A 72089-nucleotide genomic window follows, 5' to 3' on the forward strand; every position below is an offset into this window, starting at 1 on the left:
GGCCAGTCTTAAATCTTTCCACATCTCCTATTCTAATTCTCTTTGAATGTGTCCTTACAACTTCTAAAAAGCACTTGTCTTCTTGACCTCATCCCTCATCTAGTTTGTTAGCTCCTTGCTCATTTTGTTTTTTGATCCTTTCCTTTTCCAGTTTTCTTATAAGGTCAGTTGTTTCAATCACTTTCTCCTTCACGTTCCTTCCTCTCTGTGACCTTATTACACAGCATCTCTTCTGCCAGTTTCTGAATGTGGATCAACTCAACCATCTGCTTTTTCCGATTTGCTCTTGGGCAGCCAAGAAAATTGTGTAACTGTACTTTCTAATTTGCTGCATTATTTATGATTTCTACCTCAGCTAGTTGACTCACATACCCATTTCCTAAAGTGGCTATGACAAATATTTACTACTGTCTTCCAGCCGCCACTCCACGACATTTTTCTCTCCCAGATGATCAAGTCCTATGTTTTATAGCAAAAGTAGAGGGCACGATGTCTGAACTCCATTATAGCTCTCCTTTTCATCCTACACTCAGCAATCTTTTCTTCTTATCTCAGTGGATAAACAAGTTTTCCAAAAGCAAACCTAGGATTTGTTTCAGAGGCCTCTCTTCTTTCCTCAATATTTCTCTCTACTTCCTCTTCCTCAGAAAACATTTTCTGCATTTAAAAAAGAAATATCCCTTTATACTGCCTTCCTACAAAACTACAGCTCTTTGATTTCCTTCATCCTCAACTTCCTGAAAGAGTCTGCTACCCTTACTATATTTCTTAAGTACCATTCAATCCTCAAGATATTTGGCTTACATGCTAACAAGGAACCTGTCTGTACTCAATAATGTTCATAGTGGCCTCCTAATTATTAATCCCAATGGCTTTTTAAAAGTTCTTTCCTATTTGAACTCTCTAGTAGGTTGGATATTGTTCACCACAACCTACTTGAATAGAAATCCTCCCTTCCCTTGGATTACATGACACCATTATCTTCTAATTTTATGCTTCCTCTCTCCCCTCTCTTTTTCAGCCTCTTGAATGTATCTCTTAACCTGCCTGTTCTTTAAATATTCAACTTCCTACGGTTTCTTGACAACTTTCCACACATTCTCTTAGAAAATATCATCTACTCTGATGACTTTTTAAAAAATATATACTTCAGTAGTTTAAGTATACTTTCATTGTTGTGTGACAGATCTTCAGAACTTTGTTTTAATCTTTCATGACTAAAACTCTATACCCTTTAAATAACAATACTCCATTTCCCCTTCCCCCAGCCCTTGCAACCACCATCCTACTTTCTGTTTCTATAAATTTGACTACTTTATATATCTCATGTACGTGGAATCATATAGTATTTTTCTTTTTGTGAGCAGTTCACTTCACTTAGCATAATGTCCTCAAGGTTTACTCATGTAGCATGTAACAGGATTTTCCTTTCTTTCTAAGGCTGAATAATATTCCACTGTATGCATATACATTTTGTTTTTATTAATCTTTGGATGGACATTTGGGCTGTGTCCACTACTTGGCTATTGTGAATAATGCTGCTATAAACATGAGTGTGCAAATATCTCTTTGAGATCCTACCTTCAATTCTTTTGGCTATATACCCAAAAGTGGAATTGCTAGATCATATGGTAGTTCTATTATTAATTTTTGAGGAACCATCATACTATTAAATTTGGTGACTTTAGCTACCACATATATGCAGCTAACTTCCAAATCTATATTTCCTGCCCCAATCTCTATGTCTCCTGAACTATAAAGATATGAACTTATAAACAAAGGAACATGTTTTATCTTTCTATTTCCTGTTTCCTAGTACTGGGGGTATAGTTGATTCTAAATAAATTCTTATTTATAAGTTTGTGTCTTTTCAATTCTGACTGTGTCTAACAAAGAACTCCTAAGAGAGCTGAAGTCCAATTTTTTTTCTACTAATTATTGTAAAAAACCACAACAGGATAAATCACTGTTGTAAGCTTAATAGTAGCCACCTTGCAATATACTTATCTGTTTGCTTATAATGTCTACCACTGCTTTGCACACATTAGGTAGTAAGTATCTGGTTAATTAAATAATCTCAAATATTAATTAGGCTGAGAGTAGCAATGGCCCAAGTTGAAATGCTTGCATAATTTTTCTCATTTCTAAATTAAAATATCAAGGAAAATAGAGGAGAAAATAAGGAGTTAGTACTAGTGTGTCTTTACTATACTTCTACGCATATTTGAGGATAAATGAAAATTATGGGATATATACTCATGAACTTTATTCTGATAATATAACTTCAGTAAATAAGAACCTGCCAACAACAATCTTTTTGGAAAAGTTTAGCAAATTTATAATACCACTGAAAAGAAAAATGTTTTTAAAAAAATCTTTGAGGATACCCATCATTATTATTTATGAGATGATGAAAGAACGCCGAGTAACACTTAAAACAATATTCTGAAATCACCTTGAAACTAAAATTAGGCTCAGGTGTATAATGGAAAAAACCACTACCAAAAACCAAGGTGACTGAAGGCACAAAATTTAATCATTACTTAAGACAATAAGGCTCTCTTGCTAGTAAATACAGCTTTAAAACTTGCAGTAACTTCTGCCAACTCAGAACCCTGAGAAAATAAGTCACTTTCTTTATAGTAGGCAGAAGAAGAAGAAAAGGATATGATCAACATTGTAAAAGGAATGCAGAGTGGCAAAGGCTCAAAGTGGGCCTGGCAGACTACGAACACTGGGATCACCAAGGAAACATGGAGCGATGGAATGGCAAAGGGCTGAGTGAAACGTCTGAAGCTCTTTGTAACTTTTAAAAAATGGAAATCTAAGCTTTTAAAACTCTAAGTTTTTAAAAAACAAATGAAAACTCATGAGATGCAGAAAGAATTTAGTTATTGTGAAGAGTAATTCACATGCTAGTTGAATTAAAAGAGACAATTGTAGCTTAAATGAATACAGACCTAAACATTTTTTCCAGTTCCTCTGATTAAAGTTTAAACAACTCCTTCTAATTTACAGGGTTCAGTTTTCAGACTTCCACAAAATGATAGTGCTGAGCAAGATCTTAGAATTGTCAAGAACAAATCCCTCCCTCTTGGGATGAATCTTGGAGGGCTTGAGATCACCTACGGTAGTCTAACACACCATCCATGGGGAAACTGAGGCTACAACAGAGGCCTCTTGACGCTTGGGTCAGTTCTCAGATGCTAAAAGTGCCCGTTAAAATGCAGGTTTTCAGGCCTCTCCTCAGAAATTCTGATTCAGTAGGTCAAGGGTGAGATGCAGGAATGCAGTCTTTACGTGGAGGGCAACTATCTTGATGCAGTAATAAGCACGTGTCAGGACATTTTCAACATCTGGCTTACGAAAGATAAGGATGCATATAATGAAAATAAATCAACGCCATGAGAACTACCTGAATGCAATCAGGGGAGAAGATAACCCAGGCACTGAGCAAACTAAACTCTGAAGATGATTACATCTTCTCATGGGACTGCACAGTTAAGTTAAAAGTGCCTTGCCTGGCCGATGTGATTTAGCGGTTGAGCATCAACCCAGGAACCAGTTTGATTCCTGGTCAGGGCATATGCCCAGGTTGTGAGCTCTTGTAGGAGGCAACTGATCGATGATGTTTCTCTCTCATCAATGTTTCTATTTCTCCCTTCTTCTCCCTTCTTCTCCCTTCTTCTCTCTAAAAATCAATAAAAATATTCTTAAAAGAAGTGCTTGGAGTACAGAGTGTGTCTTAGTTTACCTATGTTAGTACAAAACTAAGTGAAGAGTATCTCAAAGTTGGATCCAAGGATGGCATTTTTGCTAGTATGGTCAGACACTCACTAAAAATCTCCCTACAATTTCAGATTAAAAAAAAGTCTGCAATTACTTTCCCAACCTCAACTGTTTATGACAGTATTAGCTAATGGTTCTCAGATACTGTTACATAGGGTGTGGTGCATTTTCAACAGAAATTGCTCTTTTCACATTCAGATAAAAAGCTGATGCAAGAGGTCAGGTCTCATTAAGCTTAAGAAAAAAAAAAATGCTGGCTAACCCAGTGCAAATAATTCATTCAATGGAAAAAGCCCAATAAAAGGAAGTAGGGTCATATTTATCACGAAGTTGGCTATTTTTGATGCAGCCCACAGAACTGCTTTATTTTGTATTAAATATAGAGGATTCTAATAGAGCTTGTTGCATAAAAATTAATATTTACAAATAACATAAAGACATTTTTATTTGGTTCATAAGGTTTGTTTTACAAAGGACTCAATTCAGGTTTTCTTCGATGAAGTGATTTTTCCCTTCTGTATTTTATGAATGACTTGTTTTTTATATAACTTTTTAAGGTACAGAGCTATTACATAAAAGTTATACTGTACTAGAAAGATACTATAAAGTGAACCTTTAGATAACATAAAGTGACTATCCTATATAATAAAGAGCTAATATGCTAATTAGACCAAACGGCAGAACGACTGCCCAGACAACTTCTGGATGAAGCCGGGGCTGCAAGGGCCAAGGGGGACTACTGTAGTGTCCTTTGGGCTCTGATTATGTTGCCTTTTCCTTATGTTTTCTCAAAATTCTGACTTTGGTCTTCTACAGTTTTCTCTGCAGGATTTCATTCACTCCTGGAGTGTGAAGAACCTTTATGCCAACCTTAGTTTAGACTTTGCCCTGTAGATTAAAAAAAAAAAAAGATTTATAAGTTTCTGAACAGTAGAATATCATAGGGAAAGGAATGTTCTAGGAATATTACCTTGAAGATTGTCTGAAAGGATTAGAGAAAGGAGAGGCAGAAGGCATCTAATTAGATGCAACCCTTAGAAAACCAGAGGCAGAAGGCATCTAAATTAGGTGCAACCCTACCATCTTTATTTTAAAATCATAGTTTTTTTTTAGATAAAGTTCCTTTATTTTTTTTGCAGTTTTAAACAAATTCATTGAATTTTTGGGGATAACATTGGTTTGTAAAACCATACAGGTTTCAAGTGTACAACTCAATAAAACACCATCTGCACACTGCATCGTGTGCCCATTGCCCCAAGCAAAGTCTCTTTCAGTCCCTATTTTCCCACCCTTTGCCCACCTCCACCAAGCCCCCAGCCCCCTTTCTCTCTGGCTACCACTACACTGTTGTCTGTGTCTATGAGTTATATATATATTTTTGGTTATTCCCTTCACCTTCTTTCATCCAGTCCCCCCTACCCATCTCCCCTCTGACAGCTGTCAGTCTGTTCTGTGCTTCCATGTCTTTTGACCTATTTTGTTGGTCAGTTTATTTTGTTCATTAGATTCCACATGTAAGTGAGATCATCTTTGTCTTTCTCTGACTGGCTTATTTCACTTAGCATGATAATCTCCAGGTCCATCAACGCTGTTGCAAAAGGTATGGTGGCCCTCTTAAGCTGCATAGTATTCCATTATGTAAATGTACCACAGCTTTTTTATCCACTCATCTACTAAAGGGAACTTGGGCTATTTCCAGATCTTGGCTATTGTAAATAATGCTGCAATGAACATAGGAGTGGATATATTCTTTCAAATTAGTGTTTTGGGACTCTTAGGATATATTCCCAGAAGTGGGATCACTGAGTCAAAAGGCAGTTCCATTTTAAAATTTTTGAGTTTTCCACAGTGGCTGCACCAATCTGTATTCCCACCAACAGTGCCTGAGGGTTCCCTTTCTCCACATCCTCAACAGCACTTGTTTGTCGATTTATCTATGGTAGCCATTCTGGCAGATGTGAGGTGATATCTCACTGTGGTTTTAATTTTCATCTCTCTGATGATTAGAGATGTTGAGCGTCTATTCATTTTTTTGGAGAAATGTTTACTCAGGTTATTTGCCCCTTTTTTATTTTATTTAAAAAATATATTTTTATTGATATCAGAGAGGAAAGGAGAGGAAGAGATAGAAACATCAATGATGAAAGGGAATCATTGATCGGCTGCCTCCTGCACGCCCCCCACTGGGGACCGAGCCCGCAACCTGGGCTTGTGCCCTTGACCAGAATCGAACCTGGGACCCTTGAGTACGCAGGCTGACACTCTATACACTGAGCTAAACTGGTTAGGGATGCCCCTTTTTGAATTGGATTGTCTTCCCGTTGTTGAGTTGTATAAATTCTTTATATATTGTTAGGTGTATTGTTGGCAAATATGTTCTCCCATTCAGTGGGTTCCCTTTTCATTATGTTGATAGCTTCCTTTGTTGTGCAAAAGCTTTTTAATTTGATATTGTCCCATTTGTTTATTTTCCCCTTGTGTCCCTTGCCTGAGGAGATAAACCAGGTATTGGCAAAAATATTGTTACAAGATGTTTGAAATTTTACTGTCTATGTTTTCTTCTAGGATTTTTGTGGTTTCATGACTTATATTTGCCTTTTATCCATTTTGAGTTTATTCTTGTGTAAGGTGTAAGTTGGTGGTCTAATTCATTTTTTTTTGTATGTATCTGTCCAATTTTCTCAACTCAATGTATTGAAGAGACTGTCTTTACTCCATTGTATGCTCTTGCGTCTTTTGTCAAAATATTCATTGACCATAAAGTCATGGGTTTATTTCTGGGCTCTATGCTTTCTTCCACTGACCTATATGCCTGTTCCTATGCCAGTGCCAGGCTCTGCGGAACTGAGCATGCTGGTCCGCTCCCCAGGCTGATGCTGTAACAACAGAGTGCTTGTCCCTGGGAAGGCGGTGTCTGGGTCTCCCAGGCGACTGAATCCCCACTGACCTTCACCAACCGATGCTTTTTGGGCTCCTCTTCCTATCTCTGTTGCTCTGACTTGGGGGTCCCTGTATGGGGTTGAGACCCCATGCGCAGGGGAACAGGGCGTTTTACAGCCGATATCCTTCTGGCCTCTCAGTTGCCACACCTGGGTTTGGGGGCTAACCCTTTCCGAATCTCTGCCCTACTTACCAGTCTCTCTGTGGCTCTGTACGTCCTTGGAGAGGATATTTCAGTTCAGCAGGCTTCAGTTAGTTATTCAGATTGACTGCTCTGTAATTTAGTTGTAAATCTGGTTTGGGGCCCGGAGTGGGTGAGTGTAGCTTGGAACCATCTTGGAATCCTTCTAAAATTATAGTTGACATACAATATTATATTAGTTTCAGGTGCACAATATTGTGGTAATTGGACATTTATATACCTTATAAATTGTTCACAATAAGTTTAGTACATGCCTGACACCATACAGTTATTACAATTTATTGTGTATATTCCATCCTTGTCTTATTTCATAACTCTGCCACCCAATTTAGTAAATAAACCAATTTATTGGCTACTCTTTACCAAATGACCAATACTGAGAGATGCTAAACTTTTATCAAGATCAATTTCAATAATTCTTACTACAAGAAAAATCAGGAAGATGGAAATTATTCCTCCCTATTGTGTGATCTTGAGAAAATTATTTAAGCATTGTCTTCGTTTCCACAGCACTATCCTCATTATATACTGGGAAGATAAAATGAGATATTTATTGAAGGTTCTTTGAGCACCTTGGGCCAGAAGAGCTACAGAAAACCAAGGTGTAATTATTTTCATATCCACGAATTCTCTTGCCATTTGCCTCTTGTTCTAGTCTCCTTGGAAATAAAACAAAGTTGGTCATCACTTTCCACTTAATAATCTTTCATGTGGTTGAAACTGCTATTCTCAAGCAAATTTTTTCTTTTAAAGAAGAATTGCCTGAACTATAAAACAGCAGCCTAGGGCTGTGAGTCAGCATTTTACCTACACACAAAATCAAAGTAATTTAAAATAGAAGACACATAATCTTTTTGAAAGACATATATACCTCCTTGTAGAAACTTTGAGAAAACTGGAGTTTGCAAGTTTATGAATAGTTTATTATATTTCAATACATGCATTTTGAATCAATAAACCAAAAGTTAAGGACAAAGAGTTCATTACCAAGCCAGTTATTGATTCTCAACTTCCAAAATAAAGTAGTATATTTTAATATACTATTAAAGAGAAATATGTTTTTTTGTGTATGATAAAAATTTTAAGTGTCTTAGGAAGACTGGCCTAAGGAACTGGTAAGACTAAGAATTTTCAGCAGCTAGTACTTAAGTTTATTCAAGTTAATTTCTTCATCTTTTTGTGATTAGAATTATTTGGTTTTTACTTTTTACTATTTAAAATATCTTTTTAAATCATATCATAGGAGATTGCAAAAACAGAGTATTACATTTTATTGATTCATTTATTCTTTCAGGTTCTTATATATCTTCCTCGCTTGTCTTTAGCTATCTGTTTTAGGTTGGACTATCATATCAAATACTACAGACTAGGTGACTTAAACAGAAATTTATTTTCTCATAGCTCTGAAGGTTAGAAGTTTGAGACCAAGGTGGCAGCATGGTCAGTTTCTGGTAAGGGTTCTTCCTAGCTTATAAATGGTCCTCTTCTCACTGCATCCTCACATGGTGGGGAGACAGGGAGCTAGTCTCTGGTGTCCCTTCTCATGAGGGTGCTAATCCCATCATGAAGGCGCCACTCTCATGACCTCATGACCCCTAATTACTCCCAAAGGGCCCCCGTCTCCTAATACCATCATATTGGGGAGCTTCAACATATAAATTTTGCTGGGGTGGAGGTGGAGGAGGGAGAACAGAGACATTCACTAATAGAAAAAAATTACACGGGCTTCAAATCATTAAGTAGATAATACAGAAATGAACAAGTGAACTTGTTTCCCCCAAATTCCCTTTGTCTTCCTTTTATAGCTCTCTAATTCAATAAGAGAGGAACTTCCTTAAAAATTATAAATTAACAATATTTTCATGAAGCATATACTTTTTAAAATGACAGAGAAAAAATGAGACATACATTGCATTGGAAAAAACTGAGAAAGAGAATAGTAACCCATTGATATAGTAAATAAAAACAACTTTTAATTCCCCATACCTTGTTCCTATATCAAATAAAGATCCTTAAAATAATTTAAAAACACTTTGATATCCTTGGAAATCAATATTATAATACACAGTAACATTTCTACATTACATTTTCATAGGTATTAAAAAGAATAGTAAATTGCATATTTTTTCATTCAAAATATAGAACACTGAATAGTAAAACAAAACTGACAAGATTATAATTGGTTTGTTCTGGATTTTAACTAATTTTAATGGTTATTTTTATTACATACCACATAAATTTGAGGGTATAAGAAATATATTTTTCTTGATTGCACAAAACTCTTCATTTACAAAAAACATACAGCTAAGAACATTTCCACAATGACCATAAAGTGAATAGAAAGCATTTCTCAAAATTTCAAGTCGAAGTGTAGGGGAAAGCAGAATGAAAGGTGACTGAGATCCAGAGTACAAGTGATTGGCAAGTTCATTCAATTAGCAGGTTGCAGAGTTACGGGTGGGACCCAGGATTTTCTTGTCTAAAAATGCTTCAGATGATCATATTGAAGAAGAAGAGGGGCAAGGGAAATCTAATTATAGTTTGGATCACTTCATACCAGAAAACAACTGTAGAAACTGTTAACTTCTCAAAACTCAATCAGGTGTGTGTATGGCCCATTGGTATCCAGCTTCAACACCTGCTTGTTCCCATAAGTGCCATGTTCCACCACAACCCCAGCTTCAGCACACTTGCTGTTCGCAGCCAATTCTTTTTCACAGAGACTCACAAATTGGGAATAGAGTTCTAACCCTTCTTCTTTCCCAGAGTTAGAGTGATACTGCATGCCTCTTCCTTTCACTTTCCCCCCAAGGGTGGCTTGAGGAATGATGAGAATGTTGCCAGGTAGATCCAATATAGAGACAAGCTTGCCATTTTCTGTTTCGCTTAATTTCACATTTAACAGTGTATTAACTGGGTGGGGAAGAAAGGAAAAATGCTTAGAAGTGAAAAACAAATGGAGAAAAGAAAAAAAGAAAACCAACAATTCTCTAGTCAGCAAATCTCATATTTAAAACACAGTTTTTCAGTTCATGCTTTTTACCCAAAGTCTTTATTTAGATTTTAAAAACTGCTTCACTAAGCTAAAAGATCAAAGAATGAAAAACAAGGCAAATTTTATGCAGAAAATGGCATAATGCTTTAAGTGTGAAGATCTCCTAACAATAAGTTCATCCAGAAAAAACTAAAATAACTGTATACTGAAACCTCAAAATACAGGGTGTCCCAAAAAATGTGTAACACACTTGGAATGATTATAAAGCCAGTTAATTTACATCAGCTTATTTTTAAAATTTAAAAGAATCTACAGAGATGAATACTTTTTTTTTTTTTTTGGTCAATGCCTGTTTTCAAACTGATGACCGTTCTGGTTCAGGCACTGCTGATAACTCGAAGCAATGGTATCAAAAACATCAAGAATCATTTTGTTCAATGTTTGTGTGCCCTCAATTCGTCAACTGTTGCCAGGTTTTGTACTATAAACTTTATCTTTTATGTATCTCCATAAAAGAAAGTATAGTGACGCTTTAGGATAAATATTCTTTGTTCAAAGCTTAGTCTGGCTTCTTGCATTATTTCAAATAACTTAAATCTGAAAAGAAGTGAAAATTAAGTAAGTTATCAGCTGATAAAGTGTGTATACATTTTTTTTGGAACACCCTATATTGTTGCCTCAGGGGGATACATGAGAAGATTTTGCCTTCTTGTTCCTTTTTACATTTCATAAGCAAACAGCATTAGAAAAATACCGTGATAAATCCTCCTCTATAAAGCACCAAATTCTGCTTTATAAAAGAACTAGAGGCCCGATGCACGAAATTCATGCAAGAGTAGGCCTTCCTTCCTCGGGCTGCCGGCACCAGCTTCCCTCTGGCACCCGGGACTAGGGCTTCCCTCGCAGCCCCAGCTTCTTCTGGAAGGTCATCTGGAAGGTCGTCTGGAAGGACATCCGGGAGGACATCCAGTTTAATTAGCATATTACTCTTTTATTATTATAGATATTAGCCCTGGCCAGGTAGCTCAGTTGTTTAGTGTTGTTCTGATATGCCATGTTGCAGGTTCAACCCCCGGCCAGGGCACATATAAGAATCAACCAATGAATGCATAAATAAGTGAATCAACAAATCAATGTTTCTCTCTTTCTCTAAAATCAATCAATACATTTAAAAAACATTTTTATGCTAAGTGTCCGGTCGTCGGTTCAACCAATCAAAGTGTAATATGCTAATGATGTGCTAAGGCTGCTCAACTGCTTGCTATGACATGCATTGACCACCAGGGGGCAGACGCTCCGACCAGTATGTTAGCTTGCTGTTGGGGTCCGGTCAATTGGGGCTGAGCCAGATGGGCCTGACATGCCCTGGAGCCCTTACGTGGCCCCTCCCCGGCTGGCCAACCTCCCGCATCCCTCCCTGGCCCTGATCGTGCACCGGTTGGGTCCCTTGGCCTGGCCTGCACCCTTTCGCAATCCGAGACCCCTCAGGGGATGTTGGAGAGCCAGTTTCGGCCCAATCCCGCAGGCCAGGCTGAAGGACCCCACTGGTGCAGAATTCATGCACCGGCACTCTAGTATTAAATAAAAACCTTAGTGCATTTATTATTTTAAACTTAGTTGCATAGAGTTCTAAGCTGAAACAAAAGTACCAGTTTCAATTCCATTATAAACCAGTTGATTTACAATTATTTCATAATCTCAAAGGCCCTATTAATATGGACTAACCATTTTACAAAAATAACCCATGGGAGAAGAGTAAAAGTGAAAGCAAGAATCATCAGAAATTCATTGTTACAACTGAAAAATAAGTCAAAAGGTTTAGAGTTACTGGCATATCTTTATTTATACACAAAGTTATTTTTACGGCCCTAACCGGTTTGGCTCAGTGGATAGAGCGTCGGCCTGAGGACTGAAAGGTCCCAGGTTCGATTTGGGTCAAGGGCATGTACCTTGGTTGCGGGCACATCCCCAGTAGGGGGTGTGCAGGAGGCAGCTGATCGGTGTTTCTCTCTCACTGATGTTTCTAACTCTCTATCCCTCTCCCTTCCTCTCTGTAAAAAATCAATAAAATATATTTTAAAAAATTATTTTTACAGCACTTATGAATTTAATACTGATAGCTAATAAGAAGTATCACAATCACCATAAATATTGATGTGTACCAAAAATTCTAAACTTACAAAATCTTTAGATCTCAACATTAGCCATTTTCAAAACAATAAACAAAAGAAATGCCTAGTATACATAGCCTTAGGATCTTCCTATCTCTCTCTCTATATATAAAAGCCTAAGTGACCATTAGGACCAGACGACCGGAATGACCGGTTGACCAGTCGCTATGATGCGCACTGACCACCAGGGGGCAGATGCTCAATGCAGGAGCTGCCCCCTGGTGGTCAGTGTGCTCCCACAGACAACCTCCCATGGCCCCTCCCCCCTGCTGGTTGGCCCCCCCTAAAGGCCTTGATCGCTGGCCAGGCGACCTCACCAGTGCAAAAATTCGTGCACCTGGCTTCTAGTAAAGTATAAATAGCTTCTGCTTGTAAACAATAGTTCTGAGAGGACAAATGGTAAAATAAACTATATAAAACTCATATTCCTGCCCAATAATTAGGCTTGAAAAAGTATGCTTTCTGGTGGGCTAGTCAATGTTTTCAATTATCATGGAGTCTGTAGTAAATATTATTAGTAAGGATTCAGTATGATTGCCCCACTCGACAAATTAGGAAATTAACCTGGTAAAAACCTGCCCATCCAAATGAACACCTACCCATTTTCTTTTCTTTTTTTTTTTTTAAATCCTCACTGGAGGATATGTGTGTTTTTTAACATTGATTTTAGAGAGAGAGAAGGAAGAGAGGGAAAGAGAGAAACATGGATGTGAGAGAGAAACTATGATTGGTTGCCTCCCGTATGCACTCCGACAGGGGATGGAACCCACAACCTAGGTATGTGCCCTGACCAGCAATCAAACCTGCAACCTTTTGGTGTATAGGGTGATGCTCCAACCAACTGTGCACCTGGCCAGGGCAAGCACTATCAATTTTCACTTCACTTACATCTATTTTAAGATATCACTATTATTCTCTATTACAAATAGGACTTTGCTGCATAGCCAGCAGTCCTGACTGACTGCTTCCAAGGAAACTGTAACTCTCCAGAGCACTTCATTCCAGTGGAACGCACCGTCTAGCTATCCAGGCCTCGGGCTAGTACAGAGTTGGGAGGTAATTTGGAATAAAAGGCCAGAGAGGTTAGTATAATTTTTTTTGAGGTAAGTACAATTTATTATACTTCTACACGCCTACCTCTATAGGCTATAATTGAGAATTAAATTAATGCTATTGATATACGAATATCAGTATGCAGAAATAAATATAAATACAAACTGTCAGTAAATAGAATTAAAATGAGGTAATGCATTAATGGCATGTTGGAAACTCAACAATCCCAAGACAGGTTATCAATCAAATATCTCTAATGATGTATACAGAAAGTTAAGTTTTGACAGGTCCCTGGATCTCAGGCCAATTATATTGAAGATGAATTGAGGAAGATTTGGCACATCTGTTAGCCATGCTATTTCAGCCTTTATGGATATAACTGGTTGTTATGTTCCCAAGGGCACATGATTTGATTGGAAAGATCTGAATCCATGTAATAAGTATGAGGTAGGGTTGAAGAGAATCCCATCATATGGGCTTACCTTGCCTCCTGGAATAGAGGGAAATACAAGCTAATGCTATCCATAATAGATGGACTTATTTTGCTTATAACTGACACCAGTAGAATGTGATTCTTACAGTCACAGTTCTTTACTGAGAATCATGACATATACTAGTAAAACTTTGTGTTAAACTATTCACTAAAAAAGTTAAGGCGAACCTCCTCAGTGTTTGTAATTCACCATAATTTATACATGTATTCAAATTGAACTCAGGAAGATATTTTTGGAAGCACACAGGATTTGACTATTATAAAACAAAATGCAGCTTGGATGTGGTTGGTTCATTTCATCTTATAACTAAGATCCATTTAAAAATATATAAAAACAACTTTAGGACATCAATCTTACATCACAAGGACAAAAGTTCTCTTCCTGTTCTTGAAGATTTCTACTATACTATTTTATGATAAGTAAAGATTTAACTCAAGGCAAAACATTAACTCAGGAAAATGGACAGAATGTGTAATTCCCAAGCATTAGGTCCTGGCAAAAAACCCTCTGTAACAGGAGCCCTCATTTCATGTTCTCTAAGCTCCCTGTTATCCTCTAGATTCAAATTTTAAACCATTACAGTTACTGGCTTTCCATTCTCACCTATTGTAGGTCCCTTAAGTCTAGTGTTAATCCTTGACAAATTGTCAAACATGCTCGATGTCTCAGTATAAAATTCCCTCTAGGGGTTTTAGCCGTTAGTTTAAGCTGTTCTTCATTGAACTATTTTCCCTGGAGTTCCACTACTTCAAGCTCTTTTAGGTTAACTTCTGAATGCTTCAACTACCCATTTGTGTAATTTATGTTTTATTAATTGAACTCATGGGTATTGTCTTTCATTCATCAAGAGAATATAACCTGTCCCCAATTTAGGGATAGCGCCATTATTTTAGGGTTTTGGGGGACATGATTATTATATCAAATACTGTCTTGAGACTGTATTTATGTAAATATCAAACAACGGGCAGTGCTATGGACCATCCAGTACACTGGAAGGCTGCAGCAGGTCAATTATCGTTGAGAGATGCTTAAACATTGACTCTGCTTTCTCTGCCCCTGGATGAGATGTGGATGTCACGACACTGAGCTTGGTTCAAGAATTAGAGAACCTTATATTTACACACATTTCCTACAAATAAATGCTTAAAGGGTTAATATAAATTCTCCCATAATAATGATGCCAACCTGAGCTGTCCAGATTTGAAGGGGGGCCACATCTTATGCATCCCATATCACCTACATGCTCCTGTTAGGGACTCTGGGAGATAAGAAAACGATATTAAGAAATGCAGCATCTGTTTCTCCCTATATGTGGCCACCCTGCTTCCAACAAGTTTTGGTATCCCTGGCTGAATTGAGAGAGAGAAACACCATTCTATAAGTTTAAAAGAATGCCACCACACTTCTTTACTTTAAACTTTGGAATAGGCAAACAGCTAAAGTCAACAACAGTACAGAATTAAGTCATTTACAACTTGCCAGTAAATTTAAGATTGTGCCTTTTGCCCCAGGAAACTTATCTATCTATTGCTACACATTCTCACTCAAAAAAGAAACAACATAAAAAACATACCCATTTTTGGAAGAAGTTCTTTATCAGCTCCCTTGAAAAAGCACACGTAGATCACTAATCCTCTCTGAACCTATGAGAAATCACCACAGTAAACGCAGATTAGAGAGAAACTTCTATGAAGAGATAAAGAGGTAAATGGATAAAATTTCACAACTGTTACAGATGTAAAGTTTAAAGGCAAAAGAGAAGTTTTTACAATATTGATTTCTTAAATATGTTGAGAAAACAAAATCTTTCCAATATTCAATCTCAATTATTTCTTTCAAAAAATTAAGTTTAAAATACAGCCAACATAGTGAAGAACACAAGATTTACCTTCATACATTTACTTCTAATCAAAATCATTAGACTATGAACTAGTTTCCTCCCCCTAAGTAAGACTGACAGACTTAGAAACACTTACTTTGCATGGCCCCATTTATTCAACACCAAATGAATTTGCATTATATCTCATACAGCTGATGACATCATCACTCTATTCCTCCTGAATAGATCATGAAATTACTTGCAGATCATAAAAACAAGGGTCTGATTTTATTTCAATAAACTCCAAGGAAACTTCCAATTATTTCTTGTTACTGTTAATGCTTTAAACAAACATCGTTATTAGGCTTTGGACACTGCATTTATGATACTAAGTTCTACATCACGAGGTTGTTACGCGAAATGTAAGCTTATTTGTTTTACATAATGACTTGGATATTTCTTTATTAGCTCGTGTAGAATAGGGACTATATGGGAAAGATACACTTGATGAATTTGATTTTGCTGCTGAGTAAATCATTAAATTTTTTATTCTGTAGATTATCCCTGTTTTACCCAAAAGCTATTATGAAGATTAAATAAGTTAATATTTGTAAGGTGCTTAAAACAGTGCCCCGTTTATATAAGTGTTTATTAAATGAGGATGTAAGAATAAATTTAAGGGATGAAACACAATTTATTTTACATCTAACTCTCAAAGCACTTCACAGACTGCTTTGTATACAATAGGAACTGAATTTATCTGTTGATTGCATTTAAGTTCAACTTTACCTTATGGGATCTATGTATTATCTAAATTGTCTTCTATGTAAATATAAATGCAGTTCTGATCTCACACCTGATTTATCTGCAAAAGAGGTACAGTGATTTTTTAAAGGTACAGTTGTGCTCTGGAACAAGCCAGGGCCTCCAATGTTACTCATAACAAGGAGCTGAATGACAGTCATCTGCACCATTGTCCCAGGCCTCCCCGCTGGGTTGTTTTAGCATGAGCCAAAATCTCAAGCATATCATGTTTGCACACTTGCAATGTCAGAATTAAATGTCTAATTATTTGCAGGAACAGACACCTGTTCTTTCCACTTCCCACACTACCTCCTCATAAGGGTTTTTTCTTTTAGTTTATTCCAATAATAGATCTTAAACTGTGACCTACAATTCCCCTGTTCAAGTCAGAATAACTTGCCTTGTAGCTTCTTTCAGTATAAACATATGAAATATATAGAAAAGTACAGATAATTCTCACTGTAGCTTAAAAAAAGTTCACCTCCTAAGAAGAAAAACATTAGTTTGTGACAGCAAAGCTCTAAATAAATGAAACTAAAACACGCAAAATAACCTTCAAATCTTTTGACAATTAAAACAAGTTTTTTAAAAATTAGAACTTTTGATAATAGAATAGGGGAGAGGATGCTTGAGAAAGAGAAGAGAATTTACTTTTTCACTATCTCTTTATACTAATTTAACCATGTGTAGGAGTGAAAAAGAAAGCTTTAAAACAGCTTTTGAAGTTAATAAATGCAAACTGATAGTTTGGAAGGCTGCTAAAATATTTGTGATTTCGCATAACGAGATGTGGCATGAAGAATATAAAAAGATAAAGAAGCATGGCAGAAATCTAAAGGATTGGGAGAAACCAACATGGCAGCATAGGTAAACACCGGAGATTGCTGCCTCGCACAACCACTTCAAAAATACAACTAAAAGACGGAACGGACATCACCCAGAACCACAGGAAGGCTGGCTGAGTGGAAATTCCACAACTAGGAGGAAAGAGAAAAGCATACTGAGACTCAGAGGAGGCGCAGTGCGGAAGTGAAATACTAAGGTGCGGAGGTGCACGCGGAGCAGGCTGGCGGCTGAGGGTGTGGTTGTCTGTTTCAATCCGGAGGGAGTCTCAGGCTCTGAGCTCCAGTTCCGGGCGAGTCTCTGGGGACCCAGACTCAAACGGGAGAAGGGGGACTGTCTGGCATCGGTCGGAACTCGAGGGCAGCTTTCTCTCCGAGGTTTGCAGCGGTTGCTGGGACACTGAGAGGCAGAGCCTCTGGGGACGGGACTGAGAGCAGACATAACTGTTCGCTCCGCATGCCCTGTTGATCCCCTGGGACCCGCCCTGCCCAAGCCTTGCACAGAGGCGTTTGTGGGATAGCCTTAGGCAAAGGCTAGATTAGCACCTCCCTAGAGGACAGACGTTCTCCCACTGCAGACACAGCTAATTCTCACAGCCAGTTGGCCTGGAGGTCAAATCCCTCCGAGTGTTACCTACAACAATCAAGGCTTAGCTACAACAAGACTATGCACAAAGACCACAAGGGAGTGCACCAAGAGTGTCTACCTCAGGTAATTGGGACACTTAGCACAGAAAGCCACTCTATCGACACAGTGAAGCATAAAAAATGCCGAGACAAAGAAACAGGACACAAATGACAGAACTGGAGGAAAGCAGGCTGCTGGATATAGAGTTCAAAACCACACTTTTGAGGCCTTTCAAGAGTCTTCTAGAGACTGCCGATAAACTTAATGAGATGCACAGGAAATCTAATGAGACCCTCGATGTTGTGATAAAGGACCAACTAGAAATTAACCATACACTGACTGAAATAAAGAATATTATACAGACTCCCAACTCTTGTGAGGAGCACAAGAATCAAGTCAAAGATTTGAAATGCGAAGAAGCAAAAAACACCCAACCGGAAAAGCAAAATGAAAAAAGAATCCGAAAATACGAAGATAGTGTAAGGAGCCTCTGGGACAGCTTCAAGCATACCAACATCAGAATTATAGGGGTGCCAGAAGAAGAGAGAGAGCAAGATATTGAAAACCTCTTTGAAGAAATAATGACAGAAAACTTCCCCTACCTGGTCAAAGAAATAGACTTACAAGTCCAGGAAGCGCAGAGAACCCCAAACAAAAGGAATCCAAAGAGGACCACACCAAGACACATCATAATTAAAATGCCAAGAGCAAAAGACAAAGAGAGAATCTTAAAAGCAGCAAGAGAAAGAAACTCAGTTACCTACAAGGGAATACCCATATGACTGTCAGCTGATTTCTCAACAGAAACTTTGCAGGCCAGAAGGGAGTGGCAAGAAATTTTCAAAGTGATGAATACCAAGAACCTACAACCAAGATTACTTTATCCAGCAAAGCTATCATTCAGAATTGAAGGTCAGATAAAGAGCTTCACAGATAAGGAAAAGCTAAAGGAGTTCATCACCACCAAACCAGTATTATATGAAATGCTGAAAGGTATCCTTTAAGAGGAGGAAGAAGAAAAAGGTAAAGATACAAATTATGAACAACAAATACGCATCTATCAACAAGTGAATCTAAGAATCAAGTGAATAAGTAATCTGATGAACAGAATGAACTGGTGATTATAATAGAATCAGGGACATAGAAAGGGAATGGACTGACTATTCTTGGCGGGGGAAAGGGGTGTGGGAAATGCGGGAAGAGACTGGACAAAAATCGTGCACCTATGGATGAGGACAGTGGGTGGGGAGTGAGGGCGGAGGGTGGGGTGGGAACTGGGAGGAGGGGAGTTATGGGGGGAAAAAAGAGGAAGAAATGTAATAATCTGAACAATAAAGATTTAATTAAAAAAAAAAAGAAATCTAAAGGATTAACAGTTTGGGATTTACTGTCCCATGAGGCAACCATAAAAATAGGCAATTCTCTGAATAAGATGGCAAATATCTATCTATATAAAACCCTAATATGCAAATCGACCAAATGGTGGAATGACTGGTCGCTATGACGTGTACTGATCACCAGGGGGCAGACGCTCAACACAGGAACTGTGGGGAGCCGATATAGGGTTAAGCCTCGGACTGACCTGTGGGCAAAGTCACAAACAATTCCCAGCTTAGAGGGCACAGTCCTCTTAGCATAATTAGGCTTGACTTTATGACACTCCCTAGATCTTATCTGGGAAGCTAATGGGCTGAGGAAGTGCAGGAAGTATAACCATGGTGTAAACAAGTGAAACTCACAAGAACAAAAACAAGTGAAACTCACAAGAACTGTGTAAACAAGTGAAACTCACAAGAACAGTGTAACTTTGGAAACCACTACCTTGTTTACCTCTCACTATAAAATAAAGGCTCAGCTTGCCTTGGGATCTCTCTCTCTGGCCTCAGCCAGGCACAGGGAAGATCCACGGAGACTAAAGAGAGCTAGAGAGTTTTGAACGCTGTCTCCGTGTAAAACATTCTTCGCCGACTCCGTCCACACCTTTGGGAACCCCTGGACCGCTGGGGCTGGCCCCCAGCATATGGCGCCTGAACAGGCCGAACAGGATTCCCCTAGGTAAGCCCCCCGCACTCGGGACGGATAGGACTCCACCACAGGGTGCTGCAGACCCCCCTATAGAGAATAAGTAGGGTAAGAAGGTGGACAGTACAGAACTTAGATTGAGAAGATGTGCCATACTTAGTCTAAAGGAAAAAGACTCCATATTGATCTTTAAACACATATGCTTGCTAGCAGAGGAGTTAAGGTTACTCCTAGTCAGACGGAACGTTTTATACAAGTGTGTCCATGCTTTTCTGAGGAAGGAAAGGTAAATGTAGAGGCATGGGAGAAGGTAGGCCCAAGGAGCCTTATCCTTAACCCCACTGCAGCCTTTCCACCCCGGGAAAGTGCAGGATTGGCAAGCTCTTCCTGGGGTGATAGATCAGGACTCAGGTAATAGCGGAAAGCGCCAATACTACTCTTAAAATGGATATAGGAGAGCATTTGGGGTTTTTCTTTTTAATGCCTGCTTTGGATTGAGTAAATGCATTTTACTTAGTTTTAACACATCAAAGTTAGCTCTCCAGATCTGTAAGTAGGCTAGGAATGTTTTCTTAACCAGGCTAACGGGGCAGGATTTGGCTTTAAAAAAGTACATTCGGCTTTTAAAAAAAGTAAAAAACTTTATGATAAACTATTGATTTGCATGCTTAAGGAGTTAGTTTCAGAAGGTAATCTCTTACAGTTTTTGCATGTTATTATAGAACATAACCCTTGTTTTCTTGAAAAAGGTACATTAGATATTAAAAGTTTGCCAAAAAGTTAATCAGAACTTGAAAAAAAAAAAAGAAAGAAAGAGTGCCATGGTCACTTCAATGTGGTTTCTTGTTCAAATTAATATCTTAATTTGTATTGGAATCTAAAATCTGTAATAAGAAATGAAACCCCGCTGCCGAATCCGCCTCTGGTATGGAGAGATTCAAAGGTGGCAAGAGAGGGCAGAGCTGTAAGCTCTCCCACAATGAGATTACTCAATGTTTTATTTAAAAATTACCGGAGAACATCTTATAACAACCAGACTTTAGCTAAGATAACCTTGGGTGCTAGCCATGACTTTAGAAAGAGAAATAGGAAAAAATTTAAAATGTCTTTTTCTATTAAGCATGACTTTGGGAAAAATACACCATCTGAGTCATTTGCTGAAACTTTCCCCAAAGCAGGATGTGGGGGAAGGGAAGAAAGAAGCTCATGTGGCCATCCAGTGTGGACGCCCCCTCCCCAAATATTCTAATTTAAAGTCCTTCTTGTAATTGAAAAGTTTTACAAAATTTAGAAATGCATCCGGGATTTCTGTGCACATGTAAAGGGAAAAGGCCAGTTTAAAAACGGGTGCGCATAGTTTTGAGCTGAACTTGACCTTTTGCTGTGTACAGAATAAAAACCCAAGACTGTTTTGGCCTTAAAAATGGCGGAGATGAACCTGAGAAAGAAATACAGGCTGGTTTCCCAAGGCGATTTAAAGTAGCTCTTTTGAAATTTCCCGCCCTGAGGCAAGTACCACCAGGAAGTTGATAGTCAAGTTTACATGTGAATAGCTATGGGTTTGCTTCTTGACTTCCCCAGCAGGAAAATTGTGACCATTTTGAAATTTAGCAGCTATGCCAGGCTTATTGGCTGGAAACTTAAAACTTTTAAGTTCAAATCATCTAAAAGTATTGAGATTTATAATACTGAAATGTCGATCTGAGTATGCCTAGTATGAAGTCTAGATGATAAGAAGTTAATCTATTAATTGAAAATGCCTTATATTTTATTTGAAATGTATCCTTAAATGTGAAAGTATTGATTTGAAAAATGCTAATATTTAATTTGCTACCTAAGGTTTGAAGCTCTGAAAGTTTAAGGTCTCTTTTCTTGCCATTAAAAAGTTTAAAGCTACACCCTTTTTTAATGGAGGGAGGGGTAGACACCCCTTCCCCTAGCATGCAGGTAATCCAATTCCAGCCAACAGCCATCTTTAGGAATGTTAATTTGCATTTCAGTGGCTATACCTTTTGCTAGCTGACTTTCCCAGAAAAAGGTCAAGCGGCCAAGAGGTGGCTCCTTTGAAATCAGCTTTCCGCCAATAGTCATTTTTTAATACCTACAAGTTTGCTTCTCAGTTTCCCCGGGCAGAAAAAACATGGTTTAAAGTTAATTATTAGATTTTAAAATTTATTCTTAAAAATATAAAAGTGTAGTTTATCAAAGAACTGCTAATATTTGACTTGTAAGCTCTGAAAGTTTAAAGTGCAAATTGAATCGGGAGAAATTAATTAAATATCTAATGTATAACTTGTTTTTGAAAAAATAAAATGTGTTTTCTCTGAAATAATTAGGAATTCAAAATACGTTACTCATTGGTCTGATTAAAACAAAAAAAAGGGGGGGGGAGAATAACGTTATATGTTAGACTTTTTGGAAATACATTGCAGAGGGTAGTACAGCAGCCAAAAGGCATTGGGCCTCCTGTACAATAGCCTCTGCCGACTTAGCCCAGTGGAAGGATGCAAACCAGACAAGAGTTTTACAAGATCTAGTAATGATGTGGGGAAGAGGTTGTGTTTTGTATCTTTCCAGAAGGAGCAGCCTCTGCTTCCCTCCTGGGGACCATCACCCCTGGGAGGCTGAGTTAGCACACCTGACCAGTGCCTGTCTGCAGCAGATGTGCAGCCCTGAGCTGGAACCACCTGTCCATTGGAAGGATCACATGTGCCTCCTATTTGTCTGTCCTTATGTCCCAGCTTTGCCCCACATCTCCTTTCCTTTTTCCTTTTTTAAAAATCTGACTACTTGCTTGCTGGTTCTTTGGCCTTTCTCCTTCTCTCCTGAACACAGCCTTTTCTAGAATCTCCCTACCCTACTGTTCCAGGAAGGGCACCTCCCTTTTCTGCTGTGACGCGGGGGTGTCTGGTTTATGCCCCATACGTGAAGTTGTCTTGTACTAAGAGCCTGACATCATGGGCTGAGAAAGCCCTGTCCCGGGCCCACAGCTGTTGCCTGAGTTCTCTGTTCTTGCTGAGGTCACGGTGGCTGGTACCATGGATCTGTCTCTCGCCCAATGGCGTAAGCTGGGCCCTCTCTGGAGAAGAAACCTGGGTTTCCCAAGATATGTGATCAATGCCGGGGCCCCGCCAGCAGGCGACGGGATCCCAGGGCAGTTGCTGGGCATGGAGGCCACAGGGGCATAGGCTACCAAGGAGACAGAACTGAACCTCACATCACCCTACTTGGCCCAGAGATGGCTGGTAGTCAAAGACGGGTAAGACCCCACAGGGTGGGGCAACCTAAGACAGGCACAGCCAGGGGCCAGTAGGAGAGAACTTGGGGTTCAACAGAGGTGGGGCACAGATCCTCACCCCCCCCCAATTGTGCAGGGGCTTGAACACTCACCCCTTCTGAGGAAGGTCTCCTGCCCCCATGGCTGCTTCTCGCTTCCCATGTCCAGCCCAGATCGGGACCCAGATAACAGAAAGAGACTTGGCCCAGCTCAGATCAGGAACAGAAAGAGACTTGGCCCAGCTCAGATCGGGACCCAGATAAAGATAGAGACTGGCTGACAGCAGCTGCCCTCTCACTGCAACAGGACTTGTTTCCCATTTCTACCTTGGACCACAGGGAAAGGGGCAGCTGAAGGAAAGGGCTGTGTCAGGATGCTGCCTTCTTCCTTTCTTCGTCCTCTTTTTTCTAAACACTTCCATGCCTTGTAGTTCTTTTGCTTTCTCTTCTTTTTCTACTACCCTCCATCTCTGCCTCATCCTCCTCCTTCCCAGTATCATCCATATCAGCTGATCCAGAGGGCACAGCTGACTCCTCCCCGGACACCGACACCACCATCAAACGTGGCCCTGATGGACCCTTTGATCCAGCCGTACAACACGCTGACACTTTAGGAAGCCCGTCACCAGTGACACCGCCCGCTAGCCAGATCAACAAGGACAACCAAACCACCCACTTGGGGTCAGCTGAAGAGGTTAACAACTGAGGCCCAGCAGATGGTAGAAAAGCAAGAAGTGGAAGCTACTCTCTCAGCCAAGTTGGAGGACTCTTGAGTAAATCGGCAAAAGAAACTTTCACTTGGTAGAAAAATGTTACTGTGGTTTGATTTCTCACTTATTGCTGGTTTGCATTGCCATTGTTTTATTATTATTACTAGTTTTAAAAATGTTATGTTCAAGTTTTAAAATGTTTTGGGTTTTGCATTGGCATTATTTTGTTATTGTTTTAATAGCCAGAGTTTTGTTCTTGATGCTTAAGTTTGATGCTTAAATTTTACTGTCATTTTGGTAGCTTAAAAACTCTCATTATAGTAGCTTAAAAAATAAAAGTAGGGTGAGATGTGGGGAGCCGATATAGGGTTAAGCCTCGGACTGACCTGTGGGCAAAGTCACAAACAATTCCCAGCTTAGAGGGCACAGTCCTCTTAGCATAATTAGGCTTGACTTTATGACACTCCCTAGATCTTATCTGGGAAGCTAATGGGCTGAGGAAGTGCAGGAAGTATAACCATGGTGTAAACAAGTGAAACTCACAAGAACAAAAACAAGTGAAACTCACAAGAACTGTGTAAACAAGTGAAACTCACAAGAACAGTGTAACTTTGGAAACCACTACCTTGTTTACCTCTCACTATAAAATAAAGGCTCAGCTTGCCTTGGGATCTCTCTCTCTGGCCTCAGCCAGGCACAGGGAAGATCCACGGAGACTAAAGAGAGCTAGAGAGTTTTGAACGCTGTCTCCGTATAAAACATTCTTCGCCGACTCCGTCCACACCTTTGGGAACCCCTGGACCCGCTGGGGCTGGACCCCAGCAAGGAACTGCCCCCCAGCCTGCAGGCCCCGACCTGCGGGGGGGGGGGGGGCAAGGTTGGTGCCAGTCAAGGCGGGTGTGAGCAGGAGCCCTGATCATCTCACTGGTTGCCCCAGATTGGCCCTGATCTCCGGTCAGGCCTAGGGACCCTACCCACGCATGAATTTCGTGCACCGGGCCTCTAGTAAAAAGAATAAAATTTCAATATATGGAAGAGAAATCAAGATCTCAGAAGAGGCTATAACAAAAATAAGGAGTAAGAAACATGAATATTTGAGAAAGAAAAGGGGAGAGGAATATATAGGAATATTTATGCTTATAAGTATTTCCAACTTGGCAGAGGGTAACAGATTCTGATTTAAGAATAATCAGCCACATATCACAGTTATGAGCAGTATTTAAAATAATGACTATGATTGTGCTAAGGAATGCTAGATCTGGGACCAAATTCATCAGGGAATGAGATGCTCCTATATTAAAGTTTCTGAGTACCTCTAAAACTCTTCATTATAAACTAATATTTCCCTCCTTTCATCTTACTCCCAAAGTTTCTTGGAAAATCTCATTTTTATGTTGACCCAGCTGCTGTCAACAGAAAGGGAAAATCAAGTCAAAACGGACCTTTAATATTTGCAACAGATTTAACCAACAAGCTCGGACCATCTCAGCACAGCAGTGCCAAGGGCTTGACAAGGCTCTTTTAAAGCAAGGGGCCTGGGACAAATAGGTCTCCAGTCCGCCGAGGCGGCTGGTGAGCGCAAGTTCAAATACCCGCGGGCCAAGCAGGGGACGTGCTCCTCCTCCGGAGGCGTAAGGCGGAGGGAGAAGGCGCGGGGCCCGTGGTGCAGGGCTGAGGCGAGGGGCGAAGGTAGGCAGGCCACTGTGGGCAGGTTTGGGCAGACCCGCCTGAAGGTCCGAGCCGCCCCGCAGCAGGTGCGGGGGCCACGTGGCCGGCCCGAGGAAGACTCGGGGGGACCAGGCGCCGAGACAGCGCGGAAAGAACCGCCCCTGCGCGCCGGAGGATAATGGGAGCAGCTGGGCTCACTTTACCTCCACCCACTGGGCCGCGGAGTCCCCCTCGGCGGGGCGCACTTGCAGCCGGGCGTGCAGGCACTGCTGCAGGAGCGCCCGGGCCTGCGGCGACCGGCCGCTTCCAGCCATGGCGGGGCCCGCGCGGCGGCCCCGGGTTCAGGCCGCGCCGCGCAGGCGGTGCCCTCCGCGCGCTGGGAAGGCGGCGGGAGTGGCGTCCGGATCGCTCGGGCCCCGCCCCCTCACGGGCGGGGCGGGGCCTCTGCCTGGCCCTGGGGTGACTCCGATGTGCGATGTACTCACCTACCTGCTTCCCTAGTAGGTGCCCAGTGTATATTTTTAAACGAGTGAAAAGACTTATTGGATCTGTTCCCTAAATTTTCAGACATTGAAAAAATTTAAATCTGCATAAGTCCATGTTATGATGCCATGAAGATAAGTAAATAGAATCAGTTGAATCACAAAATGTGAACAGAGATGAAACTAAAAGCTGTAGCTTTCAAAAAAAAATTTTTTTTTTTTTTACCCCAAACAATAAAACAACGCTGCCTCCTCTGTAAGGAATCCTATAAATCATTCTAACGCTGCAGTTATGGAAAAGTTTTGGTATGCTATGTGAATACACATTTGGAGATCAATCCTTTATTTTATTGTTTTTTTAAAATCCTCAACCGAGGATATTTTTCCCATTGACTCTTAGAGAGAGAGAAAACATTGATGTACATGCCCTTGACCGAAACTGAGCCCGGGACCCTTCAGTCCTCAGGCTAAGGCTCTATCCACTGAGCCAAACTGGCTGGGGCTGGAGGTCAAACCTTTAGAAGACATCCTTACTAAAAATATTCTTACCCAAGAAAGTGTGGGATTGTTAATACACTTCTTAACCCGCTACTAATACAAAAATAAAACGACATATAGGCACACACTGATATTCAGTTCTGTGATGTGTTTCCTGTAAGTACACAATAGGATTTAAATGAAATTAACCAAGGGCTTGATTTTCTTTCCCACATACCGTATCCCTTGAACATCCATCAGATTAGCATTATTTTTCTATGGGCTTGGAGGACTTAGATGAGGAATAATAGTGTTACCCTGATTGCATTACCCAGGTCATTGATTTGGGCTGTTGGCACAATGTGCCTATACATTCGGTCTGTTGTTTTTTAGTAGGTGACATCACTGATAGTGTTGCTATCCATACAAAATAGTGTGGTGGAAGAAAATAGTCCATGCATAATCAACAGTCTTTTCTACACAAAATTGAAGCTGCCTGTTTGCTGGTTATCTGGAAGCTGCCTTACCGTTTTTGTAAAAAACGAAAAGCAAAATCTCACATTATCTCTGCTGCATTGCAGGGGTTGACATTTTAAAACATTCATTGACATTTGGAAAGCACCTTTTTTATTGTTTAAAGTATTACATGTCTCCTTTTTTCCCCCCATTGACACCCCCAGCCACTCCCACCCCAGAGGGTAAGCCCCCACCGCCCCAGTGTCTGTGTCCATTGGTTATGCTAATATGCATGCATACAAGTCCTTTGGTTAATCTCTACCGCCCCCTCCCCTGCCTTCTCTCTAAGGTTGACATTGTCTGTACCTTTATGTCATTATAACTATTGAGTCTCTTTTCTTTTTCACTTCCAGACTCAAGTTTTACAGGGCGTAAGGAATTTTCACATAGAGGCCCTTAGCATTGACCTAAAGTCAGAAAGGACTTTGATGTCTGTTTGTATATGGGTGAAAAAGTTGGAGAGGTCTTTTGAAAATAGGGTTACCAGAGATCTTTCCATAGTGAAGGGACTTTAGCAAAGTGGAAAATCTTTCCTGTGAATAGATGGAGTCTGGTTGGTAATGGTTAGCATTTTAAAGGTCACCAATTACTTTAAACATTCCTTCCTGTTGGGTAGGGATCTCCGGGATACTACTACTATAGGTAGTACAGTAATAGGTTGTGGCTCACTCATTTTTCCTTCTACCTGCAGAGGGCAGTAGATAGTAGGCACCAAAGAGAAAATATTTATTTTCTCTATTTTATTTATTTTTTTGAACATCTAACCTCATTCCACAAAGAATTTAAGAAGGCAAGACATACATACACTAAAATAGTGAAATGTTAGGAGTAAACAAAATAGAATTTTGTGAGTAAGTCATAATGGAGGAAATAAAAAACAAATAAGATTAGTTCTTGACTACAGTACTGAGATGGTAAAGTATGTAGCAAAGTTTTCACAGAAATATAACTTTAATTTTTGTTTCAAAACATTATGTCCATAGTATGTAATGTCATGATGGAGCATGTTATATAATTTCCTTCATGTTAGAAATCAAAGGCAAAGCATAGCATCGAGAAAGGAAGAAGTGACTCACTGGAACATAGAGAGCTTTGCTTCCTGAGTGTAAGAAACCAGTCTGGGTAGGAATAGATCTCACAGCCCTACAATGCTGAAAGGGGACCATAGGGATAGTGGGTTAATTATTAATACATTCTAGGCCCCCTGAGATGGTAGAATAACTTACTTAGAGGTGCTTTTTTAATTAATTAATTATTTGTTGGTGTTAATCCTAACTGGAGGATGTTTTTCCCATTGACTTTTTAAAATATATATTTTATTGATTTTTTACAGAGAGGGATAGAGAGTTAGAAACATGGATGAGAGAGAAACATTGATCAGCTGCCTCCTGCACACCTCCTACTGGGGATGTGCCCGCAACCCAGGTACATGCCCTTGACCGGAATCGAACCTGGGACCTTTCAGTCCACAGGCCGATGCTCTATCCACTGAGCCAAACAGGTAGGGCTGATTTTTTTTTTTTTTTTAAGAAAGAGTGGAAAGGAGGGAGGTATGCGGAGAGAGAGAGAAACATTGATGTGAGAGAGACACATCAATTGGTTGCCTCCTGCATGCACTCCAACCAGGGTGTGGGTAGAACCTGCAACCCAAGTATGTGCCCTTGACTAGGTGACTCAGGAGACCCTTCAGTGTGTGGCCCACGCTCAAACTATTAAGAAACACCCGCCAGGACTATTTAGAGGTTTCAAGTTATTTAATCCAGGTTGGCTGTCCCAAATTTTAATATTCAAAAGTATTTCACAAATATGAAAGATTTGAGAACCATTTCTAAAAGATCCTTTACAATTGATGCTAAGCTTCCTGATTGTAAAGAGGAAAGGAAAGAGAGAGGAACTATATTCTGTTTCATAGTCTTCAAAATAAGCAGAGCTTTTCCTAAGATTTAGCTCTGAAATGAGCCTCTTCTCTGAGACCTGACCTAGGAGCATGCTAATCAGTAGAAGTGCTACTGGAAGAGGTAGATGTTTCATCTTAGGGGAGGCTGGATGAAATCTAGCCCCCCACTTCAAAGCTCAGAGATTTATTTGTTCAGTGCTCACCTGATTGGGTTCTTAGAAACTGGTTCACACTAACTAAAATGCATGCACATGAATTGGGGTAGGACCAGAAATACTAATTTATTCATTTATAAGAAATGTTGCTGTGACTGGAGAAGTTCTCCCATAGGGTGTGATCAGCACATTTCCCTCTGTGGTCAAGCATGGGACACTAGATCATATTTAGAAGTCTCTTTTACTAATTTATATGAGAGAGAGAGATATTCTTTTACCAGGCATCTGAAACGGAGGTGAGAAAGACCTATGTTAAACTTGGTTTCAAGACACTTGCCACATGTGTTAAGACTGTGGAAAGAGGAAACAAACAGATTTAAATAGGAGCCTGAAATAAAAAGTTTAAAGGCAAATATTCCATACCACAGCCATATATTTGTCATGGAGCCTCTTCTTACAGAGGCAGAAACTGAGGCCACAAGGGTTAATACAGTTGAAGCCCCTTCTTATAGAAATATGAGGCTTGGGAAAATGAGGGTTTCCACCTAAGGGCTGAGTCTCTCTTCAACATGAATAGCTTGTGCAATCAGGTGGGGGATGGAATTTAGTTTGGAACTTTGTATTGATTGCTCTTTTGTTCAATTGACTTTTTAAAAAAATGCCTATTTCATTACTGCACCATATGCTGGTGTGTTGCCTTGGTAACATAATATAGCAAGGGCTTTTTACTCTAAGGCAATGATGTATATCTTTGGCAGTCTGTAGGACTTCCTCAGGGTAGGCTGATGAATTGTCTTGGCATTTGAGTTATTTTTCAGTTCATAGTATTGTGATAACTTAGCAAAGCATTGCATAATCTTTTGAATATTTGTCTACTTCTGTTGGTTGTTTTATTAAGTTAGGCCATCCTGTTGTAAGGCCTTTTTATAATTTTGCGTGCTCTGTAAGAAAAAAAATTGTGAAATATTTTGCAATGGGCAAGAAATTTCCAGATATCCTTTGACTGGAATGCTAAAGCCTCTGGGGATTACCTGGTAGCCATACAGGGCTTCATTGGATTTATTTTTGACTAGGTTATCTTACAACTTGTAGAGATAGAAGTTAACTTTTAAAATATTGATAGTAAGCAAATTGTTTCTGTCATAAACATGTAAAATTTGACTATTACTCAGTGCATATTGACCAGTTTTGCCAATTTTGCATTTATTTGTAAATTCATTTCAGCATTCCTTACTTGACTATAAATGTATGGCACCTTGAGTTCTCTCTTTTTAAATAAACTTCAAATTTTAGAATAGATTGAGATTTCCAGAAAAGTTACAAAGGTAGTACAGAGAATGTCCATATACTCCTCACCCAATTCCCCCTATTATTAACATTTCAAATTCCTCTGGTATGTGTTTGTCATGTCTACGGAATCATCACTGATACATTAATTAAACTCCATACTTTATTCAGATTTTATTAGTTTTTCTTGAGGTTTTTTTTTTCTGGATCCCATCCAGAATACCACACTACATTTAGTCATCATGTTTCCTTAGACTGTGATAGTTTCTCAGACTTTCCTTCTTTTTAATGACCTTGACAGTTTTGAGGAGTATTGATTGGTCAGGTGTATTGTAGATGCCCTTCTATTGGAATGTGCTGTTTCTCTCAAGATTAGCCTGAAGGGAGAAAGGGACGGAGTCTGGCATCCACAGGTAGAGACTTACACAGACCCTTAGCAGACGGCATGGACCAGCGAAGAAGCATGGCCAACTCCAGGTGACCTTTTAGGTAGGGAACTAGGGAAATAAATACCTGACCCCATTCTCCATCTTTCTTCCACTTCCTGCCAGAGCTCCCCCATTGGCAAAACCCAACCAGAAATCAGAACACATGCCCCAGTCTACAGGGTAGAAAGCAGGGTGCAGAATGCTTGAATGTGGATTGAAAGACAATCAAAAGATATCTAGCAAACTAATTGAAGAGGTCTTAAAGGTCAAAGTGGGGACTCCTTTGTCATCTTTTTGTTGGAAGATAGCAGCTGGGAAGACAAAGAGAGAAATAGCTGCAGTTAATATTTCTAATGAAATTCTATAATTTCTCCAAGAGTTTATAGGGGTGAAGTTTGACTTAGTGAGTTATTAGTGTGAGATGAGTCAAGGTCCCCCTTTCCCCTCCCCCCCCCCTTTTTTTTGGTCACTGGGAATATTTCAAGACATCAGAGCAGAATGGTTGCTGGGATCCTACCTGTGGTGAAGATGCCCCTACCCAGTTCAACTTGCATGGCAGGAAAGGATGGAGCCATTGACTTCCAGGGGACTTGCTGACTGTAATGAGAGGCATGTTAGAAGGGGCCACTAAGGGCCTACTAGTACATCCTTACAGCTCTCCTTGAAGTATGGTAGCAACCATTTCAGGTGGAAACTGTAGTTTAACTCTAACCCTGTTGTTTGGCTTAACAATATAAAAGTTACTTTGATTTTCTAAATTGTATAAGTCACCCCATTCGATTGAACGTCTTATCGATTGAATGACTATTCCATTGATTGTTATCATACTGGTCTTAGAGAGCACATTCTACTGTACCTGGGAAACAGGACAGCACAATTACCCTAAATTGTTTTAGTGGCCACAGGTGGTGCGTTCCAGCTGCCTCAGTGGTCCCGAGACCAGGACAGCACAATTACTCTAAATTGTCCTGACAACTCAGTGGTCGGAGACCTGAGGGCTCTAGATAATGTGTTTCTATCAACTCAGTGATCCAGAGACCCAAAACTGTAATTTAGATAACATGCCTAAGTTTAACCCAGGTTACCCAAGGACTCTAGATAATGTATTTCTGTCAATTCAGTGACCCCGAGACCCGAAACTGTAATTAACATGCTTAATTCTGCTTCTGTAATCTGCTTTTTTGGGAGCCAGGTGCCACATTCCAAACCCTGAGATGTAATCAATACCTTTGTGATTTTTGCCTATATAAGTCTGGTTTTGCCATCATCTTATTGCTATGAGATTTGGGAATGGCCCCTCATAGTCCCGGATTGCAATAAATGTGACTCTTTAATTCGACTTCTTGAGGCGTCCTTCTGTGATTCGCGGGGTACATTACAACATCCTGGGATCATTTGTACTGGGGGAGAAGAGTCTTGGAATCACATTTGATTTGCTACAGGAAAAATAAAAATAAAAAAGAACCATTTTTATTGTCTTTGAGTGTTGTAACTAAGTTCCCACTGACTCCAGCAGGAAGGAAATACAGATTTCAATAATGAATTGTTGATATACACCTCACTCTTCCCTTTCTTTTGCTTGAGAAGAAAAGGGAAAGCAGCATTATCAGATGGCAGCCTCCTGGTTGTTTGCTCCTTTTGGCAAGTGAAGCAAAAGAAATACAGTATCTGACCGGCATGCTGGAGGAAGGCCCTTCTAAAGACCTCGCAAATGGAGAAAATTCCAACTCTAGAGTTAATTAATAATGGCATTCCTGTATTTGTCCAATTGTTTGTAAACGTTTATTTATCATGCCAAACACTGAACAAGGCGTTGGAAATATATGAGGAATAAGATGCTCTCGGGGAGCTCAGAATTTAGTGAAGAGACAAGGAAAACAATGAGGAGCATTGTGATCTTTCCCTCCCACAGGAGAAGGACAGGACTTGCAAGGGGAGTCACTTCCTGGAAAGGCGGAGCTAAACTAAACAGGTGGCTGGCTTTTTTTTTTTTTTTTTAAATATATTTTATTGATTTTTTACAGAGAGGAAGGGAGAGAGATAGAGAGTTAGAAACATCGATCAGCTGCCTCCTGCACACCTCCCACTAGGGATGTGCCCGCAATCCAGGTATATGCCCTTGACTGGAATCGAACCTGGGACCTTTCAGTCTGCAGGCCGACACTCTATCCACTGAGCCAAACCGGTTTCGGCAGGTGGCTGGCTTTTACTGAAGGGATGATAAGATCTGTGGCCTAAACCAGATTTTTTGGGCCATCCCACTTCTAAGCAATTATTTTCTTAGTTATCAATTGACTCTCTCTTCAGAATACCTCTCGGTTTATTTCTTTTACAGCACTTCCCCATACCGTTAAGCCCTAACTTAACTAACTGAACGGTATGGGGATAGGTTCTGCAACTTTAAGAGAAATGATGTTTAAAGAAACCAATTTTACCCTAAGCTAATTGACATTAACAAGAGTTAAATCCCTACAGCATCACATCAATGTTATAATGAAATGATGTTGAATGAAATGATGTTATTGGAGGGTCTGTTGTACACACATGCTGACTTCAGGGTCTCCAAAACTCACTTCAGGCCTGACCTCCAACTCAGAAGGTTTCCTCCCTCTAGGCCACAATCAAAAGTAAAGTCCTAAGTACTGTGTTTAGCTGCACTCTGCTGGGTGTGAAGCTGATTAAAGTGATTCCCATTAACTTGTGAATGAAACTTAACCATCTTAAAAGGTATATTTGCATTTTAATAGCAGTCCGTTAACACAAATTAATCTGTAATTGGTAGGATGTGTGAGAGTTACTTTTGGTGGAAAGGAGGAGAATTTCTCCTTAATTCTCTAAATTTAAAATACTTGCTGTTTTCAGAGCCCTTGGATTCTCACCTCTCATCACTCCTCCCACAATGCAATTTTGCTTCTCTTCCAGAAGCTAATTACTCTGGAAAGGTCGGTTAAATTCAATGGACAACATCATCTTCTGAATAGCTTTTATATTTGGGGAAATTCCCATATTGTGAGTATCCCTTTTCCTCCCATGTAGAAGTCAGAACTCAGCTCCCCAGCCTCTTTTGCAGCTAAGGTTCCGGCTTGCCTGTTAGATACCCTCATGCAAGACTAAATGAGCAATGTGAATAAACAAGCTCTGCGTGGGGCTTCCATTTCCCTGATGTTGGTGTTGGCAGAGCTTCCAGGCACAGGAGGGTTCAAGACCTGATGCAGAAGTGGCATTGGTTGGCAGTAGCAGCTGCATAAAACCAAATTGCTGGTATTTTGGGTTCAGCAGCAGCAGTTACTACCATTTATTAAAACAGAGAACACCAGCCAGAGACTCCTGATCTAGAAAGTTTTGAGGCATGTCTTGGGCACTGTTCCTGGGAGCCTTGAATGCTTGTCCAGCCATCTTAATAATTCTGTGAACTACTTAACATCTTTTAATAAATCAGTTTTTGGTTAAACCAGCCAGAATGAAATCTGTTTACAACCAAGACATCCTCTTCTTCTTTTTTTTTTTTTTTTTTTGTTAATCCTCATCCAAGAATTTTTTTCCCCAGTGACTTTTAGAGAGAGTGGAAGGGAGGGGGAGAGACAAAAAGAGAGAAACATCTATGCGAGAGAGACACATTGATTGGTTGCCTCTCCCTCCACACTCCAACCAGGTTTGGGAATTGAGCCTGCAATCGTGCCCTTGGCTCAATTGAACATGGGGACCCTTCAATCCTCAGGCCGACGCTCTAAATGCTGAGCCAAACAAGCTAAGGCTTTGACTTTTTTAAAAAAATATATTTTTATTGATTTCTGAGAGGAAGGGAGAGGCAGAGATAGAAACATCAATGATGAGAGAGAATCATCAATCAGCTGCCTCCTGCACGCCCCTTATTGGGGATTGAGCCCGCAACCTGGGCATGTGCCCTTGACTGGAATCTAAACTGGGACCCTTCAGTCCGCAGGCCAACACTCTATCCACTGAGCCAAACCAGCCAGGGTGAGGCTATGACTTCTAATTGATACAGGGGTCTCCCTAAACTTTCCCCTCTTCCTCTACTTCTGAACCAACAGAATTTATAGGACAAGACTCTCTACTTTTCTCCATCCCCACTTCTACTTTCCTGGCTCAGGCCACATCATCTGTTAACTGGATGACTGTAAAACCATCCAGTTTGACCACTCACCTCCAGTTTTGAACTCTCCATGATAGCAGAGTGATCTTTCTAAAATGCAAGTTTAATTCTTCAGTGGCTCCCTAATGCCCTCAGGATAGAGTCTAGGATCAAGTCCAAACTTCTTAGTAGTGGTTTCCCGAAATATAGGGCTGGTTGACTTTTCTAGCTCATCTTGGCTCTGCCTGTTTCTTGCACCTATGCTTCAGCCATACTCTTTTCTTGCTGTGTACTGGCAGCATGGATCCTCTGGGATACGGTTAGAAATGCAGAATCTCAGTCCTACTCCAGACTTATTGAACCAGAATCAGCATTTTACTTTGTAAGTGGATCTTGACATGTTCTAGGCACTTCTGTTTGATTTTTGCAGCCAAGAAGGTAACTTCTGATTAAATAAACAGACTAGGTGGATCTGGGCTGAAAGCCAAGCCTCACTGCCTCCAAGCAGTGGGCTCAGACAGTGAGTATAATGGTTAAGAGCATGGATTCTGGCACCAGACTGCCTATTGCATAATACTGTCTCTTCCAATTGCTTCCTCAATGTCCTTGGGCAAGTGCTTTGGTTTTATAGTTTGTAAAATAGGGATAATAATGTGACCTACTTCGTAGAATTGCCGTAGGATTAAGTGAGTTACAGTTTGTAAAGCACTTAGAATCATGTCTGGGTACAAGGTAGATGTGATGTAAACCTTGTTAATCCTATTATTTTAACCTAAAGTCGTTTTTCAAGTCACATATTGTGATTACCCATATTCAACTTTCATTACATAGCTTTTCCTGGATGTCAATTGCATATAATATTATAGAAAAGAAATACTGTGATAGGCTTTTTCTGTTCTTGAAAACTTTACAATCTATAGCAGTGGTTCTCAACCTTCCTAATGCCGTGACCCTTTAATACAGTTCCTCATGTTGTGGTGACCCCCAACCATAAAATTATTTTCGTTGCTACTTCATAACTGTAATTTTGCTACTGTTATGAATCGTAATGTAAATATATGATATGCAGGATGTATTTTCATTGTTACAAATTGAACATAATTAAAGCATAGTGATTAATCACAAAAACAATATGTAATTATATATGTGTTTTCCGATGTTCTTAGGCAACCCCTGTGAAAGGGTCGTTCGACCCCCAAAGGGGTCACGACCCACAGGCTGAGAACTGCTGATCTATAGAGATGTACAAGAAAGGACTGTGTATAAGAGAACCTGGACACAGCACGTCTTTGTTATTGCAGCAGGTCTGAGGGACACAAAAGGCTCTCTCTGTAGCTACTGGGTTTCCAAAGCACAGTCTTATTTCAAAAACCATCCTATGTTCTTTCCAGTAACTGTCTTCTTAATCCTGCATCATAAACGCCAGCAGGCTTGTCAGGACCTGGGAGCGTGTCAGGAGGGAAGGAGCACCAGCCCTTCCTGCTGCGGTGACACTCAGAGCCACAGCTTGGTCATCAATCTTCCTCCTCCCTCTCTCAGAAACTGTCCAGGCGCCAAAAGCCTGAAATAGGGGCCAACAATGAAAGTTTCCATCTACTCACAGCTCCTTGTCCCTCATATTTAAAGTGAGAGACCCAAGCCCCCAGTTGTCGGGCATCAGTGATACCAAGTCAATTAGCAGGATTCCTAGGGCATCAGACTATTACTTCCCCCCTGTAAAAAGCTGATAATGAAGGTTAATTTCCCTTCCTTTCTATAGCCCTTTCATAAGTAGTATCCTCCATTTTGGGGATTTGTGAATACGATACATACCCGTGGTTTGGAACGGTTTGTGCAAAGTTAACTGGAATATTTAGGGACTGAGCATGCATTACGGCCTAAATATCTTTATTCTGTATCAATTGAAATATCTCTTGATTGCTATCTATTGCCTGATAGAACTGACTAACCAAAGGTAATAGGTCAGTGATACTACATGGTCCTAGGTAACTGCTGCAATGTGTTGCAAAAACTTGAAGCAACATTTGAATACCAGAGAAGACAAATTAATATTGTCATTGCTGTTCTAAATTAAATATACTATGGCATTACCCAGGTGGATTCTTAAACATTTATAATTGTCTTAACCTCATATTTCTGAGACAGCTCAATCTCTAGGTATTAAAAAGAGACACTTAAGATTTCTTTATACTTAAACATTATAGTATGAATGTCTTTATATTTTAACATGGAGATGACAAGCTAAGTGCCTTGTCATCTCCATGTTAACTTTTGTTCATATTAATTAAATAACTTAGATGATATCTAAATGAAGAGGCATCCTGTCCAAATGTCTATTTATAGAAGATTCTCTGATAGAGAATTCAGATCAATGGAAACTACTGATATTTAGAAATTGATATTTCTATAGCCTTAAAAATCAGAGGCTAAGACTCACATGTGCACCTCCTCACACTGACTAGGATGACTATAAACTACAAAAGGAAAATAATAAGTGAAGAATAATTTTATAGCAATAATAAAATCCTATCTAATAATAGACAAACATGGTAATTAACCATACCTCCGCTACGCTTCCCATTGGCTAATCAGGGTAATATGCAAATTAACTGCCAACCAAGATGGCGGCCGGCAGCCACACAGCTGAAGGGAACATGAGGCTTGGTTGCCCTGGCGATGGAGGAAGCCAAGATTCCCCGCCTGCCGCGGCCCAGCTCTGAGCTTCGGATGCAACAATGTTTCAATTATAGAAGCTAAACAAACCCCAGGTACCTGCTTTCAGCCAGCCGGCCTCGGAGCTGGAGCTGCAACAAAGTTTCAATTACAGAAGGTAAATAAATCCCAGAATAAAAAAAAGAAAAAGAAAAAAGGAGAGACTGGGAGCTTCAGTTTCAGGCTTGGCCTGCCTGAAAAAAGCCTTCAGCCCCTCATCCAGGCTGGCCAGGCAACCCAGTGGGGACCCCTACCCTGAAGGGGGTGTGGGCAGCCTGAAAAAAGCCGTCAGCCCCTCATCCAGGCTGTCCAGGCACCCCAGTGGGGACCCCCACACTGAAGGGGGTGCGGGCAGCCTGAAAACAGCTATCAGCCCCTCATCCAGGCTGGCCAGGCACCCAAGTGGGACCCCCACCCTGATCTGGGACACCATTCAGGGCAAACCAGCTGGCCCCCACCCGTGCACCAGGCCTCTATCCTATATAGTAAAAGGGTAATATGCAAACTGAACCTAACAGCAGAAAGACTGGGAATGACTGGTCACTATGACACACACTGACCACCAGGGGGCAGACACTCAATGCAGGAGCTGCCCTCTGGTGGTCAGTGAGCTCCCACATGGAGGAGCTCTGCTCAGTCACAAGCCAGGCTCATGGCTGCCAGTACAGCGGTAGTGGTGGGAGCCTCTCCTGCCTCCTCAGCAGCGCTAAGGATGTCTGACTGCAGCTTAGGTCTGCTCCCTGCCCGAGGGATCCCAGACTGTGAGAGAGCACAGGCTGGGCTGAGGGACTCCCCCCCCCCCCCCCCCGAGTGCACAAATTTTTGTTCACCGGGCCTCTAGTATAATATAAAAATAATGTGAAGAAACGGGAACTTTTGTACATTGCTGGTTTTAATGTACTAGTAACATAGTACAACTTCTCTAGAAACATTTGGTGAGGCCTCAAAAAGTTGAACAGAATTACCAAATGACCCAAAAATTAAAAATAATTCAAAATAATTGAAAACAAGCACTGATACAGTACAGCAGTGTTCATAGTAACATTCTTTATAATAGTCAAAAGGTGGAAACAACTTAATGTTCCTTAAGAGAAGTATGTATAAACAAAACATAGTATTTACATACAATGCAATATTACATAGCCATAAAGAGAATGAAGTTCTGATACATGTTACAACATGGATGAACCTTGAAAACATTATGCTAAATAAAGTAAACCAGACACAAAGGAGAAATATTATATGATTGAACTTATATGGAATATCTAGAATAGGCAAATTCATAGAGACATATAATAGATTGGAGGTTATGAAAGGGGTTGGGGGTTGGAAAGAACAAGGAATTATTGTTTAATGGGCATAGGGTTTCTCTTTGGGGTGATAAAAAATTCTGGAAATAATGATGATGATTATAAACATTGTGAATGTAGTTAATGCTATTGAAATTTATACTTAAAATGATGAAAATGACAAACTTTTGGTTATACAGTGGACCCTTGGACAACATGGTATAAGGGACTCCAACCCCTCACACAGTCAAAAATCTGTGTATAACTTATGACTCCCTAAAAAATTAACTAGTAATAGCCTACTGTTGACTGGAAGCCTCACCAGTAACATCAAGTTGATTAATACATATTTGTATGTTATATGTATTATATAATGTATTCATTTTTCAATTTTTTATTTTTCAATTACCGTTTACATTCAATATTATTTTGTATTAGTTTTAGGTGTATAGCATAATGGTTAGACAATTGTATACTTTACAAAGAGGACCCCTCTATATTTCAAGACCTACCTGGCACTATACACATAGTTATTACAATATTACTGACTCTATTCCCTGGGCTGTACCTTACATCCCTGTGACTATTTTGTGACTACCAATTTGTATTTTTTAATCCCATCACTATTTTTAACCAAGCCCTCCAACCCTCTATATACTGTATTCATACAATAAAATGAGCTAGAGAAAAGAAAATGTTATTGTGAAAGTCCAAATCCATATTGTTCAAGGGTCAATATCTTACCACAATAAAAAAGGGGAAAATTACATTCAGAACATCACCTATTGCTTACTTTCTTATAGTTCTTTTAATATTCATAATCTAATATCAATACAGCCTAGATGTCTCTCTAATATAGAACTATATTGTCTGGAAGTAGAGGGTATATCTCTGGTTGTGTAATTAACTAAGAGTTCATGGGACCTTGCATTTAAATGGAGGTTTCCGAACTTAGGTTTTGTGTTCTTTCTGGAGAAGAATCCTCACTGAATGTTGATTCAAACAGAGCAAGAATGGACTTCTTGAAAACCTTTTTAAAGTTCTCCCCTATAAACAGGTAGAGTATGGGAGAAAAGACAGCATTGAAAGAAGTGGTAATCACTGCAAGTAACAAAATCAACTGTAAAAGTAGAGATTGGTTCTTAGTGAGAAGTAAGCCCTTATATACATAGTAGGGCATCCAACACACAAAGAAAGAGATAATGGCTGTCATCATGACTTTGAAAGGCTTGTTGGATTTAAACAGGCTCCTCTTTTTCATCTTGTTGGCTATTCTTCCGTAACAAAAGGTGATGATGAGGAAAGGCAGAAGGAAGCCTAGCAAGAAGCGGCTGGTGAAACAGGCTACATGAATCCATTTTTTGCTTTCCCAGTTAGTGGACACATCATAGCTATGTTGGCAGGTCACCTTTCCTTCATGGTCATCATATGTCTCCCTGAAAACCAAATAGGGCGTGCTGAGGACAGTGGCAAAGATCCAGATTCCCAGGATTATGCTGGAAGCCCAGCGTGGGGTTCGGTGCAGCTGTGACCACACCGGGTGAAGAGTGAAAAGGTAACGATCAACACTGATGGCTGAGAGGAAGAAACTGGAGGCGAATATCCCCATATATAAAATGCTGTTGAGGACCTTGCACATGACCGTTCCAAAGCTCCAGTGATTGTCCTGAAGGTAGGAGGTGGTTATAAATGGCAGAATTGATGTTGAAATAAAATATGAGAGAATGAGATGAAAATATAAAAGAGTATTGACAGTTCTCTTCATCTTGAATTTTAGTACCCATAGATAGAGACCATTGCTGATAATACCAATTATTGATGTCATGAACAAAAAAACGACAACGATTATTTTTGAGGCAGGAGCTGGGAAATGAGTGCTATTTCTTGCTAATGTAGAGACAGTGACCTGGTAATCGGAAGAGTTGATCAGATCCATAATTACTGGTGGGATAAGAAACTGAAAATAAGAACAAAAAAGAAGCAAAAGGAAAGATTAAATATAGAAATTAAAATATCAACAGACAAATTGACAATATATTTTAAATGGCAAACCTAATATTTCTACAATAACACAAATCAGATATTTTCCTTGAGGCCTTTACTTTGTTTTGTATGAAGAATTAAGAGCAAATTAATTTGAGCATCAAAAATGAAAATACTACAAATGATATGAAATTGATGTGACATAGACATTTTGACTTTGCTAAGTAATTCATTTAGGTAGCTAAAAATCTGTTTAGATATTAATGAGAAGTCCGATCCTTCTTGATAAGCACAACTTCTTGAATAAGGCAACATAGAATCAGTTTAACTTGACTAAGACTTGGTCAGGGCAAATGTTGCTAATGAAGTTGAATAACAAAAATGACTGCTACAAATTAGTAATCATGGGAAACTATAATTAGATTTTCCCCATGAGCTAATAATCTATATATATAAAAGCCTAATATGCAAATTGTCCCCTCAGGAGTTCAACCAGGAGGCCAGGAGTTCAATCGCTCGCTATGACGTGCACTGACCACCAGCAGGCGGCTCGGAATGAAGGAAGGCCCTGGTTGGCAGCTGGCAGCTGGGAAAGGGAGGCCCCAGCTGGCAGCTAGAAGGAAGGCCCCGGTTGGCCCTGATTGCCGGCCAGGCCTAGGAACCCTACCTCTGCACGAATTTCATGCACTGGGCCTCTAGTATATAATAAATGCTATTATCTAGTACTAGAGGCCCAGTGCATGAAATTCGTTCATGGGGTAGGGGCTGTCCCTCAGTTCGGCCGGCACCATCTCCAATCTGGGACCCCTTGGGGGATGTCTGATTCCACAGGGATCGGGCCCAAACCGGCAGTTGGACATCCCCCTCACAATCTGGGACCACTTGCTCCTAACTGCTTGCCTGCCTACCTGCCTGATCACCCCTAACCACCTCTGCCTGCCTGCCTAATCGCCCCTAACTGCCTCTGCCTGCTTGCCTGATCGCCCCTAACCGCTCCCCTGCTGGCCTGATTTCGTCCCTAACTGCTTGCTCCCCCGTGCTGGCCTGATCGCGCCTTTAACTGCCTGCTCCCGCACACCGGCCTGGTAGCCCTCTAACTGTTTGCTCCCCTGTGCCAACCTGATTGCACCCCTAACTACTTGCTCCCCTGCTGGCCTGATGGCCCCTAACTGCCTCTGCCTTGGCCCCTCGCCACTGTGGCTTTGTGAGGGAGGAAGTGAGATGTCCAGAAGATGTCCAGTCGATCCGGTCTAATTAGCATATTACCCTTTTATTAGTATAGATTCTAACACTGAGCACAGAACAGTAAGAACTGTTATTCACATGGAAGCCCCAGGGCACTATAAGATTATCTGAAGAGTCTTCAGAATCATCAGTGAAACAGGAAAGTGTGTTATAGAATATAATAGTGGTTCTTCCTTAATTGGAGAGGCGAAAGGAGAAGAACTCAAGGCACTGATATTTATTCAATACTTGTTATATGCCAGGAGCATTTTATGAAAATCATTTATTTTTTTTCTCCCACAAAGGCAAATATTTAAACAGAGGTGAAAATGAGGCTTAACAGGGTTAAATTTCTTATTAATTATCATCTCCTACCATGCTTCCATTGTGGCAGATTGAGAATCCTACTAGTGTTTTGTGCTACTTCTTTGAAAGTTGGTATTTCATGTCTAGTGTTTTGATAATGCTCCATGAATCAGAATATTTGATTATTCAAAATATCCCATTTCTTGAATAATGGTTCCTATGGTATTGAAAATACAAATCTGCGAATATTTGAGAAAATACCTATTAAAACAGACATAATCATCAAATTGGTTTTTGATAAATTATATATCAATTGAAATTACTAGTGATGTTTTTTTGTTTTTTGTTTACTAAACAAAAACATTCTAAGAGAGAAGAAATAAAGTAATTGTTATTAAAACCACAGCTACATTAACTTAATTCTGCCATCTGAGGGAGTTGCAAAGTTTTTCCCCAAAGTAGAAAAATGATTCTCTTCAAGGAAAATACCCTAGTAGGGCACTTGGGAAATAAAAAGTGAAGTCTAAGGACCTGGAATGGATCGACAATGGTGAGTGCAAGAGCGGAAACCTGTGAAGGTCCTGGGACCATGAGAAGAGGGAGGAGGAGTGAAGATGGTCTTCCGAGAGGGGAGCACAGGAAAAACACAGCAGGCGGTCAGGAGGCTTGAAGAGCACAGGGTCAGTGAGATATTCAGGAGTGCAGAAATTACACAGGGGCTTTAAAATGAGGGGTGTCTAATACTCAATTTTAATCCATTTTCTATGCTTTGACATGGTATAATGTCCCTTCTCATTAGTTACAACTGTCTTATGTTGGTGATTGCTCTGGGGAATGGAAGGAAAAGCTACTTGGGATGGAGTGGGATGGCGAGAAGAGACCAGTAGCAGGAGATAAGATGCAAATGAGATGATAAATATAGTGGAAACTGGACATAAATTAGGGTATAGTAGACAAGGAGGAACAAAATCCCATGAAGAATTTCTGACTGTGTGTATGGCGTATGGGTATCTGTGGTCTGTCTGTATACCTGCAGTGTGTTTGTGTGTATGTATGTGGCTATATGCTCTGTGTGTGTGTCTCTGTGAGGTATTTGGGATCCATGGAGTATGTGTGAAGCTGAGTGTGTGTGAGATCTGTGCATCTGTGTTGTATTTGTGTATGGTCTCTGTGTGTATGGTCTGTGTGTGGTGTTTGTGTTCTGTGTGTATTTATCTGGGTAGTGTGTGTTTGGGTGGTGTTTGTACGTCTGGTGTGTATATGTGTGTGTGGTCTCTGTGTATCTGCATTTGAGAAAACTGGGTATCTGAATTTTAGGGAAGACTTTAAAAATGTGTTGCTGAACTCTAGAAGGGCATCTGAAAATAATGTAAAATTTGAACAAAATAAATGTTGGTAGTGGTTATGAATATCATATAAAGTATCCCAGGAGCTTTCATTTATTGTGTATAACCATGAGATTTCATCATCCTTAAACATCTTTTAAAGTGGTTTTTAAGTACTTGAGTATAAATCAGTGGTCAGAGCTGGGGCTCTGACATCCCACAGAACTGGGCTTCAATCCTACCTCTACCACTTACCAACTCTGCAACCTTGGATTCTTAACTCTGAGCCTCTTTTATCTTCTAAACCAGCAGTTCTCAACCTTTGGGTCGCGACCCCTTTGGGGGTTGAATGACCCTTTCACAGGGGTAGCCTAAGACCATCAGAAAACACATATATAATTACATATTGTTTTTGTGATTAATCACTATGCTTTAAATGAAATTGGGGGTCACCACAACATGAAGAACTTTATTAAAGGGTCGCGGCATTAGGAAGGTTGAGAACCACTGTATCTAAACCATAATGAGTTTTTATAAGGACTAAATGAGATAATGCATATGAATCACATAGCTCCCTTCATGGCACATATTCAGCACTCAAAAACTTTTTACCTATTATTTTAGTCAACTTGTAATAATAAGGTTAGCAAGAGCCTCATTTTGCCCTTTTAATGCTGCAGGCCACATTTTTGTTTTTCCTCCTCAAAGCTTCTCTGCTGAGTTCTAGGGTAGCATGAGATTTATAGTCATTTTGAGGCCTTGCTATTGGGATAGCTTTGGCACAAGTGGCTTTCAGGAAGAACCAAGCCCCTCTGCTTGGGGGGGTGGGGGGGTGGGGGGGTGGGGAGGGCATGCAGATCTCAAGAAGCTGCTCTGGAGTAAGCCTAGATGGTCTATTCAGGTACTAGCACTAGGGTCAACCTGCTGGCCCAGGGAATCGTACCTCGGAGTTATGTCTTCATGTCAGATGGTCTTGGGCAGGCAAAGTGACTCCAAGCCAGCAATCTTCTCTCCAAGGACATAGGAAAAATCAGTGACACTTTGACTTCATCTGCCTTTCCTTCTTGCTAATGCTACTTCTCAACTTAGAACCTATTTATTTATTTGATGAGAACTTCCTGTTTTTTCCAAGTTCCTTTTTCTGTGGAATACTTTCTATGGAGGTCGAGGTAGAGAGATTATTATTTCTTCAAATCATTTCTGCTTTTTAAGGGGGAATTTTAAAAATCCCACAGAGTTCTTCTATTTAAGGCTAGTAAGTTTGTCTTGGCTGTAAAAACATTGATTAAAAATTACCTTTTCATATACAGTCATCCCACCAGGCACCCACTCTGCTTCAGTTCTAGGGTGTGCATTAACGTATGGATGCATGATGTTGGGTACAAAGGGAGGTGGTAAATAACAGGCATGGGAAAATAGAATCTGGACATGAGCCACCTAATGGTGCTGGAGAGAAAATGGTCAGAAAGGAAAACTTAAACACTGATTTCACATTAAAATTGGATGTATGAGGACAGGCCAAAGGTTATCATTATTTCGTTTGGAAAGACAGAGCCTGACAGGCAGATCCATGTGCGTTTGTCAGGACAATCGTTGAGAACGGTTGGAAAGAGCACAGAGTGTTACCATATCCTAGAAGACGATCTTGTTATAAAAACATTCTATCGCACAGGTAATACATTTATGAACTGACTGAATCCTACATTTTCTATTTTCCTCTCTCAGATTCGTCTCTGACATTTTTAAGGATCAGTTTGTGTGCTGCCCTCGGTGTCCTGATTCCGTTCCGGTTTGCTTTCCTCTTCATCTCTTCACCGCTAGTGGAGAAAATACATCAAAACAGCCTTGTAGCCTCAGTGGTGAAGCTTGGGAATCAGTTACCCAGCCTGTGTCAGATTTAGAATTGTACAGCTTTCACTGGTACTGTAGCCTTATTAAAAATAGACTTAAGCCGAAACCGGTTTGGCTCAGTGGATAGAGCGTCGGCCTGCGGACTGAAAGGTCCCAGGTTCGATTCCGGTCAAGGGCATGTACCTGGGTTGCGGGCACATCCCCAGTGGGAGATGTGCAGGAGGCAGCTGATCGATGTTTCTCTCTCATCGATGTTTCTAGCTCTCTATCTCTCTCCCTTCCTCTCTGTGAAAGATCAATAAAATATATTTAAAAAAAATAGACTTAAATTTTTGTTCTTAATTCCCTGGGGCTGTCACCTTCAGCCTAAGAACTGATCTTTGCTTCAGGATAAGGGTATGATTTCAAACTTGCTACTGCATTTAGAAGTGACTTCTTTCCAGGTTTTTGTACTTTTTGGATTAATTCATAGGTCTGGAAGTAACCTGAGATATTATTTGGTCTAAACCCAGTGATTCTGAAGCTCAGCAAACCGGGACACAGAGAGGTTGATTCGTAATGGGTTTTCATCAAGAAAAGAACCAAGGGCTCCTCCCACTGCCCTACACTATTTCATTAATAACAATAATAAAAAATGGATTTAGACCAGGTTCTTCCTCTTCTACTCTCCACTCTATATTTCCAAATTTTACAATTAGAAAAATTCAAAAATAAACATGTCAGAAACTAGTGTTTAATGGCATCCCCCCAACCCAAACATGCACAAGGGCTAGTACCACCATTAAACAGCCTAAAATGCAATTCTTTTAAAAGAATTTTTACAAGGGTTTTTATAAAACCTTTATAGAGAAAGTATTCCTCAGAAAAACTTTAATTAGTGAGTATTTTCTTCTAATAGATTAGACCAATGATATTAACTCTTGGGAAATATGCAGACTGTGTTTGAGGAAGTAACTTCTGGGCTTTAGTGATGTGACTTCATTTCATTTTTTATATTTCAAACTAAGTAGAATGGTTTCAAGAAAACAACTCATGGTAATGGAAACTGTTTTATGTTATTTTGATGTAAACACAGAATGAGATACACAGAAATGCAGAAGCAGGTGGTGTTTAGAACCAAATGCTTGAAAGTCTAGGAACTCATAAATGTATATGATGTTTAGAGCTGGAGGAGACGAAGGAGTTCACTTCATCTAATTCTCAATTCTATAGGTGCAGAGACTAAGAGATATTTGGGAACTTGTTCTAGATTCCATTATCTATAATAATAAAAGCAAAATATGCTAATTATACTGAATGCCCTTCCGGATGACCTTCTGGACGAACCTGGGGCTGCAAGGGACACCCGGGTCCTGGGTGCTGGAGGGAAGCCTGGTTCCCAGGTGCCAGAGGGAAGCCAGTGCTGGCAGCCAGGGGAAGGAAGGCCTACTCTTGCACGAATTTCATGCATCGGGCCTCTAGTTAGTTAATAAAATAGCTGGGGCAGGAATAACGTACACTGAAAAATACGGATGCACTGCTTGCAGGCTATATAATGATTGCACATGACAGTGTAGGTTAGAAAATAAAACCCTAAATATAAACCCCAATTCTACTACTTGCCATTTATATAACCTCTCTGAGTCTTAATCTTCTCATTTGTTAGTTAAAAACAAAACAAAACAAAACAAAACCCTCTCTTGAAGTATTCTTTTGAGGATTTAATGAGATATTATAGATACTATGAGTAAGGGCTTAGCACAATACCTGGCACATGGCACGTACTAAGTAAATGATAGCTAATATTAATATATGAAAGCCGAGGCAGAGAACTCCAACGAGCTCAGTGGGTTAGAGCAAATCTCTGAGCACCGCAACTCAAGAAACATTTATTGAGTATCTAGCATGTGCCAGACATTTGAACTAATTGTCTTAGTATTTATAGCTATTAAAGAAGATGATACTTAAACTGAATGTGAGGAAAGCTTATTCAAGGCCTTGGAAAAAGAGAGCAATGCTTCATTTGTCTGGTCTGGTTCTGCACTTTTCAAGATCACTTCTCACCACCCTCCACATCTCAGCATGGTGGGAGCAACAATGCAGATATAGCCCAAAAGGCTGAAGTCAGAATCACTTTGGAGGTCTTTAAAAAAGGACGCATATTCCTGAGCTTTAGTTCATCTCTCTAGTATTTACCAAATAGTTACTCTATTTAAAGAACTGTTCTTGCCACTGGGGATATAGAGTATATGAGAAAAGCTTTGTTTTCATGGAGCTTACGTTCTAGTGGGAGAAAAATAGACAATTGTTAAATAAAAAAATAGCTAGCACTACAGTACTATGCAGAGGATTAAAACAGAAATGTGATGAGTAACTAAGTGGCTACTGTAGATGAGATAGTTGGAAAGGCCTTTCAGTAGGTGACATTTAATAGGATTGGAATGACATGAAGGAACCAACTATGCAGCAATAAAGAGGAAGAACATTATATAACCTGGACTTAACTCACATCTTGCTCCATGTCTTTTTCTTCCCTATTAACCCCCTTCTACCTCCAATCTGCTCTTGTTCTCCTAATTGGGTCTCCCCATTTGTTGAAATTTTGGCTCATGACTTTTCAACCTCATTCCACTGTTCATGCTTGCATTCTCCTCCTTGGCAGGGTTTGTTATGATAGCATTCCTGTAAACAAGAGTTCAGCTTTATTCCTGGCTTCTGCCCCCAGCGTTGTTGGATATGGTCTACTACGTCAGGCTCCAGATTCTCCCCATGTCTGGATAGCATTTCCGGAACTGCAGGTAGAATGTTTTTGGAGGACAGGCAGAAGATGAGGCTGGGAAGTTGGCTCAGATCTTGATTACGAAAGGATTTGGGTTTACAATCAGTCTTTGGAGAAAAAGGTTTGGGGTTTAGAGCACATGGAAACTATGAGTAAGGGCTTAGCACAATACCTGGCACATGGCAAGGCCTTCTACAGGAGTGAGAGAGTTAGGCCTTGGATAGGTTTGTTACTCTGCAAATTTGACCTAAGGTAATCTCCTGTAAACAGAGGAAGGATTTTGGAAAGTGAGGAGGGTTTAGAATTTCCCATGAAAGTAATGAGACATATACACAGTTATTGGGTTTGTTTGAGATTAGGGGCCACTTCCTTGTGGGTCTACTCTCCGGAAAAGTGGGAAAAAACCTCATTATGCAAATTTTAAGTTCTGAACAGCTTACTGTGCTATATTTATTTCCAGCTTGGTCACAGAAACAGAAGCAGATTGACAAAACATTCAAAATATCGATGGTTTCTAAGCTAATACTACCAGGAGAGAAGGCCAGCAGAGTTGAGAGTATGGGTAAGGGAGCAGTAGAAGCATGTTGCTGGGAATTTAGGTGGAATAGGGAGTGAGCAAAGCCATGATGAGTTTGACAGATGGAAAAAAGGGAGGAATTGAGGGACTGGAGGCCTGGTGCTAGCATAGTAGTGTCTGAATAAGTATAGAAGACTGTGGTCAGAGTGTGGGAAATCGGAATTTTCGATTTTCAAGATGCAACAATTCTGTGTGATCTCTAGAGTGAGGCAAAGGAATTCAGATAGTAAAGCCGTCATTGGAACTAGCATCAAAAAACTTGAAACTAAGGTGTTTTGTTTTCTTTATCCTCAGAGCAGTGGGAAATCAATGAAAAGTTTTAGGTAAGAAGTGTTGTGGTCACAGTGGTAGTTTAAAAAGATAGCCCAGCTTTTGAGGTGGAGAATGGATTGTGGAGAGGGAAGAGTGGAAGTGGAAAGACCAATTATCTTACTTTGGGTTCCTCTAGAAGCAGACCCTGAGACAAGGATACTAAGACAAGTAGTTCATTAACAAAATGATCCCAGGAAAGGGGTGGGAAAGGGAGACAAGGAAGGGCAGGAGCAATTAAAGGATGAATTATTAAACAATATATCAATGTAGGTAATTAATGCTTAATCCTGCTGACAAACTGAATAATGGTGTAGAGCACATGCTTCTGGGTTACTCCACTGGAGGGATCAGGAGCTGCTGTATTTGTACACTAACTCCTGTCTGTTTTTGGTTGAGAGATGCTCCCAGAAGGTGCTAATTTTTTTGGTACTTCCTCCTCCATATGAGCAAGAGAAAGCTGGAGAAAGCTTTTGTGGGGAAAATAAAGTAGATTCTGGCAGAAGGAAGTCTGGCTAGCAAGAACTGACATGGTAAAGGCAAGAAGTTATGTGTGGGCGTCAAAGAGGATCTGCTACATCAGCTAAAAGGCTATGTTTTTACCAAGCAAGAGACAAAGCTGGCTTGGAATAGGAGAGTGGTGATGAAGATGGAGACAAATGATAAGATTTAAGAGGTAACATATACAATACTTTTGTGCACATTAGTTTCATGTTCTCCATTTTGTTAATCCTATTATAAAGGTTTTACATTTTTGATCCTCTTATTTTATTTTAAGGATAGATACAGAATTTATTTACAAAGATGTTCATTGCCATATTATTTATCATATAAAAATTGGTTAGAAATCTATGCATTCAAGAGCTGATTGGGTTAAGTGGAATGCCTTTAAATAATTGAATTTTAGCCGAAGCTGGTTTGGCTCAGTGGATAGAGCGTCAGCCTGCGGACTGAAAGGTCCCAGGTTCGATTCCGGTCAAGGGCATGTACCTGGGTTGCGGGCACATCCCCAGTAGGAGGTGTGCAGGAGGCAGCTGATCGATGTTTCTCTCTCATTGATGTTTCTAACTCTCTATCTCTCTCCCTCCCTCTCTGTAAAAAATCAATAAAATATATTTAAAATAAATAAATAAATAAATAAATAAATAAATAATTGAATTTTAACTGGCCATTATAATGAGACTAGAGGCCCGGTGCACAAAAATTTGTGCACTCGGGGGGGTCCCTCAGCCCAGCCTGTGCCCTCTCGCAGTCTGGGACCCCTCAGGGGATGACCACCTGCTGGCTTAGGGGCATTGGGCCTAAGCTGGCAGTCAGACATCCCTCTGGCAGCCCAGGAGTCCTCGGGGGATGTTCACTTGCCAGTGGGGAGCAGGCCTAAGCTGCAGTCAGACATCCTTAGCGCTGCTGAGGAGATGGGAGAGGCTCCCATCACCACTGCTGTACTGGCAGCCGTCAGCCTGGCTTGTAGCTGAGCAGAGCTCCCCCTGTGGGAGCGCACTGATCACCAGGGGGCAGCTCCTGCATTGAGCGTCTGGCCCCTGGTGGTCAGTGTGTGTCATAGTGACCAGTCATTCCCAGTCATTCTGCTATTAGGGTCAATTTGCATATTACCCTTTTATTATATAGGATAGAGGCCTGGTGCACAGGTGGGAGCTGGCTGGTTTGCCCTGAAGGGTGTCCTGGATCAGGCTGGGGGTTCTGCTGGGGTGCCTGGCCAGCCTGGGTGAGGGGCTGATGACTGTTTGCAGACTGGTCATACCCCCTTCAGGGTGGGGGTCCCTACTGGGGTGCCTGGCCAGCCTGGGTGAGGGGCTTGTGGCTGTTTGCAGGCTGGTCAAGCCCCCCCACCCCCCATGGGGACCCTCACCCCATGGAAGTTTGGCCAGCCTGGGTGAGGGGCTGATGGCTGTTTGCAGGCTGGCCAAGCCCCCCTGGCAACGGAAGCTCCCAGTCTCTTCTTTTTTTCTTTTTCTTTTTTATTCTGGGATTTATTTACCTTCTATAATTGAAACTTTGTAGCCTTGAGAGGAGCTCAGAGCCGGCCAGGGCAGGTGGGAGGGAAGCTTGGCTTCCTCCATTGCTAAGGGCAACCCATGCCTCCTGCTAGCTCCAGCTCCATGGCCACGGCCGGCTGAAAGCAGGTATCTGGGGTTTATTTATCTTCTATAATTGAAACTTTGTTGCCTTGAGTGGAGCTCAGAGCCGGCCGTGGCAGGCGAGAAGCTTGGGTTCCTCCATCATTGGGGCAACCAAGGCTCCTGCTTGCTCCAGCTCCGTGGCTGCCAGCCGCCATCTTGGTTGGGTTAATTTGCATATAGTCGCTCTGATTGGCTGGTGGGCATGGCTTAAGGCATAGCAAAGGTACAGTCAATTTGCATGCTTGTCTTTTATTAGTGTAGATGGCAAAGCACTTTTATTTTTTATTGATTTTTCGAGAGAGAGGAAAGGAGAGGGTGACTGAGAGAGAGCAAGAGAAACATCAATGTGAGAGTGAAACATTCTTGGCTGCCACCTGCATGTCCCCTACTTGGGATCGAGCCTACAATCCAGGCATGTGCCCTGACCAGGAATCAAACCAGCAACCTTTTGGTGCCTGAGAGGATGCCCAACCAACTGAGCCAAACCAGCCAAGGCCAAAGCATATTTCTTGACATGGAAAAAATGTACATAGTATATTGTTGTGATAAAAAACAGAATTTGAAACATCATATACAGACTGACCCTATGAAGACAAAAATAAAGTCTGATATTCTTATTCCTGATTCAGTATACTAATTATTTAAAGGTGAAAACCTATGGGCAAAGCTGTCTAATAGGAATATTATGCAAAGCATACTAACATTTTTCTAGAAGCTACATTAAAAATATAAAAAGAAATACAGTAAGTTCTCACTTAATGTTGTTGGTAGGTTTTGCAAAACAAAATGAATAAAGTCAGTTTTACCATAGGCTAATTGATATAAACAAGAGTTAAGATCTTATGGTATCTCATCAACGTTATAAAGAAATGACATTATTTGAGGACTTTCTTTTAAAAAAAATATTTTTATTGATTTCAGAGAAGGGAGAGTGAGAGAGAGCTAGAAACAGCAATGATGGAGAGAATCATTGATTGGCTGCCTTCTGCATGCCCCACACTGGGGATTGAGCCTGCAACTCGGGCATGTGCCCTGACTGGAATAGAACCATGACTCCTGGTTCATAAGTTGATGCTCAAGCATTGAGTCATCCCGGCCAGGCTGTACAATTCATTTTCATAATGTATTTCATTTAACCCAATATATTCAAATACTATCATTTTAACATGTAAGCAATACAAAATTTATTAATAAAGTAATTTACATAATCTTTTGTAATAAGATTTTTAAATCTGATGTGTATTTTACACTTAAAGTCCATCTCAATTTGTACTAGCCACACTTCAGATGCTCAATAGCTGCCATATTGGACAGTGCAGGTGTAGGTTTGTTTAAGAAATGTGTTCTTTGCCCGACTGGTGTTCTTCAGTAGTTGAGCATTGACCTATGAACCAAAAGGTCAGGATTCAATTCCTGGTCAGCTCAGTCCCTAGTAGGGGGCATGCAGGAGGCAGCTGATCAATGATTCTCTCAACATTGATGTTTCTATCTCTTTCTCCCTCTCCCTTCCTCCCTGAAATAAATAAAAAATATATTAAAGAAATGTGTTCTTTTACATAGCACTGCCTAGTAGAAGGAAAATATATATGTTTTCAAATTTCTTCTATTACAGTTTATATTCAATACTAGTAGCCCAGTGCACAAAAATTTGTGCACCGGGGGTGGTGGTGGTGGTGGTGGTGGTTTACTCAGTTATTAAACATTTATCGGCACAACACTGACCACATTGGTGGTGGTGGTGGTCTTGTCAGAATGTGTTATATTATGCAGATGAAAATCTATTTAAACAGATTTGATGTAGATATTTTCAAAGATGGAAGAATTGTCCCTGTCAACTATTTTAGTTGATTCATATCTTCACTAATTGTCATCATTGCAAAGTTTTCAGTCCCCATATGGATTGCTGGATATAATAGGTCATGCGCTGTCCCTGTCCTTTGTAGCCTTTGTTACCTTAAGGACTCTAGTTTTCCGTTTATATGTTTAAGTACCAACCTTACCAGCTTAAAAATGTAAGCTTTTAATGCTGCTCTCTCTGTTCCATATCCTTCCAATGAAAAGTGTAGTTGGGTTGCAGCACAGGAGAGAAACTCAGAAGGGGAATATTGAAGTAATGACTGCAGTAGGAGAAGAGGGAACCTATTTCCCTGGCCACAGGCGCTGACGCCCTGGACCACAGGGCTGGCAGCTTCTCTGGGTGGCTGCAGCCTGGGACCTCGGGTGGGTGGCTTGTCTGTCTCCTGGGCTGCAGCCAGCCGCAGGCGCTGGCGCCTGTGCCAAAGGTGGGCGGCTTCTTCTTCTGGCGGTTTCTTCTTCTTCTGTGCTTCCAGGGAGGGCAGTCAGTTATGTGTATATGTGTATGCATGCAAACATAGGTGTGTACACGTGTGTATGTGGAAATCTGCTGGGCAAGTCAAAACCATAGAAGAGTTGCCCCCTATCTCTTGAATCTTCCAGAGATATCCCCCACTTTTTTATTCTATCACGACTGGAGAGTCAGTATTTGCAGCCAGCCAGTCAGTGACTCTCTCAGTGTCTATTTCTGACTTCTTCTTTCCCTGTCTGTCTTCCAACCCCTAATCATATTTCCACCTGGATGCATCATTTTTACTCCCAATATGCTGTATAGAGAAGGAGTCAGGATGCTGTCTTCCCATGAATAGTATTCAGTAACAAACCAATTACATTTTAGTTGGGCAATGCCCCTACCCACCCTTCAAATCCCTTCCACCATGCATTTCTGTTTCCCTTTTTGTTTGTTGAATTGTTCTGCTGATCCTTCTCCTCACCCCACCACCCTTGGATCGTAATGTAAAATTCTTTTACAGTGGGGCCTTGACTTATGAGTGTCCCAACTAACAAGTTTTTCGAGATACGAGCTGTCTCTCGGCCGATTTTTTGCTTTGAGTTGTGAGCTAAAATTCGGGTTATGAGCCAGCTTCAGATACCCCACTGCTAGTTGGTGCAGCGAACATCACAGTGAACGCCACAACATCAGCCCAGCATCACATGTCATTGTAATGGTGAAAATTGATTTGACATACGAGTAATTTGAGTTACGAGCTCCGTCATGGAACGAATTAAACTCGTAAGTTAAGGCCCCACTGTACCATGTCAAGAAATTATTAAAAATACAGGTACTTTGGAAAAAAAAAATACAGGTACTTCTCTGAACACCGGCCGGGGGTGGGGCAGGGAAGAGACAGCTGCCGGCGGCCGCCTCTTCCCTGCCCTGCCCGGCTTCTCCGATCACTGGCCGGGGGGTGGGCAAAGGCGGCCCTGGTTCTCTGATCACGGCCCGGGGGGCCGCCTTTGCCCTGCCACCTGGCTCTTGCCTGCTGCCTGGGTTTCCGATCACCGTCAATGGCAGGCGGCTTCTTCTGTCCTTTCCCTTTCGCCTCCCAGCATTGTGCCTACACAATCTTTGTTGGCAGTTAATTTGGATATCACCCTGATTAACCAATGGGAAGTGTAGCTAAGGTATGGTCAATTACCATGTTTGTCTATTATTAGATAGGATTATTTTGTATTAGTTTCAGGTGTACAGTATAGTGATTAGCCAATTGTGGTATATACTTTACAAAGTCTTCTCCCTGAAGAAAAATAGTTTGCATTTAAGTATTGAATGTTTAAACTAAATGGAACAGGTAATATTAATATGGTTTATGACTTTCCTCCATATATATTATTTTGATATTTCCAAATCAAATGAAAGGTATAGTTTTTAAACTTAGTTTAGGTTTCTACTAATGAGAACTAGACAACTAGAATGACAACTTTTAACAAACTTTTTGACCTTAAAATGACTAGTTAGGGTGGTTTCCTGAAGACAAATATTTTTTATTATTTTCCAGTTGGATAGGAAGTCCTCTTTAAGTTTTTGACATCAGAGTCAGCCTTTTTATAGCTCACTTTATTTTTATGTCTCTTAGGAAGCATCCCAATATCCTCCCTTCCTTTTCTTATTTCAAAAACACAATTATCAGCAGATAATATAAGATGGGAATTAAGAGCTCATTGTCTTATGAATCATGTCCCCCTTTTTTTTTCTCCATCTTCCTGATGGAAATGAGAAATTTCTATTGCCAGGGAAATGAAATAACTTAGGACAATATAACATCATTCTTGAAATTATGATCTCATTATTAAAGATTCAGATATACTCAGATCAATAGAATTAAATATTTTAATATAATTATACTTATAAAACTGCATCCTTTAACATATTCTATGAAAGCCATGGTCAAATGTGGCTCATTTATGTTTTTCTCTCAATTTGTATAAACAGACAGTACAAAAACTAAGGCAATTCAGGCCTACCATAGCTTAATCAATGTGAGTAAGGAGTCATTATTGCCATGCACAATTTGGAGATGAGGAGTTTACTGCTGGCTATCAGGATTTCATTTGTATGAACTCTTTAGGGCAGTGGTCACCATTCTTTCAGACCTCACAGACCACCAGTGGTTCGTGGACCATGGGTTGGCGACTGCTGCTTTAGGGAGTGTGGGATAGTTTTCCTTACATGGATGGACCTGGAGACTATTACGCTAAGTGAAATAAGCCAATCTGAAAAAGACAAATATCATATGATCTCACTTATTTGTGGAATCTAATGAACAAAATGAATTGACCAACAATATAAGACCCGAAGCATGGAGGCATGGAATAGGTTGACATAACTTGATATGGGGTTAGGTGGATGAGGTTATGTACTTATATGCATAGTCCTTGGACATGGGCAATAGGGTGGTGAAGACCTGGGAGAGGTGGGTAGGGGCTAGGAGGAGGGGGACGGAAAAGGGGGAAATAGAAGGCATCTGTAATACTATCAACAATAAAAAATACATATATAAAATAAAATAAAATAAATAAATAAAAATAAAGCATTCCCCTGAGGAGCCTGGGCCATCACTTAAAGGTGACCAAGGAAGCAAGCTAACAAAAGATAAAAAAGGCTTTGGAGCTTTGGCTTCATCTGCTCTTGGATTCAAATCCTGGCTTTACTATTTGTTATAAGATGTGGTCTCAGTCCTATTAGATTCTCTAAGTTTCAGATGTCCCCTGTTTATTTTAAAGAGCTTTTTAAAAAGTGTATAACTCACTATATTTTTTGCTATGGTGTATAGATTTAAATTAGTGTGCATCGTTCTATAAAAGGGGAACCACATTATACATCCTGTTTGGTAGTGTCTTCCCTTTAATAATATTCTAGAAATGTTTTCCATATTAATAAACTAGCATGCCATCCAAGTTATCATGTTATTAAGTACTTAATATTTCATTGAATTTTATTTTCAGGATTAAATGAGACAAAATATGTGAACATAACTGGCATATAGTAATTTAAAAACAACTACAAAATATAAAAGGTACCGAAATTCAGACTTCATACGATCAGCCTGCTGGTTGACGGTTGCACGCTTATCTTTACGGGCTAGCCACCATCTTGCAGGCAGTCTCCAGCTGTCCTCAAGCCAGACCTCCGCACAGAATTCCTTCCTACATCAGGACAGCTTCCTCTCTCAGGACCATTCCACACATCAGCGTCTCAGAGTCTCAGATATCACGGTGGGCACCAAAACAAAGGTGGTTCAGGGACCTGCATAGAAGATTTTCTCGGATGGTAGATAATACAATATGGAGGCTCTTTAAAGAGAGAAATTGTGTACTATGCTGATTCCAGACCTGAAAGGTCAGCAGATCCCCAGAGGAAAAACAACATTTAGAGATGGCTTCTCCAGAGCAGAAAGTTAATTTTCGTCTCTGTGAGGCTCTTCATTTCTAGCACCCTGGAAGTGTTTCTTCCTGTCCTTATGGAGCAAACTCAGCACATGACCTCCCATTTCAGTGAGATTATCAGAACACAAGGGACACTCCAGATTCCAATTTGAAAATATGTGCTCCTCCTACTGCATTTCTAGTTTAAAAATACCCCCTTTAACATTCCAAAAATTATCTTTGCAAGTGATCTTGGCTGCAATTCAAAACACTGTATGCAGCATTTGCCAGGCTAGCTCATAGTCCCTCTCTGAATACCAAGTCACAGAAGCACTCTCAGATGGTCTGGGAGAGAAACATATCCTAGAGGCTCAGCTTGCGTGACGTTTGCTAAGTCACATGGGGCAGTGACTAAAAGATAAACTCTGAGGTGCATCATTAGCCATTTGTCCTTTACACTACCTCTTGGATACTCTGAGCTGTGGGGGCTGGTGAAATGGAGCCCACTGGGAAGGAGGGCTACATATTTGAGATCTTATGAATCTGTCCCCATGGGTGTTCCAACTAAACCATGGATGTCTCAATTCCTCAGCAGAGATAGCTGTAAATATTAAAAGAGAGCATCAGCCAAATGGCCAACTAATAATTATTGAAGGCATGCTATGTGCCAAGTCCTGTGCTGGCACCGTAGGTAGAGAAGTAAACAGGACAGGAGTGGTTCAGCTATTGGGGAGCTTTTGAATTAGTGGGAAAAATCAGAGGCAAGAAGGAGAAATAATGCTGACTGTGCTTAGGGAAAGCTGACTTAGACCAGGAGTCAGGGAGATTTCCTGAAGGATCTGACATTTGAGATGAGACTTGAAGTCAGGTGGTAATGGGGGGGGGGGGGGGACTGGCACTTCCAGCAAAGGGAACACTCTGTGAGAAGGCCCTCTGTATGACTGAGAACTGAGAGAAGTTCAGTAAGTCTAGAGCAAGGCGAGCTAGGGTGAGGGATGGGGCAGGAGATGTGCATAGGGCCTAATTTTATTTTAAGAGTGTTGGGAAGGGAAGGGGGAAGATACCATATGCATCAGTTTTCTGGGACTGCCATCATGAAATACCACAGACTTGGTGTCTTAAACAACAGAAATTTATTTTCTCTCAGTTCTGGAAGCTGGGAGTCCAAGATCAAGGCGCTGACAGAGTTGGTTTCATCTGAGGCCTCTCTCTGCATCTTGCAGATGGCCCCCTTCTTGTTGCCTCTTCCTATGGTCCTTTCTCTGTGTGTGTCTGCCTCTAGTGTCCCTTTGTGTGTCAAAGTCTCCTTTCCTTATAAGGACACCCGTCGATAATGACTTCATTTTAATTTAATTACCTTTCTAAAGTTTAAAGGTTTTATCTCCAAACGCAGTCACATTCTGAGGTATTGCAAGTTAGGGCTCCAATGTATGAATTTTGGGAGGAAACAATTCAGCCCATAATACCACTGATGTGCGTGCAGTGTGGAGAATGGAATGGAGAGGGGCGATAGTGGAGACTCATAGGAGGCTGTAGAGAAAAGTGATGGTGACCTACCAATGAAGATAGTGTGGTGAAGGCAGAGCTAGGGGAACGGGCTTGAGAACCATTTTGATGGAGAATTGATGGGATCTGAGAGTGAGGAAGAGGGAAAAGTCCAAGATGATGCCCAAATTTCTGGCTTGTGCTTTTGGAAGGAGGGTGATACAGTAACTTTATTTGTATAGAGAACAATGGAAAGCCCTGGCCAGTGTACTCAGTGGTGAGAGTGTCGGCCTTCGAACCGTAGGGTCACAGGCTTGATTCTGATCAAGAGCACAAACCTGGGTTGCAGGTTAAGCCCCAGCCCAAGTGATGTGTCTTTCTCACATTTATATTTCCCTTCTCTTCCCTTCTCTTCTCTTCTCTTCTCTTCTCTTCTCTTCTCTTCTCTTTTCTTCTTCTTCTTCTTTTTCTTCTTCTTCTTCTTCTTCTTCTTCTTCTTCTTCTTCTTCTTCTTCTTCTTCTTCTTCTTCTTCTTTCTCTCTCTCTCTCTCTCTCTCTCTCTCTCTCTCTCTCTCTCTCTCTCTCTCTCTCTCCTTTTCCCTCTCTCCTTTCTCCCTTCCCTCCCTTCCACTCTTTCTAAAAAATCAATGGAAAGAGTTCAAGGGGAGAAAAAGGGGACTTATGCAATTCTTTCAATAAAAAAGTTTTACATAAATTTTTTTTTTTTAAAAAGTCAGTGGAAAACTATCCTCAGGTGAGCATTAACAACAACAATATACATATATTTTAAAGAGAACAATGGAGAAGGAGAAGAATAGTTTGCAGGGGAACATGATACATTCAGTTCTGTTTATGCTGAATTTGAGGTGCCTGTCAGACATCAATTGGAGATTATTGGAGAAGAAATCATCTCCACACCAGACCAAGCTGGTCATTATATAGATCAGCCTCTATAATAAAGCTGCTCTCACCTGGCCCTTATATTTTATTTTTTAGTTATAGTCTTTTTAAAAAAAACATATTTTTTTGATTTTTTACAGAGAAGAAGGGAGAGGGATAGAGAATTAGAAACATCGATGAGAGAGAAACATCAATCAGCTGCCTCCTGCACACTCCCCACTGGGCATGTGCCTGCAACCAAGGTACATGCCCTTGCCCGTAATCAAACCTGGGACCGTTGAGTCCGCAGGCTGACGCTCTATCCACTGAGCCAAGGCTGGCCCTTATATTTTAATTTCTATTAAAAAATTCGGAGCCCTTTTCAAAATTGTGCTCTTGACATCCTTAGAAATTTGTTCTCAAATTTGTTAGACTAGGGAGGGTTCAACAGCTATTTACAGTTAACATTACAGAATATTTCTTTAACAATTTTCCATAGTCAACTTGACTTGTAACTTAATGTGCCTAAAGAAATTGCCTGATGTTATTACCCTCTTCTTGAGAGTAAAACCATTCTTTTTTTTTTAAAGATTTAAAGAAAAAAAAGATTTTTAGAGAGAGAGGAAGTGGGGAAGAGAGAGAGAGAAGGAGAGAGAGAAACATAAACCCGAGAGCTAAACATCTATTGGCTGCCTCCTGCACGCACCCTACCAGGGACCCTGGCATGTGCTCTGACCTGGAATCGAACCAGCAATTCCTCAGTGCACGGGGACAACACCCAACCAACTGAGCCACACGGACCAGGGCTAAAACCACTCTTTTCATTTTCTTCCTGCATGGCAAAGCTTAGTAAAGGTGAAGTCTTGCACTAAAAGTCTGTAGAATTCCCCGTGTTGATGGTACAGAATCCCAGGCAGCACAGCCTTCTGGGAACTTGGTGGCACCTCAGTGGGAGCAAGGATGTTAATGGCAGATGGAGAGGAGAGAGGCAGTGCCAGGAGGCGGAGTATGCTGTAGCACCAGGTCATGTCAGTGGTGTCCCTGGAATGAAGACTGGGCCCTGGGGCAGCTGGAGGCAGGTTGGAACTAGGTCAGAGGGCTGGAAAGAGCCCCAGCTGGGTAATCCTGGTAAAAGAGAGGTTTGTACCACAGTACCTCAAGGGCCAAGGGAGAGATGCCACTTTGCCAAAAGATAGCTGTAAGGAACTAGGGTGATTAATAACTGTCTCGGTTTGCCTGGGGCTGTGGGATGGCTAGGAAGAAGGCCTTATGGTTTTAAAATTAGGAACTACTAGTAAGTCCTGGGCAAATTGGGATGAGTTGGTTACCTTATGAAAAAATTCTATAGGGTTCTTGAGTGGTCTTGAGTGGTCTCAAAGAAGTAACTTTAACCTAAAGCAAATAAAACTGCATGATGAACATGTCATAACCTTCTTAGTAAAAGGACTGTTACAATTCGCTTTATATTTTAAATAAATTAATAATTTATGTTTTTAATAAATTAGAAATCATTAGAGTAGCTGAATGTTTCAGTTTGCCTGGAATAGACCTACTTTATGCCTGCTGTCCTGCATTATTAATAGTGTTCATTCTCAAAAGTATCCTATTTGAATGACAAATTATATGATCACCCTGCCTTTAATAAATAAAATAATCTTTCTAATTCTTGAGCAAGAGTACTATTTTGTGAATGTTGGCAAAGCAGGCCAATTTTTATACCACAGTGTTTGACAGTGTTCCTTTTAAGATGATTCACTACTTATTACATTTAATAAATAAAATGTTTAAAATTAAAAGTTTTAGCCCCGCTGGTGTGAGTGTCAACTATGAACCAGGAGGTCACGGTTCAATTCCTGGTGAAGGCACATGCCCATGTTGTGGGCTCCATCCCCAGTAGGGGGTATGCAGGAGGGAATCGATCATTGATTATCTGTCATCATTGATGTTTCTATCTCTCTCCCTCTTCCTTCCTCTCTGAAATCAATAAAAATATATTTTAAAAAATAATAAAGCCCTAGCCGGTTTGGCTCCGTGGATAGAGCACCGGCCTGCAGACTGAAGGGTCCCAGTTTCAATTTCTGGTCAGGGCACATGCAGGGTTGCGGGCTCGATCTCCAGTAGGGGGTGTGCAGGAGGCAGCCCATCATTGATTCTCTCTCATCATTGATGTTTCTCTCTCTCTCCCTCTCCCTTCCTCTCTGAAATAAATAAAAATATGTTTAAATAAATGAGAAGTTTTATATTCAGAAATACTGCATAGTTCCACACCTGAAAGCAGACTTTATTACATCTGTTCTCTCTCAGTGTTAGTGTACAATAGAAATATCTATTATTCAGAGGATAAATATAGAATACTTATGCATGGTATCGAAAGACATTGTATTCTAAATAAACCTCTTTTCAAATTATGAGACAGATTTGAAAACATTTCACATTTATTTACACCAAAATTGAATGTTTTATCACTTTTCACTCACATTTAAGATCACTCTTGTCTGGTTTTCCATTTCAATGAATGTTATTGACCACTAGAGGGAGAAACAAGAAAAGCTTTGACAATTTTGACAAATCAGAGATTAGTCCAATGCCAGTAGTAAATCATACTAATTGTATGGATTCAAGGAAGGCACATGCAGATATTGTTGGTTGTTGGTCTGTCGATTTTATGAAATCCTGTAGGAATAATGTAACAGAAAGATGGTGTGAATTCTCTAAGCATGAGAAAGAATGTGTTCTATGGTTGACTAAATTATAGTTTTTTGTTCAACTTGTTTGCCCAAAGAGTAAGTACAATAAACATCTACTTATATAAAAACCATGGGTGGTATTCATCACATACAGATGAACAGCTACGACCGAGCAGAAGGAAGTCAGTCCTAGAGGGGTTGTCTTGGCAATGGCTGCGCCCTCCCCTAAGCTGTTTCCAGGAGCTGTTTCCCGTAAGGGTGGAGTTTGAGGCAGGAACCCGCCCTGGGAGCATGGAGGCAGATCTTTCTAAGGTGTGCCGCGCCAGCACGGGGTGAACCTGAGTGGGGTGGCAGAAAGGCTTAGAAAAGACAGACAAGAGAATAAAAGCCGGGTCTCGGTGGGACACTGCTTCTCTGAGAGGCAGTGACCATGCCCACAGCCGTGCCTTTATTTTATAGCAGATGCTACAAGGCAAAGTAAGGGCGTGACCAAGATGTTTACAAACATTCTCCTGGGTTTCAATCCTACTCAACTACATGCACCTGAACTCCATCAAACCCACATCACTCAGGCACATGGGGCCACATGTTTGGACCATAGGTTCAAGCTTACAACTACAGCTGTTGGCTATAATTGTGCTGGGAGGGCCCTGCCCTCCAAGCTGGGACTTGCACATGGCAAGGCTTGAACCTGTCCAAAACACTGTAGCAGTTCCCCACAATAAAGTTTTAATTCTGTTTCTTTGTTACTAATGTTGTGGCCGCACACCATAACAAAGATACAAGGGAAAATTTCCCCATCGAATTTCTGAATAGCATTACTCCTTTGGGAATGCTGTGTCATAAATTAAAATTGAAAGTGGGTGCAATCATCATGTTATTGAGAAATCTCAATAGTAAATGGGGTCTTTGTAATGGTATCAGATTTATTATCAAAAGATTACGACCTAACATTATTGAAGCTGAAGTATTAACAGGATCTGCAGAGGGAGAGGCTGTTCTGATTCCAAGAATTAATTTGTCCCCATCTGACACTGGCCTCCCATTTAAATTGATTTGACGACGGTTTCCCGTGATGCCAGCATTTGTGATGACTATAAATAAATCACAAGGACAAACTCTAGGCATGTTCCTACCTGAAGCCGCTTTCGCACATGGTCAGTTATATGTTGCTTTCTCTCGAGTTTGAAGAGCATGTTATGTTACAGTTAAAGTTCTAAGTACTTCATCACAAGGGAAATTAGTCAAGCACTCTGAAAGTGTTTTCACTCTTAATGTGGTGTACAGGGAAATATTAGAATAAGTTTAATCACTTTATCAGTCATTGTTTGCATCACTGTTGTTTTTATATCATGTTTTTGTTGTTTTCATATCATGTTTTTGTTGTTTTTATATCATGCCTCTGTTGTTACATACTTTTGTTACTGTTTATTAATAAGTTTATATATTATTTTCATATACATTTTACTAATTTCCTTTCGTCTCTCACATTTCTATTATAGAGAAAGGGCAAATAGCAATGTTAAAATATCTCTGCTAGTTAATTCCCTTTTTTTAAAAAATATATTTTATTGATTTTTACAGAGAGGAAGGGAGAGGGATAGAGAGTTAGAAACACCGATGAGAGAGAAACATAGATCAGCTGCCTCCTGCACACTCCCCACTGGGGATGTGCCCGCATCCAAGGTACATGCCCTTGACCAGAATCGAACCTGGGACCCTTGAGTCCGCAGGCCAATGCTCTATCTACTGAGCCAAACCGGTTAGGGCAATTAATTCCCTTTTAATGTGCATGAATTTCGTGCACTGGGCTACTAGTATCTAATAAGGATGAATGAAAAAAGGATGAGCTTCAGACTCAAAGGTGAGAAAAGTGGCAGTAAATGAAAAATACTATCATAAAACAATTTCTCTATACTTTGCATTAAATCAATTTGACAATTAATACTTAAAAATTATAGTTAAATATATAGACTATACTTGTTATAAAGTGACTGAAAATTCTAACCAGTTACAGGTGTGTTTATCTTACCATTGTGCATTGAGGGGGGGGGGTCCCTCAGCCAAGCCTGCACCCTCTCCAATCTGGGACCCCTTGGGGGATGTCCCACTGTTGGGAAACTGCTCAATATGTGAATTTATCAAAAGGAAATTTCTTGAACTCTATTATTTTTTTAGAAAATGTCTTTGAATTATTTCTTATCCAAGAAATCACTGACTCCGTTAGTTGTAAGAAAAATATATAAAATACATTAATACAACAAATAAATGTTGACCATCTACTCAGTGTAACATACTCAGGAGATTTAAGGCTGAAGTGGACGGGGATTTTTTTTCTCAAGAAATTTATCATCTAAATAAAAAAACCTACTTATAAAAAGCCGTAAAACAAGGTAGATGTGGGACATGCTATTAGAGAAGCAGAGTCGGGACACTATGGCTGTTTAGAAGCAAAGGTTACTTCTAGTTTGATGTGTCTGTGGGGGGTGTTCAGGGGTGAAGATTCAAAAAGATTTGAGCAATTACAGGATAAATATTCTAGGTGCAGGGAGAGAATGAGCAAGTGCATGGGGACAAAGTCCTGCTGAGCAAAAGCAAACTGTATGAAGACAAAAATAAAACAGAAAAAAGGATGCATGTAAAGTAAAGGGAACAATTAAAACTGTAATCTAAGGGAAAGAAGAAGCATAAATTATAACCCCAATAGCCTGTTGCAACCAATTTTAGAATTTGGGAGTATTTTCTTTCAGTAACTTTTTCCTTTGTAATTTTTAATGTATGTAAAACTTTAGTGAATATAAAATTATGTAGTCTACTTTTTCCTTAACATTCTACCATAAACACATCCCCATATTGTTTCATAGTTTTAGTAACTACAATTTTTAATGCCTGTACACCATATAAACTGTAAAATTACTGTAATTTTCATAATCATTTCCTATTTTTGGATAGTAAGGTTGTTATACATATTTTTCTCTATTTTTAAGATAACCAATGTAAATATTTTGTAATTATAAGTTTTCCATATTTTGAATTATTTCAGAATAAATTCTCAGGTATGAATATTTTTATAGTTAGCCTAATTGCTTTTCACAAATGCTGTACCAAGTTATAAGGACACTGAAATGAAACTGTGAATTTGCCTACTCAATATTCATTCTCATATTTATTTATAAGAGATTTTCTTTAGTAGGAATGTCACTTGTTATGAAAACCTCACTTCCCCATACTCCCTTGTGGCAAGGCATGTCCATATGATGGCTGTGGTCTATGAAGTTTGCTGGGTTGAGCTTCTAGAAATACTTTAGTTTTACTAATTAAAAGGAAGCAGCTGGCACATACCCTTTCCTTTTTTCCCTTCCTTACTTAGAGGTGAAGCTAAGTCATCACTATTGTCAGCTTTGCCCACATAATCCCACCAAACTGGATTTAAATGTCCTTCAAAAGAGAGGAGACTGAGACATATTGTACCATGTACCCAACGTATTAAATCAGTTTGATTCCCCTCTTCCTTCCAGAGAAAGATCTGGCAAGAGAAATAAAAGGAAGTCTTTTCTCTGCCCTCCAGATCCGCTGCGGTATCTGGCTTCTCCACACCAGCTGCCACCTGCAGTCAAGCACCCTGAGAGGTTATTTATGCTGAGAAATAGCTTTAAAGATATTTCTTGTGGAATAAAAGAAATAGGTAAAAATACCCGAGGCATACTGGTCTGTTCATAAATATCAATTACATCTGGATTTACACAATAAAGGCTTGTTGAGGGAAGTTTGCAAATTTGCCATTAGACAACTGCATTTTATTTTTAAATTTATTTTATTTATTTATTCTTTTTTTTCTTTTTCTTTATTGATTGAGGTATTACATATGTGTCCTAAACCCCCCACTGCCCCTCCCCCCGCTTCCCACTCATGCCCTCACCTCCCTGGTGTCTGTGTCCATTGGTTATGCTTATATGCATGCATACAAGTCCTTTGGTTGATCTCTCCCCCTTACCCCCACCCTCCCCTACCTTCCCTCTGAGGTTTGATGGTCTGATCGATGCTTCTCTGTCTCTGGATCAGTTTATGTTGTTCATTATATTCCACAAATGAGTGAGATCATGTGATATTTATCTTTCTCTGACTGGCTTATTTTGCTTAACGTAATGCTCTCCAGCTTCATCATGCTGTTGCAAATGGTAAGAATTCCTTCTTTTTTATAGCAGCATAGTGTTCCATTATGTAGATGTACCACAGTTTTCTAATCCATTCATCTGCTGATGGGCACTTAGGCTGTTTCCAAATCTTAGCTATGATGAATTGTGCCACTATGAACATAGGGGTGCATATATCCTTTCTGATTGGTGTTGCTACTTTCTTGGGATATAGTCCTAGGAGTGGGATCACTGGGTCAAATGGGAGCTCCATTTTTAGACAACTGCATTTTATACCAAGCCCACAGCAATTGACATTAGCTTCCAACAGATCCCTGGGATTTAATTAGGGGCACATGCGGCTAAAGCATCCTAATAGCCATGCGACTTTCTGCCTCTGGACCTTGTTGATATTTTGTCTCACCTGCCTAGAATTCTGTACTCGGTCCTTTGGGAGGTAGCATGAGTTTGTGTTCTCTTGGAAGCGTTTTCTGACCACTCCCATTCTTGTCTATTCTCCCAGAACATCTCATACATAATCCTATAATTGAGCTCTAGTGTAACTAATTGTTCCTGCTTGCCTGTTCCACTGTCATTTCAGGACAGGCTGCAACTATGTTTTATTCATCTTTGGGGGAAAAAAATGGCCTCGCCAAATACCTGGCCCACGCTCAGAAAGGTTTTGTTGAAAGGATGAAAACAGTTAAGTTTATCTCCCTGCTTGTTTCCCGTCTTCTCCTTTGTGGTGTTCCACCCTGCTTCACCCCATCTCACCATTTTAATATATATATATATATATATATATATATATATATATATATATATTTGATTTTTTACAGAGAGGAAGGGAGAGGGATAGAGAGTTAGAAACATCGATGAGAAAGAAACATCGATCAGCTGCCTCCTGCACATCCCCCACTGGGGATGTGCCCGCAACCCAGGTACATGCCCTTGACCAGAATTGAACCTGGGACCCTTGAGTCCGCAGGCCAATGCTCTATCCACTGAGCCAAACCGGTTAGGGCCCATCTCACCATTTTTATGTCTTCAGCCATTCTCCCCCTGACTTGCTGATGCCTCGTATTTCCAGTTCCCGTCTGGGTTTGGTAATAAGTTTACTTATGCCATAAATTACAAACCGCTGGAGAGTGGGAAAAGTGTTGATCCTCCATTAAAAGGTGTTGACTCCTTCAGTGATTAGCAGAGTGCTTTTCACACATTAGGTGTTTGTTTAAACAGGTATTGCTTTTATCCATTTATAAAATAATACATATTTATTATAGAGAATTTTTTACAAACACAGAGTATCATTAATAATACAAATCACTTATCCCTCACATATAGATGCACTATCAAAATGTTGGTACATCGATACATACAACAAAATGTTTCTTTTTCCAAATTGGGATATTACTGTATACACTCTTTTGTCCTGCCTTTTCCATTTAACATTCAATCGTGAGCATTTTATCATGGCTTTAAGTATTCTTTTAAAATGTCACTGATTTAATGCTTTTCTTATTTCTGGACATTCAGATCCAGCCTTTCCTTTTATAAACAACTCTTTGATGAAAATTGTACATATAAATATGTACATCTATTATTTTCTTAAGTTCCTAGAGGAATTATTTGACCACTCTGTCAACATTTTAAGGTATTTTGATACAGCCAAAACAACTTTCAGAAATGTTATCATTTATTAAATCAGTTAACAAATATTTATTGAGCCTTTACTTTGTGCTTGATACTGTACAGGGGCTTGGATTATAACGGGGAATACTGTAGCCAAGGTCCTTGCCCTCAAGCTCCTAGGGGGAGACAGATAACAAATAAGAAAATGAAAAGAATAACATATTGTTGGTAGTGCTCTGAAGAAAGCTCTGACTGATAGATCCTACTTTGGTCAGAATGGTGAAGGAAAGCTTTTCTGGGAGATCTCATTTAATTTGAAACCTGAAACATCAAAAAAAATAGCAGTTATGAAGGTAGAGGGAAGTCCACTGGGAAGAGGAGAATGGCAAGAAATGAAGTTGAGAGGGGGTAGGTAGAATCCTAAGGGCCAAACTATGATCCTCTGTTAAGTGATAGGAGGCTATTAAACCAATCATGACAATGTGTTTATAGGTATCAGCAGTCTCATGCTTTACCACTTTTAGTGACATTTGCATTTTAACAGAAATCTCCTGAGATAATCTCCTTAACTCAAAGCGATGCCCCCACTGGTGGAATTTGACACCATGACAGGTGGGCATTTCACTGCCTCTCAGATCACGTTTTATAGGATAGCCTACATTGCCCGTATCAGAGAGTTCATTCTCTGTGTCCTCTTCCATCAACGCCCAGGAGTCTGCACAGGTACAATGGTCACATACAGAGCTATGTATGGACCATGGCTCATCTTTCCTCTTCAATCAGGGTTAATAAAGGCTGCCCAGCCATGACTCTTGGATTGAATGTATATCTCTATGGCAGTGGAATTAATCAAGATGAGCTTTAAAATATTTAATTTAAATGTTTGTCACATTTGCACACTCTCTCTAAATAATATATAAGTATATATTACATGTAATTAATATATTTTTATATAGATAATACCATATACATAGGATAGTAAGAATAATCTTTTATATAGAGAATTAGAAGTTTTATAGTTATATCTGGAATAGAGATAAGAGATTGAGATTCAACAAGAACTGTTTAAAATTCTAAATCCTTTTAAAATATATATATATTTTATTGATTTTTTTTACAGAGAGGAAGGGAGAGGGATAGAGAGTTAGAAACATCCATGAGAGAGAAACATCGACCAGCCGCCTCCTGCACACTCCCTACTGGGGATGTGCCCGCAACCAAGGCACACGCCCTTGACCGGAATCGAACCTGGGACCCTTGAGTCCGCAGGCCGATGCTCTATCCACTGAGCCAAACCAGTTAGGGCTAAAATTCTAAATCCTTGGCTTTGATTAATTTGTGTTTATATTAGGAGTCAGGCTTGTATTCAGCTTTCAGATTTATTTTTCTGTATTGTGCATTGATGTTTACTGAGCACTTTCAAATTTATACATATTTATAAGTGAAAAGACTTTTAAAATTTATTCTGTATGGACCTGGATTTTATTTATTTCTTACACATCAAAAAGAAAATGATCCTCTATTAGAATTCAGGCTTTTTCAAGACCACTCCAAAATCAAACAAGATTAGAAAGGCATTCTTTCAATACTTTGTCTAAAAAAGCAGGTCTATACAACATTATTCTGTGTTCACTTTGATAAGATATTGTTGTAAGTAATCAAAAAAAACTGTATTGCATAAAATCAAATGAAATCAACAAATATTTACTGAATGTCTGCAGTATACCAGGACCTGAGTAGTCCCTGTGAGTACAATGGAGAAGTAGAGTGTGTAATCCCTGCTTTATAGGAACTTAGAGACAAAACAACAGGGGAGACAAAACAATGCGGGGGAGGGGAACCAAGGATACTGACCTGTATGACGCACCTATCATGGCCTAGGAAGTGTTCTAGGTGCTTCCACCTAAGTTTTGTTTGTATAACTCAGCTCATTATCATCCCCCAATTCTTTAGTATTCTCTTTCCCACTCTCCCCATCATCAGCCTTCAGGCCATCCTCAATCCTCACCACCTGCTCACCTCTCACAGCCTATCATTACTGAATCCTGTTCTGGATCCTCCCAATGGCCCCCTGGCTCTTCTCATTGCCTCTGTTCTCTTCCGTTGTTAGCCTGCCCCCCCTTGAGCATTGTGGACAGAGTGAATTCTCTGAAATGTAGATATGTTAACTATACTCTTTTGGGATGCAAGTAACAGAACTTGTTTAAGACGGTGTATGCATTTGCTCTACATGTCTACTCTATCTCTTACTGCAGGTCAGGTCTGTCTTCTTTCTGGTCTACAGACAGCGGACTGAGCCTGGACTATCTCAGTGTCCCTTCCACTTCTGAATTCATCAGGCAGGGACTTATTGGGCCAGCGTGGGCCGGAAGTCACCCTTGGATCAATAACCAGTGAGAATCAGGGGTACCTTGTAAAGACAAGGCAACTGCAACCATGTTGCAGTGTTACAGTTAAGCCCCTCTTGTACTGGGGAAATGGAACCAACTGTGGTCGAGGGTAGTTGGGGCAACGGGGCAAGTTGATATTAGTAGCTAGAGAAACGGGGCAAGTTGATTAATGAATACCTTGGTAACGGGGCAGTATTGATTAATGTAGCCTTGGTAACTCTGTGTCTGTATTCCAGGTAACTTTGTGTGTGTTTAGCCAACCGTTGTATGGTTTTTGGGAATAAAAGGCTGTCCCAGAACCAGGGTCGGTGCTGTCGTGGGAGAACACACCTACGGCAGCCACTGGCCAGCTTTTCAATAAATCCTCACTTGCTGCTTAAGACCTAATTAGAGTTGGTGGTCTTACTGTCGCGAACATTGGTCCATAACATTAGGAACAGAGCTTTTCTCAGAAAAAGGGTTGCTAGGCAGATAAACCAGTAGGTATTTCTTGGAAAGGGTGAGCATTTGAGTTAACTGGAGCATAGGGTTGAGTTAGGGGTAAAAAGAAATACGTTTTCAAAGACGAATGCTTGGGGCCAAGTTTTCAAGAATCTTTATGTGAAGCTAAAGAGTTCGAACTTTATCCTACAGACATTGGGGAGTTATTGCAGTTTTTTATGGAGTGACTTGAACAATATTTAGGATAATTAATCTAGAAGTAGATTAGATAAATTTAAATGGGAGAAACTGGAGCAAAGCCAACTTAGGAAGATGTTAAAGGAGTCAAATATGAGACGATAAGGGCATTGAAAGAATGTAGAGTAAAAACATTAGGGAATACATAGATTACTTGGACCTAGTGGTGGATTTTTTTTTTTTTTATCTCTGTGAGTTTTTTGTGATTGCCATATTAAAATGGAACACAACAAAAAACCAGACCATATGTTTCATGGTTCATTAAGGTGAATTCACGTAGTTCTGACAATTCTATCATGTTTTATAATTTCTTTCCCCTGGAAGATAAAGAGCAGGTTTTGTTTGTTTGTTTTTTCACTCCTCTCTCTCACCATCCCCACTCCAGGCCACCATATATTGGGAGGATATTATTAGAAATAGAAATGAAACCACAAAACCCTGGGGACTAGTTAGGAAGAGGTATAGGAGAAAGACAAAACAATGATGAATTATTTTCAATTCACGATGAAAGTTCCTGTAACAAGGAAAAAGCTAATATCATTTACTAAAAGTACTGGACAATGACTCATTTTTAAGGAAGCTCTGTCAAGTTCCCATAGCATTTTATGTGTAAAGTTTACTTTAGCATTTATCACATTGCATTATAATTACCTGTCCATGTGGCCACCTCCACATGGGCTGTCAACTTCCCTAGGGCAGAGACTCTTGTTGATTAATCTTTATATCCATGGTGCTTGGCATAGACCTTGACTTATCTAGATGCTGAACAAATATTGAGTATCCCCCACTTGATTATAGGCCTTTAAAGAAGGGCCTGGGATTCTTCATATACCTTAAAAAGCACGTGAAAGGGGTAATTGAAGGAAAATTGCTAATATATGTACTGCCAGCCTTTCCTCTACTCTGGTTCTTTTGTATTTTTATAACTAGAATGGAAACCAAAAGGAATATAAATAAAACAACAAAGCACTAGCTAGTTTGGCTCAGTGGATAGAGCGTCGGCCTGTGGACTGAAGGGTCTCAGGTTTGATTCCAGTCAAGGGCACATGCCTACGTTGCAGGCTTGATCCCCAGTAGGGGGCATGCAGGAGGCAGCCGATCAATGATTTTCTCTCATCATTGATGTTTCTATCTCTCTCTCCCTCTCCTTTCCTCTCTGAAATCATTAAAAATATATTTTAAAAAGAAAAAATATTTGAAAATAAATAAAACAACAAGAGGTCTAGGCTTGGGTTAAAAGTTTTCTAGGGGCTTATACAAA

At 40.3% G+C, this 72089-nt stretch overlaps 2 protein-coding genes across 2 annotated transcripts; both read right to left on the bottom strand.

Moving 5' to 3' along the window:
• Positions 1 to 7841: 7841 nt before the first annotated feature.
• DTD2 (D-aminoacyl-tRNA deacylase 2) lies at positions 7842 to 25802 on the bottom strand. The gene is made up of 3 exons (XM_081089844.1): positions 25617 to 25802; positions 15218 to 15287; positions 7842 to 9844 (listed from the first exon to the last, which is right to left on the bottom strand). The coding sequence occupies exons 1-3, from the start codon at positions 25725 to 25727 to the stop codon at positions 9519 to 9521; spliced, it is 507 nt and encodes a 168-aa protein (XP_080945970.1). The 5' UTR covers positions 25728 to 25802; the 3' UTR covers positions 7842 to 9518.
• A 13878-nt stretch (positions 25803 to 39680) lies between these two features.
• Positions 39681 to 40685, bottom strand: GPR33 (G protein-coupled receptor 33; the record flags this gene model as incomplete). The annotated part of the gene is made up of 1 exon (XM_081103369.1): positions 39681 to 40685. One exon carries the CDS (start codon positions 40683 to 40685, stop codon positions 39681 to 39683), a length of 1005 nt encoding a protein of 334 aa, XP_080959495.1.
• Positions 40686 to 72089: the final 31404 nt, after the last annotated feature.

This window comes from Myotis nattereri (assembly GCF_964212035.1).
Source record: "Myotis nattereri genome assembly, chromosome: 1".
Classification (NCBI taxonomy): domain Eukaryota; kingdom Metazoa; phylum Chordata; class Mammalia; order Chiroptera; family Vespertilionidae; genus Myotis; species Myotis nattereri.

Bases quoted from the DNA above. Each gene is read 5' to 3' on its own strand.
- DTD2 (XM_081089844.1), bottom strand. From the start codon at position 25,727: ATGGCTGGAAGCGGCCGGTCGCCGCAGGCCCGGGCGCTCCTGCAGCAG. The intron at 15,288-25,616 runs GTAAAGTGAGCC...GATTTCTCATAG, and splicing joins CCGCGGCCCAGTGGGTGGAG to GTTCAGAGAGGATTAGTGAT. The intron at 9,845-15,217 runs GTATGTTTTTTA...TTCCCCACCCAG, and splicing joins AGAACTTCTTCCAAAAATGG to TTAATACACTGTTAAATGTG.